The sequence below is a fragment of the Columba livia genome, chromosome 12, assembly GCF_036013475.1.
Source record: "Columba livia isolate bColLiv1 breed racing homer chromosome 12, bColLiv1.pat.W.v2, whole genome shotgun sequence".
Lineage (NCBI taxonomy): Eukaryota > Metazoa > Chordata > Aves > Columbiformes > Columbidae > Columba > Columba livia.
Window position 1 is genome coordinate 1349181 of NC_088613.1, and position 65793 is coordinate 1414973.

Below are 65793 nucleotides of genomic sequence, written 5' to 3' on the forward strand. Positions count from 1 at the left end.
GTACTCAGGTGATAAAGGTGGTTTTGCTGATCCAGGGTGTTGTTGGCACCTCTGGGATGGAGGCACAGCAGTGAGAGGCATGCTGTGACTTGGTATGCTGAGCTTGAACCAAGTGTGTGGTGCTCAAAGTGAAGGGTCTGGCCAGGCAAGCGAGGGCTTGGGAGATGCTGGAGGTGAGGAAGATGAGTAGGGCCTTGCTGGAGCAGTCTTCAGGCTGTCCCCAGGCTGACCTGGGCTCTGTCCCCTGGCCCCGGGACCAGCACCTGCGGAAGGATGGCAGCGGTGAGTGCTTCTCTCCTGGCTGTACGGCAAATCCACTCTGTGCTTCCAACAGTTTTCTATTTGCAGCAGCAAACCTCGAATTAATGATGTGCTAATCGGGTCAGGCAAGGCCAGGCTGTGATGTTACGAAATGATGCAAGGCTGAGCAGATCGCCCAGCAAGCAGTGCTGGGGGAAGGTGGTGGGTCCATGTCCCACTACCAAGGGGTGGCTGTCCCTTCCCTGCTGCACTGGGGGGAGCAAAGCCCCGCACCCCATCATCTTGTACATCAGCATCCTCGTGGCGAGGGCGTCCTGTGTGCCCTGGGCCACCACAGGTCACCTCTGGGTGACCAGCCAGACGTTGGACACGCATGAAGCTGCCTGCACCTCCCGTCCATCTGTTCCACATCCAGCAAAGTGCGTAAGGGAGGGATAAAACCCATCCGGTCCCTCCCGCCCCTCTGCCATCTCCATCCACCCTCGTGCCACTTGCCATGGGAGCAGTTGTAGAGAGTCCCTATGGGAATCTGTGTCCATGTCCCTGCCCACCAGGAGCAGAGCTTCCACCTCAATTACCGTCACCTTCCTCCTAAGCCCGCTTTGCCAATCTTCCCTAAGCTGCTTTCTCAGGGCTCCAGCCGCAGCCGTATTTATAGCCCACTCTTACTCACGAAGCGTCTCTCCGACTAATAAACTAATAGGATTCATCCCCAAAGTCCCTCTCCCACGAAGCACATACACACACACCCTGGGATCAGATGCCAGGGGAGGGACTGCCCAGGGTGGGTATAAGAAGCAGCAAGACTGCGAGCAGCCCCATAGTGACTGGGTTGCACTGGAACGTGCTGGGAGAAGGAGAGCATCTGTCTGTCTGTCCACCTGATAGGTGAGTTCTGCCTGGGCCCTGTCAGCACTATGGGGCATGGGCTCCGCTGGTTTGTATAATGCTTTGGGGCAGGGATGTTGTTGCAGGATGGTGGCTGAAAGGAGGGTGTTTTGGGGTTGAGAGGGGAAAAATGTGGCCAAAAGGATTTCGGCATGGCCAAGCCCCAGGGCATGGGTGGAGGCGTCAGCATAGGAGAGCTAAACCAGGTCAGGAGGGGTCCGAGTCCCCTGCTCTGGGGTTCGGGAGATGGACAGGGGTTCTGCTCTTCTCTCCTTCACTTTTCATCACCTCGTCCCCGGTGCTCGGGCTCTGGAGAAGGCTCAGCCCGCGGCACCGCTCTGCTCCCGCTCCCTTCCCATCTCCTCTTGCTGCTGCCCAAGAAACCCAGCAGGTGAGGGTGCCCGAGCTTCACATCCCACAGCACTGGAGGGCACCAAAGATTGCGTGTTTGGGATTAATCCCTTGTTTTCCTGTGGGAAAGAGGATAACCTCCCATGCCCCATATCAACTTCTTTTTCCTCCCCAGCTTCTCTTCTCCCAAGTAACAAGGGATAGGACAAGAGAAAATGGCCTCAAGTTGCGCCAGGGAAGGTTGAGGTTGGATCTGGGGAACAATTTCTTCCCCAAAGGGCTGTGGGGCATTGGAACAGGCTGCCCAGGGCAGTGCTGGAGTCACCAGCCCTGGAGGGTTGGACAGACGGACATGAGGTTCTCAGGACATGGGGAAGTGCCAGGGGTGGGGTAATGGTTGGACTCGATGGTCTTCAGGGTCTCTTCCAACTGAAATGACTGTGTGATTCTATGACTTTATGATTCTGTGATTCTGTCTCTGTGGTTGCGTAAAGAGGCAACTCTGCCCACACAACCCTGGGGCTTAAAATCCTACCTGGGTTTAAGCTTTGCTAATGTCCGAGCTGCCTAACTTTAAGAAGCTGAGCTCATCCTGTCTAATCTCTTGGCGAATCAGCTGGTGATCAGTGTGATATTTACGTTTTAATTCGGGCTGCCAGGCTCGATCAAGCCAAAAGTGGGCAGCACGGGGCTGGGCGCTGGCTCTGGGGCTGCTGGACAGAGATGGGGACTGCGGACACACATGCAGGCACGTCGCAAGAAGAGCCAGAGGCCAGGAATGCATTGCAAAGAGCAAGTTTGATTTTAGTTCCCTCTCTTCTGGGGGATCTCCAAAGCCACACCTGAGCTCCCAGCAGAGGTGACAGCAGAGGGGACACAAGAGCTGGTCAGTTCACCCTGCTGGAAGGTCACTGGGCCTGCTGAGCTCACCTGTATTTCACAGCTCCAGGCAGGCACAGCCTCCTGCTCTTTCTCACAACAAAGCAGGAATCTCACACATAGTGGCAGGGCACCTGGAGGCGCCTGTGTTATCTAACATAGAGGCTCATCAAGCACACAAGGTCAGTACAACAATTAGTGTGATGTATGTGCTTTTTCTACAGACAGGTGCAAGTCACTTGAGCGTATTTACATTTAACTAATCTCCTCGCCAAATCTTCCACTATACCCCCATACAGGGACGGAAGGACCATCAGTCGGGGCCATGCACCCCAAAATCACTCTGCCCATGGGGAGGTTGAGCTGCCATGGACTGAGCTGCCCGTAGTTTCCTCGCTCTCCCCTGAGTGATGGAACAAAATGAGCCCATTCCTTCCCCTAAGCCACAACAGCCAATTTCCTGCAGACAAGAAAAAAATCATAAAACTGAAACTCCATAAGCCTTTTTGTTCATTTCCTTGTGTTTCCAAGCCTTGAACTCACTCTCTTTGGAGTCACCCCTGTGCTTCTTATTTTTCAAACCCTGTCCTGCCTGGGGCACTGCTCTCCCTTTTTCTCTTCCACCTCCTCCTCTTTGCCTTTTTGGTGATGGATTCTGTCCCGTTGGCTGGCGATGGTGGGCACTGCCCCTTCCCCCCCACCTCATCGCTTCCCCTCCATCTCTCCCCACAGATCCCTGCCTGCGCAGCTGCTGAATTAAAATGGCAGACGGAGCAAAGTAAGTGTGTTTATCTATATAAGTATATATGTATACATATAAACATTTTTTTTTTTAGATTGGGATGGAGCAAGGGTGCTGCAGGGCAGGAGAAGATGGAGACAATGAGACCCCTTTTTTCCCCCACCCGCTGTCCCCATGGGCCAGAATGTAGGATGGAATGAGCCATCGTGGAGCCACCAAAGCACCGTCTCTTTTCTTCCGCGTGTCTGTGCTTTCTCGCTTGCCCTTAAGAAGCCCCTTCCTCGATGGGCATGCGCTGAGCTCAGGAGCAGGACATCCCTTGGGGCAGCCAGTTTGGCTCTGAGTTTGCAGGACACGCAGCTCCCTAAGGCCAGGACATCCCACGCACCCTCTGGCGCAGCTCTTGGAGATGCACCACGCTTGCAGGGATGCCCCCCGCTCCTTGCCCCAGGGAGAGGAATGTCCCCCATCCCTCCCTGCCCCACGCTGTGCCGCATCCAGCCTTGTCCTGGGTGTTCCCAACCCGTCTGTCTGTGCTTCCTCCGCAGGGTGTTCAAGAAGACCAGCCCCAACACCAAGGTGAGTCCATGGACACAGAGATGGGACCTCTACAAACCCTCAGATGCGATGTCTGGGGCTGACATGCTAATGACAGGGTTAACAAGACCCACGACACCACCCAGGGCTTGAAAATTTTGGCCAATTCAATAGCAAACTCTAATCCGTTCCCTTCTCTCCTTTGGCTGTGCTGCCTCCAGCTGTCCATCTACCTGGGGAAGAGAGACTTCGTGGATCATGTGGAGACAGTGGATGCTGTAGGTGAGTGGGGCTGTGCCCACTGTGCAGGGGGTTGTGGGGGCAGCGAGCAGCTGGGGGGGCTGGTCCCTGTGCCCGTGGCTGCTGTTTCTGCTTCCTGCTGGAGCAGGGGGAGCAAGGACAGCTCTGGAGAGCAAACATCCTGTTTTCCTGCAAATACCCTAAAGGAAAATGGTGGGGAAATGGATAAAGTCCCTTTGCAAAACAACCTGGCCGTGCTGCCGGTGGAGGTGCTGGAGGAGGCATTGCTGCTGCCCTGACCGGCAGCTCCCCTCAGTCACCTTCCCAGCTGATGAGCAGATGATTTGAGCTTAAAAAGCACTGTATTTTTGCAAAGGTCTTCCTCATGGCTGAGCTCACTGGCCTTTCTCTGTTTAATTGCAGATGGAGTCTGCCTGATTGACCCAGAGTACCTAAAGGACAGAAAAGGTATTATATTAAGACACAAAACCCCACGTTCTAAGGGGAAGGGATGGAAACTGGTACAAAGCTGCCAAGTAACCGGGGACAGCACTCAAGTCAAAACTGCAATGGGTTGTCTACAGCTGGTCATCCATCAGGGCCGTGGCACTGACATGGAGGGGAAGGCGGTCTCTTTCTCCTCATCTCTTCCACCTGGGGCACCGGCTCTGAAGCTGCCCGTGCCTTGCAGAAAGGCACAACAACACCCTCAGACACATGGTGTGAATTTTGGGGTTGTCCTATGCAGGGACAGGAGCTGGACTCAGTGATCCTTGTGGGATCAACTCAGCATATTCTATGATTTTATGATGAATCTTGTTAACTTTATACTTAGTGTTTGAGGTCCGGGTCCTGATAGCAGAGTCATACTTCTCCTAAAGAGTTATTAAAGTAATTTTTCTTTCCTTTCTCTTTATTCAACACCTTTCCTGCCATGCCTTCCCTTTACGTCACCCTTCCCTAACCCCGCTCCACTCCATCTCCTTCTGGATTCAGTGTATGTGACGCTGACTTGTGCGTTCCGCTACGGCCGAGACGACCTCGACGTGATCGGGTTGACCTTCAGGAAGGACCTTTATGTCCTGACCACCCAGATCTTCCCACCAGTGCCGGACCAAACACCCAAAACCCTCACTCCTTTGCAGGAGAAGCTGCTGAAGAAGCTTGGGGAGAATGCCTACCCCTTCACCTTCGAGGTACTGGGGGTTCAGCCCTTCCTGAACACACAGCTCCATGGGGTGCACCAGGGCTCATCTCTCTTAATTTGCTTTTTCCTGTCTTTTCTGCCCAGATTGCCCCCAACCTGCCCTGCTCGGTCACCCTCCAGCCGGGACCAGATGATGTTGGGAAGGTGAGCTGCTGTCCCCAACCCATGTCCCCTGGACCTATTTCTCCTGGCAAGAGGTTAAGTTATGGGGTGACAAAACTGAGAGCTGCTTCTCTTTCATGGGCACGTGGTCCATGGGGTGAGGGTTGGGGAGGAAGGATGGTTGGGGTTGGGACCAGGATTTTCAGGGATGTGGTGGAGGAATGAGGGGAATGAACCTAAACCTTCAGCAGGTCTGAGTCCCTCCTGCTTAGTGACCATATGTGTGTGTCCCCCCACCCAGGCCTGTGGCGTGGACTTCGAGGTCAAAGGATTTTGTGCTGAAAATCTGGAGGAGAAAATTCACAAGAGGTATTTGCAGGGGTTCCCTTTCCCGCCCCATGGCCCTAAAACCAAACCACCAGATCGTTTTGAGGTGCACGGCTTAGGGGTCAGGCTGAGGACCTGCCATCAGCCTGTGCCAATGAAGGAGGGACAGTTGTCCCCATGGCAGCTTCCACCACATCCTAAGAGCAGGCTGCAGCTTGCATCCTTTGGCTAGAGACACTGTGATGTCCCCAAAGACAGCCAGCATGTCCCCACTGAAGTGTTGACACGTCCCTGCTGGGGGGCTGGGGATGATAGTTTCTTGCCCTGCAGGAACTCGGTGCGCCTCGTCATCCGCAAGATCCAGTTTGCCCCCATGAAGACAGGGCCAGCCCCAAAGTCGGAGACCACCCGGCAGTTCATGATGTCCGACAAGCCCCTGCACCTTGAAGCCTCCCTGGATAAGGAGGTTGGTACCGGGGGGGCTGTCCCCTGGCTCATGCCACCACGTGTGTCCCCAGGAACAGGGACACCTGCTCACGTAACTGAACCTCTTCTTGCCACAGATCTACTACCACGGAGAGCCCATCAACGTGACCGTCAACATCAACAACACCACCAACAAAATTGTGAAAAAAATCAAAATTACAGGTGAGAGGGGGCAGGAGGGGCACATCTTGGTGCCCATCACATCCCGGCCCCCCCGTCGGAGATGGAGCCTCGTGTCTCTGCTGCGTCACCAGCGCTGCTCCCTCTTGTCTCTCCTCAGTTGATCAGATCACAGACGTGGTCCTCTATTCCCTGGATAAATACACGAAGACTGTGTGCACCGAGGAGATAAAGTAAGTAAAAAGGGGCTGGGGTTGGCGCAGCATCGTGGCCAGAGAACAGAAGAGGAGGGGAGATTGGTGCGGAGAGGGGGTGGGGAAGACGGTTGCAGCAAAAATCTGAGGGTTAGAAGAGCAAATGCAGAGGAAGCAGAGGAGAGGGAGGGCTGGGGACAACGTGCCCCCCAGCACAAGCCGCTGTCTGCTGGGGATGTCCCTGGGGAAGGTGCGCAGCTGCCTCGCGGCTGCTTCTCCTCCTCACTTTGCATCTCTGGGGCAGCCACAGGCTCTGCGTCCCTGAGAACCAGGAGGGCGGCAGGGAGAAAATAAAGAAGTGGTTGTATAAGGGAACGAAAGGAGGAAACGGGCCCAGGCAGCAGCAAGGGAAGGGCAGGGCGGGGGGGGGTCTGGCTCTGCCCAGGTGCCTGGGGCGATGCTGAGCACCCACCATGCTGGGGCTGGCTCTGATCTCTCCTCTCCTACTCCTTCCAGCGAGAATGTGGCAGCCAACTCCACCTTCTCCAAAACGTACTCCGTCACCCCCACGCTCTCGGCCAACCGCGAGAAGCGAGGTCTCGCTCTGGACGGCAAGCTCAAGCACGAGGACACCAACCTGGCCTCCACCACCATGTGAGAGCCGAGTGGGCTCCCCCCACTCCCCGCCACATCCTCACCCCTCTCTGATGACTTCCTGCTGCTTGGGATGCTCTGGGGTCCCACCAAGGGTCCCCACCAGCTCGTACACCTAAGCCCACCCCATTCACCTGGAAAACGTAGGGATTTTGTGCTACGGCCACAGACCCATCTCTCCATCTCCGCTTAGCCCCAACCATCGCCCAAAGCCCCCATATCCCTCTGTAGAGCTGCACTGGGTCTCATCTCAGGAGTAAATCACAGCTCAGGTGGATCAAGAGACCTCCAGAAAGTGGTCTGTGGTTGCAGCCAAGTGACCTGCCCTCCCCTCACTTCTACTGCCATGTTGTGTTGTCCTCTCCTGCTAAATCCCAGTGCACCCCGCAAAAAAATTGGCATGGGAACAGCCCCGGGAGCTGCAGTCGGGGGGTGGCCGGGGTCTGCGGTGGCCCATGGCCAGCACCTCACTGCTCTGCTCTGCCTTCCTCCACAGCCTGAGACCCGGCATGGACAAGGAGGTGTTGGGCATCCTGGTGTCCTACAAAGTGAAGGTCAACCTGATGGTGTCCCGAGGAGGGTGAGGTTCTGCGGGTATGGGGCACAGAGACCGTCCGCTTGGGCTGTGCTGTGGGACCTCATACGACGAAGGGACTGGCTCTGTGAACCCCCTTGTCCCCGGCCCACTTCCCTGGGCGTGGGGCAGCCGGGTGCTGGGCAGCTCCCTGACTCCCACAGCTCCATCCCTATCACCACTGCCCTTCACCTCGATTACAAATCTTCCACCTTATTATAATATAAATCAAAGTCTAACTCCTCCCCTCCTCTGCCCTGACTGATTTCTGTCCCTCCTCTCCTGCTGCTGCAGCATCCTGGGGGATCTCACTTCCAGGTAAGGGAGAGCTGCCTGTGGGGCTGAGCACTGCATGGGTTTACCGAAATAAGGCTTATTGAAACAGGGGTTATAGAAACAGGGTTTATTGAAAAGGAGGCTGAGGGGAGACCTTCTCGCTTTCTACAACTACCTGAAAGGAGGCTCTAGCATGGAGGGTGTGGGACTCTTAACCCAAGTAACAAGCCACAGGATGAGAGGAAACAGCCTCAAGTTGCGCCAGGGTCGGTTGAGGTTGGATCTGGGAAGCAATTTCTTCCCCAAAGGGCTGTTGGGCATTGGAACAGGCTGCCCAGGGCAGTGCTGGAGTCACCATCCCTGGAGGGCTGGACAGACGGACATGAGGTTCTCAGGGACATGGGGTAGTGCCGGGGTGGGTTAATTGTTGGACTCGATGATCTTGAGGGTCTCATCCAAACAAAGTGATTCTATGATCCTATTCTAAGTGCTTTTCCTTCCAGCGACGTTGGTGTTGAACTGCCCGTCATCCTGATGCACCCGAAGCCTGCGGACGGTAAGTAGTGCCCAGGATGCTGTCGGCACGTGGGGGATGAAGAGGCCGCCCCCGTGCAGAGGGACCTGCTAAAAGTGACACAGATGCAGCCACCCCTGTGCCAAGGGCCCTGCTCTGCCCCAGCAGCCCCATTACCTGAAATGTCATTTCTGTATTAACCTGCATGTGTCTCTCTCGATCCTCGCCTCCCTGTGCCGTGCTTGGATACGGACAACAGATAAGCCAAGGTAAAGCGATGTTTCCTTATACATCAAGCCAGTATTTCCCCTAACACTTAAACCATCTGTGTCCATTGCAGATGGATGTGATAGATCCATGACAGATGGCTGCGATGCCCCATTCCCATTTGAGATTACATCCTCAGGTTAAATCATCCAAGCCCTGAGCCCCTGCATCGCAGCAGACAGCGTGACACCCTGCGTGGTGGCACAAACCAGGAGGATTCAAATCCTGGGCTCGGCACATGTTCTGCAGATGCCTAGGGTTTATTTTACACCTGCCCTTGCTGCAAACACAGCAGCCGCCCCTGCTGTGCACCCAGACCTTGCCCTGTCCCCCGGAGGCAGCCACAGTGCTGCGTCTCCTGGTCACAAGTGCCACCACCCCTGCGGTTTTGGTCCCTCAGCTGCTGGAAGCGCTGCCGGTCACAACACCGCGCCCCACGCACTCCCGGTTGCCAGAATCTCTTCTCCTCCCACCACATGAGTTAATTCCAGCTGCAGCCCCAGCTGGGGTTGCTGCCCTCCAGCCAGCCCTGGCTTGCAGAGTCCCAAAAAAGCCGTTTTTGTGGCTGGTTACACCCTGCAACGGGAGGCGAGCGCTGGGATTTGGAGCCTGGAAACTCGGGCTGCAAGTGTGGGGCTTTCACACCAAAGCCGAGCCGTTTCCCAGCTCTGCAAGGACATTTCAACTTCCCGAGGAGGAAATCTCTTGGCCTGTCCCCACCATCGCTCCCTGGGGATTTTGCCAAGTCGTTTCACATTCACCAGCTTTTGGAATCGGTTTTGCTGACTCTTTTTTTTCCATTTGCTTCCCCCGCTTTTCATTATGTGGCTCTCCCTTGATGTCATCCACCGCTCGCCTTTCGCAAGGAGGTAACTAATCTCTTTGTCTCCACTTTAATTTCTTTTCCTTCCTTTTTTTTCCCTTGACAATGCAAAATACTGTCTTAAAAAACGCCAAAAGTTGCAGGCGAGAGCTCAGATCCTCCGATCACACCCGCAGCCGAGCCAGCAGTCTGTCCTGGCTTGTGTGTGCTCTGGGTAGGCTGTGGCTCACACTGACTGTTCCCCGCAGGGTGACGGGCAGGATTTGTGCACTGTCCCCAGCTAATACCGAAAAATCAGCAAAAAGACTCTTTAACACTGTTTTGAAAGTGTTAAAAAGCAGGCACTTTTATTACAGTGTGCTGGACTCCTCTAATAGAGTGTGCATGTGATTTGCACTTCTTGGTATTTATTACATACACCTACCACTTAGTTAATGCATTAATTATTTCCACAACAGCTGCCTTTGCCAGCAGTCCATCTTTGGTATTCCGGAGTCTTTATCGGGGTTCTCTAACATCCCTGGTGTCTTTGCAGCCTGATGCCCCCTCAGCGTCGGCTTCTTGACTCGATTTCTTGAGCACACACATTGTCATTTTGTGCTGCGACTCAGCAAAAGTCATGCAGCTCTTTCTTCGTTTGGTGGAACATTCCGCTTTCCCACCCTGCGAGCCAAGGACGTCGCGCTTGGCCTCACGTCCAGTCTCTACAGGGCTATTGTTTCTCTGCTAAGTTTCTGTTACGTTAGGCCGAGGGGTTTCTAAAAGATTTTTGTCCCTCTCGTCACAGCGAGGAGGACATCGTCATCGAGGAATTCGCTCGCCAAAAACTCAAGGGGGAGAAGGACGACGAAGAGGAGAAGGAGGAGGCTGACAAGGAGTGAAGTCAGGCTGCCGCCTGCCCGCACGGCCACCCGCCGCTCCCCGTGGCCCCGGCTGGGCCGCAGCCGCCCCACGTTCCCTTGGTCCCCCCTGCACCCCGGGCTCCCTGCGCTGGCTCCAGGCCTCGGTGCGGCGGCGGGAGCTGGTTCAGCCCCGCCCGGTCCCTGGGTCGGTGCTCCTGGCTCCTCGCACCCACCGGGGGCAGCATTTGTCGTTCATTTGCATTACGCAATACTCTGTGTCACTGTTATCAATAAACCCGCCCCTGAGGCCCGGTGCAGGCTCTGCGTGCTGCTGCTGGGGAGTCGCAGAGTCCCAGAGTGTCAGGGGAATCCCCCCATGGAGCAGGAACACCCAGATGAGGTTACACAGGAAGGTGTCCAGGCGGGTTGGAATGTCTGCACAGAAGGAGACTCCACAACCCCCTGGGCAGCCTGGGCCAGGCTCTGCCACCCTCACCAGGAACAAGTTGCTTCTCAAATTTAAGTGGAACCTCCTGTGTTCCAGTTTGCACCTATTGCCCCTTGTCCTACCATTGGTTGTCACCAGAAGAGCCTGGCTCCATCCTCCTGACACTCACCCTTTCCATATTGATTCCCCAGGAATGAGTCCCCCCTCAGTCTCCTCTTGTCCAGCTCCAGAGCCCCAGCTCCCTCAGCCTTTCCTCACACGGGAGATGCTCCACTCCCTCCAGCATCTTGGTGGCTGCGCTGGACTCTCTCCAGCAGTTCCCTGTCCTGCTGGAACTGAAGGGCCACAACTGGACACAATATTCCAGGTGTGGTCTCCCCAGGGCAGAGCAGAGGGGCAGGAGAACCTCTCTGACCTACTGACCACCCCCTTCTAACCCACCCCAGGTACCATTGGCTTCCTGGCCACAAGGGCACGTCAGGCCCTCCCGGGGCCGGGGGAGAGCTCGAAGCGGGCGGCCGGTGCCTCTGGGACCTTGGCGGGAGGGCGAAGCGCTGGGGAACCCGGATCCACGGTCCAGGCCGCATCCCCCAGTCCAGGCCGCACCGGCACCGCCCCGTCGCCATGGCAACCGCCCGTCCCTGCCAGGGGGCGGGGCGGAGTGACGCGCCCGTGACGCCGGCGGAAGTGACGCGCGGGGTGGCGGTGCCGGTGCGCGCTCGGTGTCTCGTTCTCCTCAGTCACGGCTCCGGCTCGGCCTCCCCGCGCCGCCATGTCCGCCCCCGGCAGCGGCGGCGAGTTCGGGAACCCGCTGCGGAAGTTCAAGCTCGTTTTCCTGGGCGAGCAGAGCGGTGAGCGGGGCGGCGGGGGCATGACAGGCCGCAGCGGGCGGGGGAGCCGATCGGGGCGGGGCGGGGCGGGGCGATGAGGAGCAACCGCGGGGCTCCCGCTGCGGGGGGGTGAGGAGCCGCTGGGCTCTGGCGGCGGGACCGTGAAGGGCCCTTCATGGCGTGAGGTGGGGACGAGCCGCCCGGGCCGCCGCGGGGGGCGTCGGCCAGAGGTGCCCGCCCCGGGGAGGGGCGGCCCCGCCGCGCTCCGGCCTGAGGCCTTCGGTTGGCCTGCCCGGCGCACGGGCCGCGGTTCCGCCGCTCCGGTGCGCCCGGGGCCGGCCCGCAGTGCGCCCGCAGCCGCCCCGGGGCTCCGGGGCCGCCGCTCCGCCCCGTGTCCGCGGCCCCGGCCAGAGAAAAGAACAAACGGCAAAGCGGAGCTGTGTGTGCAGCGCGGCCCTGGCCTCCCCTGCATCCGCGTTTTGTTGTTTTGCCTGAAAGGTGCCTCTCTTCCGTACCCCTTTCCTCGTAATGCACGGATGAGTTGTGTGTTTTTCTGGGAATTCTGGTGTTCTGGGCTGTGTTACTCTCCCGAGGTCTCTCACTGCTGACCTCTCCTTCGGCCTCAAGGCTGTCGGTCTTGGGGGAATTTCCACAAGTTGTCTGATTCCCCCACCTTGCCAAGGCACGGTCCGCATTGCTGCTGACAGGCGTTTGGCCGGCCTGATTTTAACCCTCCCTCTCCAGCGTCCACAATTTCACCACCTTTCTAGGCAGCATATTCCTTTTCCATCCATAGCTTTAGAATTTTTCTTGGCTTCCTGAGAGAGGATCCGAGATCTGATCTTTGCTTCCCGTCTCTTGCCGGTTCTGCACTTTGTCTCTTGATAATATTTTTCAACATGCATTTTAAGTTTTTAAGGAAGCCACCAAAGTTTACTCTGTATCTAAAATCTTGTCATGAAGAAAGGATGCAAGTCTTGAATGCTGCTTAGTAATCCAGCCAGAGGCAGCCAAACAGTGTCCAGTCCATCACCATGGGTTGTTTTGGTATTTGTGCAATGTGGTGATTACCTAAGTAGCAAAATATGAGAAACAAAGCAGATTTATTGCTTGCTTAAAGCAAACTAATCATTCTTTGTCATATGCATACCAACATAATTTGAGGACAGAGTTTTCATCGTGATTCATTTTTGATCTACTGAGATTGATTTGGCTTAAGATATTTCAGTCATTTTGCGAATGAATTTCTTAGCTGGTCGTTTTGCAGGAGGGTGTAGCTGGAAAATATCCTTAGGTTGGCAGCTTCGTTTTGATGATCAGCGGTACCACCCAGAGCAGTGGGTATTTTTTCTTTTTCCACTGCTGCTTGAAAGTGATTTTTCTCTTCTTTTGTAGTTGGGAAGACCTCTCTGATCACCAGGTTTATGTATGACAGTTTTGACAATACTTACCAGGTATGTGATAGTCTTTATATATATATATATATATATATATAAATCTGTTCCCTGCTACTAAAGTGTAAGCCTGTGAGAACTGTTTGGGGCAAGCACATTTCCCCATGAGATGTCAGTTCAATATAATAGATTATATCATATCAAAATCAAGATTGTAACGTGCCTTGAGATGGAGATGAGACTTCACAATGAAGCCCAAGCATCTAGTACGATGTCAGGAACTACGGTGTGCAGAAAAGAAGCAAGGTTTAGATCCTGTGTAGATATGTGAGTAGCCTTGAGGAGAACAGGGAGAAACATGGGTTTCTGGGGTTAGCTGAAGAGCAGACGCTGCTCAGGGTGCCTGATGGTGGGTGTGGAAGTCTCAGGAAACAGAAAAACAAGATGTCAACATGCTTGTGGTAGTTCATGGTCTCTGGCACCTGAGTCCAAAGTGCAGAGATAGATCTGCAAGTGGTCCCCATGGTATCTTCTCTCCATTGGTTTTTTTATTACTTTTTTTTTTACACTAAAAGGTTATAGATAGAAAAAGCCAGGGAGATCTTGGCAGGGGAAGAGCCGGGTAAGGATGAAGAGGCTGCAGCTGAAAAGCTAGAGATGTGTAAGAGGCCTGAGGATTTCAGGAGAGTTAGTTGCATCTAAAGCACTTAGCAGTATTTCAGGGGAATACCAGATCTCTTTAAGGAAGATAAGATTCTGGTGTTCCCCTTTAATTCAGGCCAGAAAGAGTTACTGGTTTAGAATGGAATAATTTTAAGCTGGAAAAGGAAAAGATGGCTTTTTTTTTTTTTTTGAGGCCAGGTGTTTCACTAGAACTGGATCCTCTTGTGCTTTCTGGATTTCTCTACTTATTGTAGTAGTTATAACCTGTGTGCTGGCTGCAGAAAACAGGACTTGCAGAAATAAGTACTGCTGACAGGAGCTGATGGTTGTCGTCTCATGTTAAATGGTTCACGTTGTGATGGAGACCTTCCAGAACATGTGATGCTGCCTGTGGTTAAGTCTGGAGATAATCTAAAATGCTCAAATCTGTTACATCAGCAGCCTGTCTCCCGCATCCCAGGTTATGATGGACTAGGACACCTGCTTGATTTAAGTGCCTGGGAGCACATCTAACTTAGTAAATGCATTTAAATGTCTTTATACCAGAATTGCTGTACAGCAGTGGAGATGTGGATGGAAGGAGAGTTACAGAAAGAACTACCTGGGCAATGGAGCTTCTGAGTGTCACTGGAAAGGAAGCACCCAAATAAACATTGCTTTGTAGCTTTCAACATAGTTGCCTGCAGTTTATGTATGTAATTTACTCCACCTTTTGGTTATTTCTAATATGGTAATTCATACCAGCCTGAACTGCAGTAGCCTGGGAGGAGATGCCAGTTTGGATATGATCGCTGTTAAGATGCACAAGTGAGGCTAAAATCCAGACTCAGAGGTTCTTGTGCAGTTGAGGAGTGTTGGAAGTATGATATGAAATGAAGATGGTGCAGAGATCCCGATTGCTTTGTTATTATCGGCTATATTGAAGGCGCGTGACTTCAATAGCTTAATTATAAGTTTGCGAACATTTCTGAGTTTGTATGACAAGATGCGATTTGCAGATGCTGGAAGGCAAGCTGTGGTTACTAATGCTTTTCTTCTTTTCAGGCGACCATTGGAATTGATTTCCTGTCAAAAACAATGTATCTCGAAGATCGCACGGTAAGTGAGGCGTCTGCGCGATGGTGTGGGAGCAGCAGTTGCTGCGTGCGCTGTTTCGCCTGGTCGTTCCTCCAGCGGCTGCTGAAATCCCCCTGCAGCCTTCAGAGGAACGGCCTTTGTCAAATCAAATCGCTGACCTGCTCCCCTGTTTCTGGTACTTGTTAATATCTGATACCTCTAGAATGAAGTCAAAATCTTTCATGCAAAACTGGGGCCAGCTGATGTCCATATCCCAGGGAATGGGCAGGCTGCTCTAAGTACCTCGGGTGGAATTTACTCCCAGGATTTGCAGCTCTGGCCCTGGGGCTGTCAGTGTGAAGGGTCTGAGCAGACCCCAGGCAGTTCCAGGTCTTGGAGTCATTCATGATTCCCAGCAGTGGCACGGTTCCTCCTCTGGTAACACTCTCCTGACATACTGTTATAAAGCAGTTTTGGATTGAGCTTGCATGAGATTCCTTTTGCATAGAGAGATCCCTCACATCCCTCTCCTGTCTTTCAGTATTTGTCTTTTCATTAGTTCTGTTTTGCTAGTACTTGCCTTTTTGCCAGTTGTACTGCTGGTTGAGAAGCGTGGAACTGTTGTGGGGGGGAAGGGGCCGGTGGTGTGATGGAAATCCTGTGTGTGGCTTTGGGTCTGGCACTTCTGAAGAAATCTCAGCCCAGTATGTGTGATGAGTTGCCTGAGCGCTTCTCTCCCATCTTAACAGCGATTCACTATTAGGAACAGACCTTGCTTAGTCTTCGTTTGGGAGAAACTACTTGGATAACGTTTTTCTAGTGGTGCTGACAGTGGCAGAAGAAGAAAAAGATGTTGGGAGCGCTGCTCGGTGCCTGTGAAGGCAGGTTGGAATGCCTGTGTGCTGTTTTCAGCAGTGCAGTCTTGGTTCATTGTGGTTGTGTGGGTCACAATGTCGTTTACCTGCTGGCATACTATCCAGAAAATACGTTTTTCTTTCCGATGTTGAATACTGTTAGCTTTCCGATGTTGAATATACTGTTAGCTTTCCTGTTTATGTAGGTGGTCCACAGAGCCCATAAAGCCTGTTTAAATAACAGAGAGGTGTTGAATGTAGATAAGAGGAGGGAGAAATACAGGCATGTACGCTAGGAAAATTCAGACCTTGAGGTAATTTCTCAGATATGGCCACAGCTGTATTTTGCAATAGGCTTTGACTGCTGTGCTTTAAATGAAGAATCCTAAGCCTCTAAGTGTGGCCTATGCTTTACCATATTGGATATGTCCTTACACCAAATAATATATCTTGAAATTATACATGTGCCAGATCACTCTAAATATGGCCTGGGTAGCATGTGCTAGCAGGGAAAAGGGACGAATCTACGTGGAGTTGGGTTCTTCAAAACCATCTCCTGCAGCCTCCCACCGAGGGCAGCTGGAAGTGCCGCTACCGGTGCACTAGGAGCCGTGGCACGAGGTCACCTGGGGCCACAAGAAGCCCCATCCGCACTCCCAACTGCCAGGCTGACAGTTCCACCTTATAGCTACAACCTCATTCTTGGAAGGCTGAGTAGGATTTCCTTTACTGTGTCTCAGCATCTTCCCAGACGTGTTGGATTTAAGCCCAAGATAAGGCAGTCTAGAGGGCGTTTGTTGTCCTGTCCTGTACCTGTGTCAGTCCTCGAGGTCAGGCTGTGCGGCGGGTTCAGCGGTAGCGGGGTGACAACGTCTGGATGGTTCCAAGTGACCACATTTAGCGAGGTGTAGGCTGCAGTTTGCTGGTGTGGCTGTTACAGCCAGTCCTGACACGGCAGGATGCACGGAGGTCTGCGTGCTTGTTTTCCTCGTTAGCAGATGGTGTGAGAAGGTATTTTGGGGATATCTTGGTTTTGTGATGAAATGGAAGAGTGTGCTCATGTGTGCGAGTTATTAATGGGCTCGTGGAGGGAGGGAGGTTTCTCGGATGTGCGACGCTGAGCTTGCTGTGAGAATGCAGTTAGAAGTGTCATTGGCTCTTTTCACATTTCTGTTCCATTTTAACTTTCCTTTTGTTACGTTATTTTTGTCTTGCAATTTTTTCTATTTTATTTTCATTTCACTTGAGTTTTTGGTTTTGTTTTCCATTTCCCTGCTCTTCCCTTTCCTCTTCCCCTACACTTTTCCGTTTCCCAGATCAGGCTGCAGCTGTGGGACACAGCCGGCCAGGAGAGGTTCCGCAGCCTCATTCCCAGCTACATCCGTGACTCTGCTGTTGCTGTCATTGTCTTTGACGTTACAAGTAGGTATTAGCCCGAGCCTCCGCAGGGACCTTTTATTGTGCACCTTTTATGCATTGGAGGTGGTGGTGTTATCTGAAAGGATCTAAGATATTCCATTGGCCTCAGAACTGTACGTATTTCATGGGCTGACTGGAAGTAGCAGAGCATCTTCCCCCACAACCACGGTAACCCCATCCCATAATACAGAAACTGGGGAACTGGAGAACTCTTGTCTGCTCAAAGCTTGAACTGTGGAAGTGATGCACAGAGGACTGGCAGGTAGGTGAACAGGGATTGTGCCTTTTCTTGCGTCTGTGCTGATTGGAATGAAAGGCGATTGGCAGCATTTGGAAAACTTTTTCTGATTTGGGGGTTTTTCTTTTAAACCTCAAAATTAACTGGTTTTTTTCCCCTCTGGAGGAGTAGAGAGGTCATACAAGTAACAACTTCATATGCCTGAGCAAAGGAACACTGTCAGAGTAGGTAAAACAGTACAGTACATTTAAATAAAAGCTGTATAGCGATTTATGAGCGTTCAGGACTCCCATTGCATTGAAGAAGAGAGCTGATGATTCATATGACTAACTAGAGAGCTTTTAGAAGAGTTGTAACTACCACAATTTCTAAAGAATAAACAAGCTTAGGGGGAAGTTCTCTATAACTGTTGGCATGAATGTTTTAGCAGAAGATGTAAAGATATGAATGCAATTATTTCATAACTCCTTTTTATTGATTCCACTTGACCTGGCTTTTTTGGCTAAGGTAAAGTACCGGCGTAAATACCTTGACAGGATTTACACCAGTGAGCCAACCCCATGTGGGCAAAGCCTAAGTGAAGAACATAGCGCAGACGGAAAACCTGTGGCCCACCTTTATTCTATCACGAAATCTAGATGATAGCGAGGCTTTATAGATCAGGGCTTTGTTTCACTTTGTTAACAGAAGTTATTAACAAATTCTACCAGACTGATTTATCTCACGTATTGAAGGCAAATAATTACGTGGCCTTTATTCCGGTCCAGGCAGGTGGAAGAATTTTGCCATGGCCTGGGCTGTTCCTGACAGCTTCCAGTCGTGTCAGAAATAATCCGGCCTTGGTAATAGCCTGATATTTTCAGATAACTTCATTTTTTCTTGTTGCTGCTCTTCGTTCTGTTCCTGGCAACTGAAAGGCTTTTAGTTTTCTTGTGTTCTTGAAGGAACGTGCTCAGGTACTTTGAGGGCATGATGATGGTGAGCACTAGTGGGATTAGGAAAACACAGAGCTATATATTTACATTGTCTTAAGTGGTAATTGTATTTGGGAACCTCAGATAGTCTCCTGTAAGTTGATTCTGGTTATCGTAGTGTAAAATAGGGAGAGAACATAGGACTCAGTTAAGTACCAGCCAAGACAGTCTTAATTAGAAGAGAGAAAGTGTTAGCTAGCATGTGGGAAGCTGAGAAGAAAAGGAGAAATTGCTATTTATATTTTCTCTGCCCCTCCAAACTGGGGGCACGGGGATGTCTGGGGAGCTGCGTGGCAGCTCGCTGTGCGGTCTGGAAGCAAGAGGCAGAAGCCGCCGTTGCCAGTCTGCTCTGCCAGCACCGCTGTGATACTGGCCAGCTGCTGGGAGTTGAGTTGCTGTGGGTAGTGAAGAGCCCTGACTTGCTACTGTAGCCAAGGCTGCTTTCAAAATGAAGTATGAGCTAATTGCTTTAACTGTGAGCCCTAATCTTCCTTAAACCCCAGGGCATCAGAGCTACGCACCCTGATGTAAAGACAATGTTGTTTTGAATCTGCTTCTAGCAAGACGCTTTGCAGACATGTGCTCTGTCCAGATTCTATTTCTCTTCTAAACAAGCCAATTATTGGTCCTTCTGAATCCACTTCCTCCCTCGTAGCCCTGCAAGCTGCCCCATTAACCGCTGTTGTGCGCATGAACAGCTGCTCTCCCTCACTGCTGCCCGCCTGGCCTTGTGAGCGCACCTGACCAGTTCCTGTCCTTAAACTGGGAACCAGTCTCTGCCCTCCTGTGAAACCTGTTGAGAATGCCAAGAGCAATCTTGTTTTCTGGCAGCATAACGCTACTCATGGAGCTCGCTGTGCGGGGTAATGATTTGGAAGGAAATGGTATCGCTCCCAGTCGTGAGGAGCTTTTGTTTAGCGCTCACTGTGGCAGTCAGGCAGGTTTTACTATCGCTGTTACAAACAGAAGGGTCCCAGACTTTAGAGCTGTGTTTGGGCACCATTCTGGAGGTCCAGCTGTACTGCTCATAGCGCTGGTGTTTTTTTCTGACCTTTGCACTTATCTGAAAGGGAGAACCTGATGCCCCTTGTGCCATGTGAAGCCTACGGTGCGTAACGTTTGCTTTTGTTTCTGCTGGCACTTCAGTTATCGATTGCCTTAATCCTGCATGAAAATGCCCGTTGCTGGGTGCTTGGTGCTGGAGAACGGGTGCTGTTCCACTGTGTGGTGTCTGGGCCGAGGGAGCTGCATGTCTGTCTTGTGGGAATTGCCCAAAAGCCTTTAATCTGAGATATTCTGGGGCAGGAGTCCTGTGGAGACCCACACGTACAACAGCCCGGAGCTGTTAGCTACCATATCAGCACAAGGTAGTAACCACAACCCGGAGCTCTTGCAGAACAGCAGAATCTCTGGAAGAACAAAGTCGGTAATTAAAGCACATTATGTATAAACAGAGTCAGAAAAGCCAGCTTTGGTGGTGTTTGGATATTTGGGGCAAGATTTCAAGGTCAGCCTCAGCTTCTCCGATTGAGCTGCATACAGTTAATTCTAGCGATGGCCTTTTCTCTAAAGGACAGTTTCCTCCTTTCTTTTCTCCCTGGCTCTCTGCTCTCCCTGGCCTGGTACCAGCAGGTTCGGCTGCAGCTTTGGGACACAGCCGGCCAGGAGCGGTTCCGCAGCCTCATTCCCAGCTACATCCGCGACTCCACCATTGCTGTGGTAGTCTATGACATTACAAGTGAGTGATGCTTTCTGGTGTCTCGTTATTTGAAATACTACATGTAAGCAGAACTAACGTGTTAACAGCCAGAAGTTCTGCAAAAAGATGATTAACTTGAGAAACTGTTTTTTCTGTCTGAGCGGAAAACAATTTATGGGTCGCTTATATGTGGTGTGGGGAGAGGTGGAGAAGCACCTGAGTACAGGCAGAGCATTCTCCCCCTCTGAAAATAAGTTAGCACTCCCATTTTCTTCTTTCCTACAGACTTGAATTCTTTCCAGCAAACCTCCAAGTGGATTGATGACGTCAGGACAGAGAGAGGCAGCGACGTTATCATCATGTTGGTGGGGAACAAAACTGACCTGGCGGACAAGAGGTAACGGAGGGAGTGGGCGGCCTCGCTGCCCTGACCAGGAACTGCCCAACTAGGCTGTCCTGAAACAACTGTTGATTTGAAACAAAGCATAACAAGCTTGCCAGGAAATTCACATTTCTGGTTTCACAATGTCAAGTTACTCCATTTTGCTATTCTACAAATAGATTCTGTTAAATCAAAGCCACCCAGAAAAAAACCCTTTTACTTAAATCAGATATCTCTATACCATGTTTCTCGATAGTTGATTTTGTCTGACTTTTCTTTTCTGTGCTGAGATAAAGCCAAAAATGTTGTGCAGAAGCAAGGAAATCTGACTTTTTTCCATCAGCCTATTTACGTGACTCTGCACGTGCAACCGGAAGATCACAGTAAAGTTTCTTCTTGTTCCAAGACGCAGATGGAGCTTTTACAGTGTCAGTGGACAGGGTTTTCCTCTGAGCCTACATTCCATGTCATACAAAACACCAACTGTGGTATTGCAGCTATGTGAGAGGAAACTAGATCAGCAATAGCAGACTTCCCCGAGAGATGTAAAAAGTTAATTAGACTCTTAAAATCACATGGCCTTAATGTTTTGGGACATGCCATAAAGCATTTTGCTATTAAAACTTATTCCTACAATGCCACTTCAGCCAGTATAGCCAGTGTAATAGCCTCTTGGAAGACCACAGGCTTGTGCTTTTGCATTTGTTTCAAATTCTCGATTGTTGATTTAGCAGAAATTTTGTTTAATGTTGTCAGGGGTTTTCATTCTTCAGGAATACATCGGCAACAGGGTACATTAGGAAATCTTTTTATTTTCATTTTAATGGTCAGTGTCAGTAGTAGTTGGCAAAGGGAAGATGGAGTCAGCCACTATTCCTTACAATCCAAATATGTTAACATCTTCACATATGCCAGGTACCCTAAAACGTGTGCTTCTTATAGCACAGGGCACATGAAGAATTGAAATGATGGGGAATTTTTATCTGATACAAAGAAAAAGCATCTCAAAAAAACCCCAAACTGGCAAACACCTGATCTCCCAGCCAAATGGGGTCTTATAAAATCAAACCCTTATCCTTCGGCTGAGATACGTCTGATGAAAAGATAACAGCTTGAAAAACCTGACAGGTGCACCATAAACGTTTTCTCAGAAGAATCTTGCAGTCATGTCAGAACTGTTCGTCTGCTCTGGTTCTTGGCGTGATGGGCCTAATGGGAATCAGACTGTTCCATTGCTGGATGCTTTCACATCTTAAATCCTAAACCTTGCTTTGCTCGCTCCTGCAGCGTACGTATTGCTTCACAATGTCTTGCAATGTGTTTTTTCTCTTGTGGTTTTGCTGTTGTCCAGATACTGGTGTGAGCCAGCGACCAGCATCCCCGGCTGCACGGGCTGGGGTCAGGAGGGGCTTTTCACCCTTTCTCCCTGCCCAAGTCTTGCTGTTGATTTTTAGTTTGCCGTGCCTAGCAGGAAGAGCAGAGACAGTTCTAATCCCGGCAGGTGCTCTGAGGATAAAGCTGAGGTCCAGCTGGGCACAGGGTGGGCTTCGCGCTGGTGGTTCTTACAGAAGCGTGTTTGGTGCCCACCATCCACTGCTAGTGGGAGGAGCCAAATGGGAGGCCATTATGAGCGTCCTGTGCCTTGCACTTCAGAAACATTGGTAAAACTTCGTTCTCAGAACTTTAGAAATATGATAAAAATGTGTTTTGCTGATTGGGATTAATGATTGTGGGTGGTGAGACCTCAGATTGGTCTTGTCCCTGAAATCAGCTTACAAAAGCAACCGAGCAAGGTCTGAGCTGTTCTACTTGAGCCAGCTCTGGATCTTGATGATTTAGTATCTCTTATGCCCTCCTGGGACCTCGAAATAACTGCAGCTCCTTAACTGAATAACCTGCCATTTAGATTGGAGGCTTTCTAATTTCTATCCAAATGCAGTTTCCTGTGGAACTGGAAAACCCAGTGGGGTGATTTTTGCCTTGGATGGTCTCCTGAGAGTACGTGGGTGTGCGGGACAGGTGGCCCAGCACTGCCGTAACAGTTGAAAATACCACCAAATAGTTTGAAGCGTAGCTACAGTTGAAGTTCACCTAGCACTAGGAATTCTTACTTTAGAAGTTTAAGGGAAGTGGCAGTAGTGCTGCTCCAGGCTACAATTTGGAATTCTGGTGCCTATCCAGGTATCAGCAAAAGAAGCTGCCTTGCCTTTCTTTTAAAAGAAAGGGAGCGTTGTGTGAGGCTGAAATACTGGGCCTTTTGATGCTGGACAAAGCCACAGAGTCAGTCTGAGCTGGGTCACATTTTTCAGAGTAGAATACAGTGTCCTGGGAACCATTCATCCTCGGGTAGAAGCCAAGCGGTGGTGCAAGTTCTGAGGCCAAAAAGCTGAACTAAAAATAGCGCTTTCTTATTTGGTGCAGCCTGTGAAGTTTTTCTTTCCTGTTAATGTTGCTTCAGCTTGTGGCTGGGCTTTGTTTTGCACTTTTGGTGGTTTTGCTTTGGGTTTTTTGTTGTTATTGTTTTACTGGGTTTGTTAGTTTGTTTTCCTGCAGTTTTCATGATTTTTGGACTACTTTGCTTTGGTTTGGTTTTCCTTTTCTGTGATTTGTTCTCACTGCTGTAGACGGGTTTCTATAGAGGAGGGTGAGAGAAAAGCCCAAGAACTGACTATGATGTATATCGAAAGCAGTGCTAAAGCAGGATAGGATGTGAAACAGGTGTGGCCAGGGTGTTGATCAGAGATGCGTTTGCAGGCGCTTGCTCCAAGCAGCAGCCTTTCTGAAATCTGCCTGTAACCTCGCGGGTTTCCCTTTGGGAAGCTGCTTTTTGTGTCAGGTGCAGCGTCCGGAGGTTCGTCTGTTGTTAAGAGCTGTAAGCCCGGGCGTTCCCTGGGTGCCTTACCTGAGGTTGTTCCATTTGTACCTGGAGGATTTGGGGGTCTTAAAGCCCAAGAGCTCCAGAGGTCTCCTCTGGTGGCCGGTGAAGCGACCCTGCGTGACGAGTGACGAGCAGCTCAGTCCCAGACATCTGTAACTCTTCCTGTCCTTCCTTTCTGTCTTTCTGTTTGCATCTTTGTCCAGGCAAATCACTACAGAAGAAGGTGAGCAGAGAGCCAAAGAGCTGAATGTGATGTTTATTGAGACCAGTGCAAAGACTGGATACAATGTGAAACAGGTAGGTCGATGTTCTGTTCTGTAGGCTGGAAATCTCTCCTTTGCCGCCCTGTATGTGGGAGGATTAAGCTGCTGCTTGGGGTTCCTGTTCCATCAGATATTTGCTTCTGTTGGTTGTTGTCGACCCCTGAAACACTTCTTGCTGCTTTATCTAGTCGGAGCCCCTTTCCCATCAAGTCGGGGATTCCCTGTTAAAGCCAAGCAAACTTGCCTTGAGAAAAAGGTAAATCTAAACCAGAATGTGCTGAGGGACAGGAATGCCACTGTTTTGTGCTGCCAGACGTAATTTTTTGTGCTCCCTTTGCTTTTGGTAGCCGTTAATGCACTGTTATCTAAAACCAGTGTTGAGTTCAGTCAGGATGATTGCTAAGGCGCTAGAGTAGAAGCTCCTGCTGCTTTTTGAAGCCACAGCAGAAAATCTGGAGATCACCTCGTCCAAGCCCCGTGCTCAGAGCAGCGTGCCCAGAGCTGCCTGCAGCTGGGTTTTGAGTATCTCACAGGACAGAGCAGCCTGTCACACTCTGTGTCCGTCCCTACAGGAAAAAAACAAGCTTTCAATGCTTTTTTAATGTTTAAACAGGGTTTCTTGTCTCTCAGTTTGTGCCCATTGCCTCTTGCTCCAAGCTTGTGATCCCAGGCCCCGCTAGCTCAGGAACCGTTCCGGAGTGGGGCAGTGGGGCAGCGCCGGCGCCAGGGCTCTGCAGGGAGCATCTGCGCTGCTGGGAAACAGAGTGTAACAGCTCGGTGCTCACCAGCTGATGGGGAGAACCTCACCATGGGATTGGGAGACTTTGGGTTTAGTTTTGCTTTTGGCTATTCTGGATTGAATCCACTTTAACCTTTGGTTCTTACTGTTGCGTGATTTGCCTAGTGGGTGTTTGCAGTGAAACTTGTGTGACTAAAGGGATTCTAACCATGGCACCTTGCTCATGCCTCAGTGCCTTGATGTTTCCAAGTACCACAATTTGGAGGGGTTGGATGAGGAGCCCCTGCTGAGCTACTGGAAGGAAAATCATCATGAGCTGGTGATTCCTCTGGTTCTTTCTGCAGCACTTGTCGCCAGGCAGCCTAGTGGTGTCTGCATCATGGTCACTGCTGCGTTGAAGTCAGGAGGAGGAGACTGAAGTATTGAACAATTATGCCAAACCATTTTGTGTATTTTTATGGGGATATGACGGTCCTTCCCAGCTCTAGCAGGTCCTTAATAGCTTAAACGCAGCTCACTTGGGGCTGGTTTGCAGCAGGACTGAACTGAAAGGATGGGCTGGAAGACCTCTCTGTTCTCAGAGATCCCGAGCTGTGCTCTGTGACGCTGCTGTGCACAAAAGCAGCTGAGGCTGGAAGTGGTAGAAATGAATTCCGTGCTGTGTCCAAGCAGAAACAAAACTGGTTTGAATAAATTCCGTAATAAAACCTGTTAGATTTCTTAGGTAAAATTCTTGTGGCGTTTGGTGATCATTCCTTTGCTTGCTAAAGTACCCACACGACAGGTTTGTACAATTTGGACTCTAAAACATGCCGTAAAGCAATGGTTTTTAACGTGCCTTTTCTTTTTTTCCTGACAAGCTTTCAGCTTTCTCTCTTGCTGTTTTCCAGCTTTTCCGTCGTGTGGCTGCTGCCTTACCTGGGATGGACAGCACACCGGAGAAGAGCAAAGAAGACAGTATCCTTGCTTTCTCGTCACGTCCCTGTCACTATTGCGATGATCTCGTTAGGTTGAGCTTGCTGACTTTTTGGCTCCTTGTGTTTCCTTAACTTGCCTCCCGCAGTGATCGACATCAAACTAGAGAAACCTCCCGAGCAGCCAGTAACGGAGAGCGGGTGCTCCTGCTAACAGCCCCGTTCTGCAGCAGCACATTCCCTGACCAGCCAGTCTCACAGAAGAACATCACTGCTCATTTGGCTAAGCAACCCTACTTTGGGGGCTGAAAAACCAATCTACTAAGCGAGTGAGCTCGCTGTTTACTAGTGGGGAGCAGCCCCGGCCACCCCTCTTACTGCATGGTATGAGCCCTGAGTGCAGAATGAGTGTCCTGTCTTCTTATTTTGGTTTATTTTTATGTTGTTGCACTTTGGCACTCTGGTGCCCTTTACACTCTCTCTCTTCCTCTCCTTCTCCTCCTCTTCCCCACCTCGAGCCTGTCTGCTCAGATGTATCTTGTGAATGCCATGGAAAAGCCACCAAGTTAGGGAAGACAAAAAGCAAAGCTTGGGGGTGGGCTTTCCGCCTTCCGCGCTGCCTCGCATCGGAACTCCTTCCCGTCCCCTCCAGCCCCGTCTCTGTCCCACATCCCCACTTCCTCCGGCGAAAGGCTGCTCCTTCTAAACTGGTCAGTTTGACTTGGCCTGGCCTTTCTGGACAATACAGGTTGTCTGTTTCTAGGCTTTTGCTTCCTGCAGGGCACACACAATCTTAGCTCCTCGGTTTCTCCTTTCTGTGGATGATCTTGGCTAACTCTCGCTCACGACTTCTGAGTTGTTTTGCCCCTCGTGTTACACGCAGCACTGGAAACCCCCAGACTCTGATAGCTTTGGCCTTGTTGCTCCTGTTTGTGTAGCAGAGACGTCCCACAGGCTGCTCTCCTCTGTTGGAATCTCTTCCCCGCCAGAGAACGCTGGTGCTTGGCGAGTGTTGACTGTGGGATGTGGGGAAGGAAGAGGGTCCAGAAGCTTTGCAGAGTGGGGAGGGAGATCCTCAGGGTGGGTTGTGGAGACCTGGGCCCTGTCTGTCGACAGCGGAAGCGAACGGTTTGCCTGGAATCCATCACGACAGGGACAACACCTGCCCTGACCTGGAGTCATGGGTGCTGAGCAGGAGCTTTCCTGGGCTCTGTGCTCATTGTCACGCAGACTGGGAGCTGCTTCACATGGAGCTGCAGCAGCCAGGAGGCCAGGGGTAGCTGTGCTGCTCTCACACGTAGGTTGCTGCATGCAGAAAGTGTACGGAGCTGCTGCCCCCTTTGTTGTGGGCCTCTGGAGCCGGGGGGCAGTAGCCTTTTCCCTTTTGGAGCAGAGCTAAGCTGTAACGTTGCCAAGGCTGAGATGAGCGGTGGCAGGGATTTGTTGTCAGACCCGCGCAGAGGAGTGCAGGAATGTGTGCTGCTGGAGTGACCTTTGGGGCCACTGCTCAGCTTGGAGGTTTGGAAATACCTCCTCTTCCCCCTGCCCCTTGTTTCTAATTACGTTAACAGCTTTTCAGAGACTGGTCCTGGGTTTCTTTTTGTCTGTCTGTCCTAACCAGAAGTCGGTAGGCTTATCTGTTGACAGAGAGGAGAACAAACCAGTTCTGTTATTTTCATCAGCTGGCCTGTGTCATGCTGACGGGGGATGTGAGCGGGCAGGAGAGCCAGTGGGACAGGTGGGCACAGCAGCGCTTGGTGGCTGGTGACACTTCCCGAGCAGGACGCCTGTAGGTCACTGACACAATGCACGCACTTTGAAGCCAAGGGAGGGGAGGGGGCAGCCCGGGAGCGGGAGCTGAGGGTCCCAGTGTCGGCGTGCTGGTGGCAAGTTGGTGACTGCCCTGTCCTGCCCTCGGGCTGAGCTGGGCTGCAGGAGGAAGCTGGGATGTCATTCCCCATTTCACTCTGGATTGTCCCCCCCCTTTACCCCCCAGCGCCGGCGGGAAGCTCAGCCCCCTCCTCTGTACATACCCCTGTCGTGTGGGAATTGCTGATGTTTGTCGGTGTGTCCATGTCTGCCGTAGAACAGGTTTTTGCCGTCCCCTTCTCACAGGCAGGTGTGCACTGCTCTGCTGTCGTGTTGTTCCCAGTCATGGGCCTGGGGGGAGGGATTGGGGAGACCCTAAGTACCGGGGGGAGTTAACTAGTGAAAGAAAATAGTTCACTTCCCGCTGTCTTCTCTATGGATGTGTATAATATTGAGTGTGTGTCTGGCCCTGCTGTCTCCTAGCTGTTCCCCTGTAAGCGTGACTATTACTCTGAGTATGGACTGTCTGACCACAGCCGTGTATCACACTAAATAAAGTTATTTCACCAACACCTTTGCTGTCCTGCTGCCGGGGGGGGGCCTGATGCTGTCGCCGCTTATTTTATTCCCAGGTTTAACAAGTCTGTCCTGCCTTAGGGCATGGTGGAAGAAGGATGAGCTTACTGGGGGTAAGCCTGGCTTTGGGAGGGGAACAAGGTGAGAGGGGCAAGCGCAGTGGTTTGGAGGAGTGAGGTGCAGGGTGGGATGCTATGTGATGCAGCTCAGGCTCATCCGGTGGTTTATGACAAGGTGGGGTTGGAGCTTTTAAAGAAAACTCTCTGGGTTTATAGCCTTTTCCCTCATGACGCGACCGCACGGATCCCACCACGGCGCTGGGCGGGCCGGGAGCACACCGGGTGTCTGCAGGCGTCTCGGGGCACGGAGCCGCTCGGTGGCTGTCTCAGGTGTGACCTGCTGTGCCTTGACACAGCCCTGTGTGTTCTGCGGCTGTTCTTCGTGCTCCAGAAGGTGCCCATCTGCTTCCCTGCCCAGGGAGTTACTCATTAACCTAAAGCTGCTCCTGTGCTGGTGACTCTTGGCCTCTGTTCTGGGAGTCGCTAAAAAAATCCAACGTTGCTGGACCTGTTTTCCCAGCAGGAATCGGTAACTGTCCCTGTTTCACCCTCCAGTTTTGGAGGATAGAATGGACTGCGCTGGCCAGTACAAACCTTATTACTGCTTTGTTAATTAAGATACCTAAGATAGGGATGTGTCTTGGGAAGGAATCTACTCTTTCCTGTTACGCCACAGCCAGTCGCAGGGTCAGAGTGATGGCTGTGAAGGCACTGTGCTAATTAACTCTGAGTAATTGCAGGGAGGAAGCTGCCCCGGGCAGGGGAGACCTTCCCAGAGCTCCTGAAGCAGGTTAAGACCGAACACTGGGGCTGTATCTGCAGCTGGGTTGTGTGCCAAACGCCTTGTGCGCGTTCAGTCACCATTTTCCACTTGGAGGGCACAGGGTTGGCTTTGGGAGCAGGGCTGCCCTCCGAACCGTCACCCTGGCTCGCCTGAGTGCAACGGGGAGAAAGGAAAGTCTCTTCTCTAGCGTGTTGGGTTTTCTTCTGCTTCAGCCTGGCTCAGATTTCTGCCCAGCAGCTGTGCAACCTGGCTGGCAGCGCTGAAGCTGCATCAGGGCTGTCTCAAGTGAGCTGCATTGGTGCCACCACAGACCAAATCCTCCATTGCAGCACCGCGACATCGCTCCAGGCTGACCTACATCCCAGAAGTGGGAAAAGACCCTTAAAACAGGGCTGCACCTCGCAGGTACCCCCACTTCCCTTCTCCAGGCTGCCAGGGCAACCAGAGCCAACCCATCCCGGGTGTCTGCCCGGCCTTTCCTGGGGTAGCGCTGGCAAGTCAAACCCTCCACGGAAACTTCCTGAATGGCACTGAGCTCACTTTATTATTTCAGTTATTACAGATAAGCGGCAAACATGGCACAGGCCAGAGCACGGGCTGTCCTGATGCCATTTACAATGTGAAGCATCCAGATTTGCTGGTAAGTGGCACGTTTTCATCTGTGCTCTCTCAGCGCAGGGCACAGCAAGTTCCCTCCATTCTCTTGGAGAACAGAGAAGGGGAGAAGTGTAACCCTCAGTCAGGGGGAGTTCTGGGGGAGCACATGGCAGGGACAGGGCTGTGCCAAGTGAGGGAAGCGGGCTGAGTGCAACCTTTAACACAAGCACCACACCTGAGGGAACCCGGCCAAGTGCCCTCGGCGGTTCAGAAACCTGCTCTGAGCATCTTGGTCCTGTATCACGGGGGCTGTTAAGCAGCAAAGAGATACAAACTAGTGCAGCTAAAGATGTATGCGAGCTTGAGTGGATTTTACTCCTGTTCCTCGAGTCCCGAGCAAACCCAGCAGTGTAGAACAGAGGTAGTAGGACAGTGGAGAAGGAATTTCATGTCACCAGAGAAGTGAACAGTTTGACCTCTTGGAGGACAAAGGCTCTGCTCAAACACACTCAGACCCTCTTGGCTTTACATCCCAACAACAACGAGCACAACGCTCCTGTACATTAAGTCCTACTATAGAAGAGAAGCACCGATCTTGTTGGAGAGGCTGCCCTCGGGTACCTGCTTCCACATCAGCACCATCAGCTTGTTCCACCACCCGCTTCCAGCAGTACAGACTAAAGACCCATCCATTGTCCAGCTAAAGAAGATGCTGTTGGCATCCCGAGTTCATCCACGATGACGCCTGTGCAGCCAACAGGACACAGTTGTACCTTCAGTGACAGCTGAAACTTGATGTGTCACGTCACGTGTTGAGGAGAAGTAGTGGAGAGGTTTTTTGGAGAGGACGGCTGCTCTGGAGCCCACGCAGGCAGCTGCCGACTAGTGAACAGTCCTTTCCTTCTGTCTCTGGTAATCTGGAGGGGAGAGAGAAGGCACGGCTGAAAGGGCAGGCACTGATGGCAAGGGAGAGATCAGCCCAAATGCTATAGGAAAACACACATCTTGTGTATACTGCACCAAGTAGAAGCAGTGTGTGCTGACTCCTGGGCAGCAGCTGGCTTTAAAATAGCACATTTGCACCCCAGTCATCAATTCAGGTTATTTCAGGGCATTTAGAACAATTGCTTAAAGTCCTCTTATCCTCTGCTCCCTATTTTTAGCCTTTCTTCACTTAAGCGTCAGTTTCCCTTTTATGAGGAATCCTTGTTGGGCTTGACTTCACCTCTGTTTCTTCCTCCCTTGTATCTATGAACTTTATGGTTGCAGAATCCCACAGTTAATAAAGTTTTCTCTCCTCACAACATCCGTAAGGAGGGATAAAAACCAGAAGCAGTGTCTGCCATCTGCATGGGTCCACCACTGACAAAGCTAATTCCTGTGTTATTCAAGGATAAGCAGCATCTTTTAAAGCTCTAACAATTCCGCCCAACACTCATCCCAGCTTTTAGCACTGTGTTGCTAAGCCCTTCCCTGTGTTTTTCTACATGGACAGCTGAAGCCAGTTCTTGCTTGTTTGACTTAGTAGCTGTCCTGGTCCCCAAATCGAAGCCCAAAGTCCTTTCTGATCTGCAGGCTGTGAGCTTAACACCATCTACGGCCTTAGCGTCATAACCGCTAAGTTCAGGTGGAATTGCAGGGATGCCGTCTGCTTTCCGAGGAAAAACGCCGCTCGGTGCGCGGCCTCGGAGCCAGCGGGCACTTACTGTAGGGGAAGTAACGCACACGCATGGTGATTTCACGGGCTGTCTTCAGGATCTCCACAGCCTGAAAGCAGAAGGAGTTGCTCAGTGACCAGGCTGTGCTGCAGGACAGCAAAGGGGACAGCATCGGTGATGTGGTGACACCAGCCGAGCCTGTGCAGGCTGAGAGGCCAGTGGGAGATGCTGTCTGCACGGACAGGACACAGACAGGACCCCGTCCCGTCCCTACGCCAGCAGCTGGGCCGCAGGAGCGCTCACCTTGCTGTGCTCAATGTCCTGGAAATCCACATCGTTCACCGAGAGCACCTGGTCCCCTTCCTGCAGCCCAGCTCTGTGTGCGTCCGAGTCGGGGATCACCTGTGAAGGGGAGAGCAGTGACAGCGGCAGTGACAGCTGCTCCCCTCCCGCAGAGCCCACTCCCCACGGTGCCCGTCCATCCAGTGCACCCACACACGACTGGGGAGGACGGGGACTGGGGAACCACAGCGCAGCAGCAACACTCTGTGGGCTGAGAAGAGATCAGGAAACGGTGCAGGACCGCCCGACTGCTGCTTGGTGTGTGGCAAATTACAGCTGTGAGTTCAGAGATGTATACGAGACACGATGGTCTCCCCGTGCAGCCAGCCGGCTCAACAACGCCCCAGGGAACAGAGAGAACACGGGTAGGGGAGCAGCAGAACAACAGACGCACCTTAGAGATGAAGATCCCCAGCTGCGAGGCTTTTCCTCCGCGGATGTTGAAGCCCAGCTGTGAGAGAAACCAGCAGTGAAATGCAGTCGCCTCCCGTGCCCCGGACCCTTCCCAACAGAAAGGCATCTCTTCCAGCGGCAGCAAAGCAAACCTCCACAGCCATCCCACCCTCACCACCCGCGGGCTCCCTGTCCCTCCTCAGCTCCACACCACAACGTTTTGTACTTCTCTAGCATGCCCACAAAGTTTCGTTCTCCCTCCACGGCCTGGCCCTTCCCATCCGCTGAGGAGCACCATCCACCTCCAGCGCGCTGTCCCGGGCTGGGGGCAGCGCCAGGCGCCGCCCGACCCCCGGCACCTTATTTGGCTGCCAGGACACCACCCGCTCGGGATTAGAATCCCGCAGCTCCGCCGGGCTGATTTTTACCAGGGAAGGCGGTAGGAGGGACACGGGAACCAGCACAGCGAGCGAAGGCCCGGGCGGGACCGGCCGCTCTCCGCAGCGCCCGGGCCCCGGGACCGGCGGGACTCGCCGGGCCGGAGCGGGGGTCCCGGGTTCAGCGGGGTCTCACCTGCGCCCCGGGCGGCTTCTTCAGGACGATGGTGCGGGGCAGGAACTGGGTGAGCTCGTTGTTGTAGTCCGGGTGATAAACCCTCTGCAAGGCAACGCGCGGGCGGCCTCAGCGCCGGGGCCGGGCCGCGGGGCCTCCGCCTGTACCCCAGCCCAGCCCAGCCCGGCCCGGCCCGGCCACCGCCGCCTCCTCCTCCTCCTCCTCCTCCCCTGTCCCCAGCCGCGTCCCCTCACCTCGTGCGGGGGCACCCAGGCGGGCGGGCTCTCGTACGGCGGCAGGAAAACCACCGGGAAGTCGTCGTAGGGCAGCCGGCCCTCCATGGCTGGCCCCCGCCTCCTCTCCGCGCCCAGCCCCCGACGCCCCGCCCCCTGACGCACATCCCCGCCCCCTGACGCACATCCCCGCCCCCTGACGCACGGCCCCGCCATTGGCGGGTTGCGGCTCGCGGCGCCGCTTTTAAATGTTGGCGGTTGCTGCGGCATCCCCTCACCGGCGGGCGGCGGCGGCTGCGGGTGCGTTACGGGCCGGGCGGGACGGGCCGGGGCCGCATCCCCGCAGACGGGGCCGCATCCCCGCAGACGGGGCCGCCGCTGGGCTGGTGGCCGCCGCGTTCCCCCCTCTTCCTCCTCCTTCCCCGCCCCGGCTTCCCCTGTACTTTTTACTGGGGATTCTGAAGTGAAATCATCGGTGCGTAGAGCTGAGATGTAACTTTAGAACTTTGGCTTTCAAAAAAAAGCTCTGAAATACTGACTGGGGCAGAGGACAAAGTAGGTGACAATGCCACACAACTACAGGTAGCTATTTTCTAGGTGTACTTGTGTGTTCATTGTCATCCGCTTTTTGTATCTACAGCGAGATGTTTTCTACCTGTAGCGTGGATACACACTCGTGTGGTTTCACAGAATCCCAGAGTGTCAGGGGTTGAAGGACCTGGAAAGCTCCTCCAGTGCAATCCCCCCATGGAGCAGGAACACCCAGATGAGGTTACACAGGAAGGTGTCCAGGCGGGTTGGAATGTCTGCACAGAAGGAGACTCCACAACCCCCTGGGCAGCCTGGGCCAGGCTCTGCCACCCTCACTGAGAAGAAGTTTCTTCTCAAATTTAAGTGGAACCTCCTGTGTTCCAGTTTGTACCCATTGCCCCTTGTCCTGTCACTGGTTGTCACCAGAAGAGCCTGGCTCCATCCTCCTGACACTCCCCCTTTCCATATTGATCCCCAGGAATGAGTCCCCCCTCAGTGTCCTCTTGTCCAGCTCCAGAGCCCCAGCTCCCTCAGCCTTTCCTCACACGGGAGATGCTCCACTCCCTTCAGCATCTTGGTGGCTGCGCTGGACTCTCTGCAGCAGTTCCCTGTCCTGCTGGAACTGAGGGGCCACAACTGGACACAAGATTCCAGGTGTGGTCTCCCCAGGGCAGAGCAGAGGGGCAGGAGAACCTCTCTGACCTACTGACCACCCCCTTCTAACCCACCCCAGGTACCATTGGCTTCCTGGCCACAAGGGCCCAGTGCTGGAGCAAATAAAGGACTCAGCATTCCGATTCAGTGTGAATCACGCAAAGCCATTTATTACAGAAACAAGCCTTCTTATATATGCAACTATTCTCTGATCACATGTCCACGCTCCAAGCATGCATTCACTGATTGGATATCATGTTCACGAGCTGTCCACGCACTGGAGTCTCACTGCTGATAGGTCTGTTGATTTATATCACGCTGAGGCTCTGTTATTGTAGAACTGCCTCACCCCTACAGCAGGTCCTGTTTCAGCTTTCCGAGGTGGCCTTGATATTCCTTTGGGCCTGGCTAGTTCAATAACAAATCTCCATCTAATAGAAACCCATCCACTGCACAGTGCTGGCTCATGGTCACCCTGCTGTCCCCAGGACCCCCAGGTCCCTTTCCCCTACGCTGCTCTCTCATAGATCTTTCCCCAACTTACACTGGAACCTGGGGTTGTTCTGCCCAGATTCAAGACTCTACACTTGCCCTTGTTATATTTCATTAATATTTTCCCTGCCCAGCTCTCCAGCCTGTCCAGGTCTCTGATGGCAGCACAGCTTCCAGTGTCACCACTCCTCCCAGCTTGGTGTCACCAGCAAACTTGCTGACAGTCACTCTATTCCCTTGTCCAAATAATTGATGAATATATTGAATAACAGCGGCCCCAGCACTGCCCCCTGAGGCACTGCACTGGGTACAGGCCTCAACTGGACTCTGCCCCATTGACCACGACTCTCTGCCTTCTTCCCTTCAGCCAGTTCACAGTCACCTCACTACCCGCTCATCCAGACCGCACTCCCTCAGTTTAGGTGTGAGGATGCTGTGGGAGACTGTGTCAAATGCCTCACTCAAGTCAAGGTAGATCACGTCCACTGCTCTGCCATCATCCATCCATCTTGTTAGGTCCTCATAAAAGTCAATGAGGTTGGTCAAGCAGGACTTCCCTTTGGTGAAGCCATGCTGGCTGCCCCTAATGACCCTCTTATCCTTGATATGCCTTGAGATGGCACCAAGGAGAAGTCGTTCCATCAGTTCCCCAGGGATGGAGGTGAGGCTGACCGGTCTGTAGTTACCCGGGTCCTCCTTCTTGCCCTTTTTGAAGACTGGAGTGACATTTGCTTTCCTCCAGTCCTCAGGCACCTCTCCCATTTCCCAAGACTTGGCAAAGATAATGGAGAGCGGTCCAGCAATGACCTCAGCCAGCTCCCTCAGCACCCGCGGGTGCATCCCATCCGGACCCATAGATATATGGATGTCCAGACTGCCTAACTGCTCCCTAACCCAGTCCTCATCAACCGAGGCAAACTCCTCCATTGTCCTGACTTCCTCTGGGGCCTCAGCAGTGCGGGGCTCCTCAGGAAAGACAACTAAGTGATCTGAAATCTGCGGCAAGTGTTGGCTCAGTTGCAGGTAAGAGTGAATCCAGAGAGAGAAGAGTGTGTGCCAGGCGAGTTTACTGTGAATACCCAGGGGAGTCCGGCTGTGCAGAGCATGTTTTTATCCCCCCATCACTCTTTTATTTGCATCCTTTGCTAGTTTCCTAATCCAAATCTTTGGTAAATAGCATGTGTCCCTTTTCTGTGTGCTGCCTTTTTACACTCTTATTTGTTCAACACGTTCAGGATCAACAACCTGTTCTCATTTCTGAATATCTAACTTTTGATATAAAAAACGTATTGGAAGTGTTCTGCAAAAACTGTGCTCATGGAGTGCAAGAGATGTTGAGCGGCCTCTCCTGCTCATCGCTGTGTCTCCTCCAGGATGCAGAAATGGGCCAGGACACCACGAGAACCTCGGATGACTTCACCACTCAACACGCTCTCCGTCAAGCACAGATGTCCAAAGAGCTGCTTGAACTGAATAAAGCTCTGACTCTGAAAGAGGCGCTGGCCAAAAAAATGGCACAGAATGATAATCAGCTGGAGCCCATTCAGTCCCAGTACCAGGTAAACTCTTCTGAAATAGTTCTGGTAAGGATGTGTTTGGTTTATTTTCCCTGAGTAACACAGCCACTCCTTGCTGAGGAGGGAAGGGTTCGGAAGCTTTGCCTTGGGATGGAATTTCAGGGTTTTTATTTGGAGGCTTACTACTCTTGTCCTTTCTAGACTAATATCAAGGATCTGGAGTTGGAGGTCAGCAACTTGCAAAAAGAAAAGGAGGAGCTGCTCTCTGCTCTGCACATGGCCAAGAAGGACATCAACCAAGCCAAGTAAGAGTGTGCAAAGAGGTGCTGATAGCACCAGAAACTGTGTTAATGCACCTGCAAAAATTCATTGTCTTGCACGTACTTCAACTATTTGTAAAGCTCTTATTTTGATGCAAATGCATCCCTTTAACATGCCATGTGAGTTGTATGAACTGCATGATGGCTTTAATCGGAGGGAAAGATGAGAATACACAACTGCTTCATTTTCCATATGGTGTCTCTAAAGTTGGAGAGCACTTGTTTGAGAATAGTGGTAATTAGGTGGGTGTTTGATTTCTTTGCAGGCTGAGTAAATGCTGTCAGAAAAGACTTCAGGAGCTGGAAGCACAAATTAGTGAGCTGCGAGAAATGCTGAACGATCAATCGAAGCTCTTGAACCTGAAGGACTCCATGGAATGCACCATCTCCAAACAGTCCGTCTTAACAGAAACTGATGCCTGTCCAAGTTGCCAGTGGACTGAACATCCATCACCCTCAGCAAATGTCATCTGAGTCTCGCAGAAGGTGACAATGTTGAGGTGATTCACAATCTGCAGCAAGTGTTGGCTCAGTTGCAGGTAAGAATGAATCCAGAGAGATGAACACCAGGTTTTGCTGTAAGTTACACTTGGTTGATCTTGCTGGCTCTGAAAGACAAAAGAAGACCAAGGCTGAGGGAGACCGACTAAAAGAAGGTCTGTAGGAAAAGGGCTGGCGTAGCTTGGGTTTCTTACCATTTTTGAGTTAAAAAATTGAGTCCTTGTCAGGAAAAACAAAGCAGTTCTTTAACCTTCATAATGCGCTTTCTTTAGCCTTAAATTTTTGTAAAAAGGACATAAAATGACCAGTTCCTGCTCACTGTCATCTGTTTGCATGCAGGCATCAACATAAACAGAGGGCTTCTCTGCCTGGGGAACGTAATTAGCGCTCTTGGTGACGAAAACAAAAAGGGTGGCTGTTGGAGCGAATAAAGGACTCAGCATTCCGATTCAATGTGAATCACGCAAAGCCATTTATTACAGAAACAAGCCTCCTTATATATGCAACTGTTCTCTGACCACGCGTCCACGCTCCAAGCATGCATTCACTGATTGGGTATCATCTATGTTCACGAGCTGTCCTCACTGCTGACAGGTCTGTTGATTTATATCACGCTGAGGCTCTGTTATTGTAGAACTGCCTCACCCCTACAGCAGGTCCTGTTTTCAGCTTTCCGAGGTGGCCTTGATATTCCTTTGGGCCTGGCTAGTTCAATAACAAATCTCCATCTAATAGAAACCCATCCACAATTCCCCTTTTCTGTTCTTGCACCAGCCAGGCCTTATTTACAGCACGCTTAATCATCTTTGAAATACACTGCAACATACAATACTGTCCCACAACAGCCACAGGTTGTTTCTATGTTGTAGCTATAAACAGACAGATCTGCAAGTCCAATGGAATGCAGTCAGCCTGTAAGGCTGTCACAAATTTATTCATCGAAGTTTCTAACTCCATTTTGGCTGTCATATTTATTGGATATTGTTTTCCCTTATGGGATCGAAGTCCTGTTTCAGGTCTATCAGTGTAGTGTTTGCTTTATCGAAACACTGGCTGTTAATACTAGTGGAAATACGGCATTCGAAATTTCCTTGGAGATTTCTCACTTGCAGCAAGCAGATCTGCACCATCCACACAGCTTCTTGTGGGACATGCAACTAAACAGAATGCTCAGAAAACATTATTTGAGCTTACAATTTACTTACCCAATCTTGACCCAGGAGAGGTACAGGGCTTTCTGGCAAATACAAGAATTCATATGGTAAAACTTTGTTCCAAATTTGGCATTTCATTGGTCTCAAAAAACGGTCTTTTTCTTTCTTTCTTTCTTTCCCATGATCTCAAAAACGATCATGGTGAATTTACTAAGAAGTCTTTTACAGCTGGTTACCACAGAATAAGTCTGCTAACAAATTTTTGATTTAATTTCCCAGTTTCATTAGAACTGCAGATCTGCTGGGGACGCCTTTAAACTTCACGCTCGGACTGCTCCATTCAGTATTACCACACCGCTGCGGGGGGGAGGGAAAACCCCCCTTTCGCTGCTTTAAAAGCAGGCAGCCAGGTTTTTCCATTGTGTTTTTCTTTCTCTTCTCGCTGCAGTTCAGATGTACCAAGGCCACGCAGCTGGTGTAATCGCTGGTACGAAGGGGGAGGCTCTGGCAAACTCCTCAGTCACAATGAGCTGAGTTTATCTTGCAGCTTGACGCAGGCCTGAAATTTATGTTCAAACACAGGCCTGGGATGTTTTGCTTTTTTGTTTTCCCATTTCATTCCAACCATAATCCATTTTATATGCAATTCCAAGTAGCTCAGCAATAGTTACGTTCCTCAGCTCCATTTACCTTTTAAAATTTACAGATGTCAAAAACCAGCATATTAAACATCAATCCATTATTCCGTTTTCCTAGATCCAAATCAGTTCATATTCTAGCAACTTTTAAATACAGCCTCATACAATACCAAGTTCACATCCATCATAGCATGTAGTTTTATTTCCCATACCTCCAACAAACACATAAATTCAATGCCAATCAGAGTTTAACAACTTCAGTTCTTTCCTGGTCTCAAAATTATTAGATAACAAGATAAGCACTTACTCTAATGTGTAAGGATGCATCCTAAGGGGGAGCAAGGTGGTATTTTTGTAGTGCAACCGGTTCCCGTTTTGTAATTATCTCCCAAAACAAAACTATTTTGGTACCAAATATAAATATGCAAATTAAAATACTGAGCTCAGATATGAAACCCAAACACCAAGTTCAGATATGCAGGTGGATCACAGTTACACCAAATCAAGACAATACCTGGATTTTCGCACTGCACCTTTGGGCCGCTCACTGCTCAGCCAGGCGGAGGCATCGCTGGGTCTCCCCACAACACAGGTGGGTGCGGCTGGAGCCCCATGGGCACCCGCCCCCGCTCCCGTCAGCAAGCTGGGCTGGACAAGGCTTTGATTAGCGTCTCGTCTGGGCTGCTACAACTGTTACCCCAAACAGGATTCTTTACCTGCTGCGCATACAAAAGAGCCAAATTTAGAACACCAAGATGAGACTCAGCCTGTCACAGCGCTGCGCAAGTCTGGATACCAGAATAAAGCCAGCATGCTAGAAAGAGAAGTAACAGCTGCTACACACAAAATTCTACCATCACATTCACGCAGTAAAGAACTAAATTACTCACGGTCTTCTGTATAATCACAAAATGCACATTTGGAGTCAACGGATTCTCATGATTTAACAGTCTGTGAACTCATCGTACCATATAACAAAGATCTACCAAAACTGCAACATGCTTAAACAGACACCCACAAAGAAAGCAGGTTAATGAGGAAAGCATCTTGCAGACTCTGGCAAGTTTTCTGACCTGTGTGTTATCAGTTAATTGGCTCTCAGCTTGTTGAAGTTCAAACCATTCCGCCTGAAAAACTGTCTGAAATGATTTAATGATCCTGCTCTCCCCGCCTTCAAACAACATTAATTGCAACAAGGCGTTATACTTCAAGATTCTATTCTCCGGACACTTTTCCCAATCATTTAACTTGTACAGCAGCCACCATTAATTACAATATTTCACAAGACATTCCTTCCTCATATTTCCGAGTGCTTTCCTATCTTCTAAAACACGCCCCAATACCGATTTCTTAGGAACACGACTGAAAACAGTCATTCCTGACCCCATCTCATAAGTAAAAACCTTGAGAAGAGGGGCGGGGGGGGAAGCACGGGGCCGCTCGCAGCGCGAGTGGGAGAAGTGGGGAGAAGGCTTTACGGCACACTTAAAAACAACCGGTAAAACAATTAACTCACATTCCTGACAAGCTGCTTGATTTGCAGAGAGACAACACACAGGAGCATGTAACACGTACTGTAAAACTCGCAGGTAACACCCTGATAGCAAACATTCGCATTCTCTACTGCTCATTTCAACACCAGTGCTTCCTTAGCTTCTAAGTTTTCAACCTGCTTATTGATGGCCTCTTGAAGATGGTCAATAAATTGCTTGTAATTCTCATTGGGACCCCGATTAGCTTCTTTATCTCCATTGCGTGATCTTATACCCTAATTTCTGCCCTATATTGTCCCAAAGTTCAAGTTTAAAAGCCTTCTCGGTTTCTGCCGGGTAGCCATTAGTTCTACACCAAACTAACAGTCTACGTGTGTTACTTTCTTCATATTTAAGTCCTCCCACAGAGAGAATAGCAGGAGGAGCTTCACCCGTCCCTCCTCCTGCCCCAGCCGCTCACCTTTTCCAGTGATTTCTTAACAAATTTGTCCGCGGAACATCCGTACGCCTGCGCCCGGTTCTCAGTCCAGCTGATCCGCCTCCGGCTGGGCTGCCCCAGGCTCCTCCAGGATCGCAGTCAGACGCCCTCCAGAGTATCAGGTCGGGGAGATTGTCGCAATCTGCAGAACGCACCGTCTGCAAGCTGAACCAGGAGATCAGGGTAACTAACCCCAGCCTGCGGTTCTCAGGCTTGCTCCAGTGCAGGCAAAGCAGCTTCCAGGCAGAAGGCGTTCTGCAGCGTTAGAAACGACACACAGCAGGACGCAGCCAGCGTGCACACACACACAGAGGTCTTGTTCAGGAAGGAGCGCAGAGCCGGGCGGAGCAGAGAGCTGAGCCCGGCTGAGGCCTTTGTTAGCCATTGGCAGTTTATAGGGTTTGCAGACACGGGCCTGGACAGGAATGCTGCATAAGATGTTTTTTAAATAACTGTTATTAAAAACACACCACACTCATGTTACGTTTGTTTCAGTTACATTCCCACTCATTCACAGACCAGGCCCAGGGACATTCACACATCATACGTATGGGGGCGGCTTTCCAGCCCGACATTCCATTCTCACTGGCCTGGGCTATCCCTTCTTACACTCCCAAAAAACAGACTTGTGTATCATCTGTCCAAGGCCCTTCAGCTGGGCCTTGCAAGTACTGGACGATTCTGCCAGCCCGTTCCAATTTTCAGGACATGAAAAACCAGAGGGTTCAGCTGATGCGTCAAATGAAAGAAGATGCTGAGAAATTCAGGCAATGGAAACAGCAGAAGGACAAGGAAGTGATCCAGCTGAAAGAACGGGTGAGTCCCCAACCTGCACCTCCCTCCAAAGAGTGAAACAAACCATGGAAGCCTTTGCTGCAAGGCTTTGTTTAACTTGCGAGCATCTGAAGAACATCTGGGCAATGCTTTGAAGGTAACATTAGTTCATATGGCTGCAGTAGTTGTAAATTGACTCGCTCGCTTGTGTCTGGCAGTCTTAAAGCTGTCAACACAGACATCACGATTCAGCTCTAAAGCAGAAGGCAAATATATTAATATTTGTAAGTATTTCAAATTGTAGGATTTGACTGCAGAATGGGAGGTATTGAAACTTTCAAAGAAATACTGAATCTGCAGGTAAACAGTGAGAATTGTTCATGAAGTCCAGCTGTCTTGTAGCATTCAAGTGTAATAGGCAGCCAACATCTGTACCTCTGGAGTCCTGGTCTCCCAGAAATTCTTCTGGGGGAACTTTTCTTCCCAATAGCTCGGGACACTAAGTCTTAAACTTCTGGCTTTCAGTCTCTTACAACCTTCAGAGGCCTTAAACCTTTTTGATGGGAAGCGTGGAGCCCCTTCTTGTCTCCAAGCTTGTGATGATCAGTGAAACTGGTGCCATGAAACGTTTGCATTGCAGAGCAGCAAATGGAATTATTGTGTTCCAAGAAGCCTGAAACTGGCAATAGGTATTATTGTGTTTTGTCATTTTGTTCCCATTTGTCTTAACTATTTCCCTGCAGGATCGCAAGAGGCAGTATGAGCTCCTCAAGCTAGAACGTGATTTCCAGAAGCAGGCCAATGTCCTTCGGCGCAAAACGGAAGAGGTGAGGAGCACATATCCACCAGAAACTCCCAAACCGTTCCTAGAGGTCTGCAGAGTACAGTTGGAGGTTGTAAGAGAATATGCAGAAGCTTCTTAAAAGCGGTTTAGAGATCTGGAAAGAGGTGTTTTTCTCCCTGTAGAAAAACCCCGTGCTTCTGGCTTGTAGGCTCTGAGGGACTCTGGTTAAACCTGCTCCCTAAAGGGGAAATTTCCCTGTGTCCCGATGTCTGGCTTGCACTGTGTTTACCTCCTGGTTTCAGCTGTTGCCCATGGAGTGAAGTGACTACTGTTCAGCTCTTGTGTGAAATGTTTTACAGGCAGCAGCCGCCAACAAGCGCCTGAAGGATGCTCTGCAGAAACAACGGGAGGCTGCCGAGAGACGGAAGGAAACTCAAAACCGGGGAATGGAAGGGGTTGCTGCTCGAGTCAAAGTAGGTGATACATGTTGTGCATTCCACCAATGAGCAAATGGAGTTTCAGCTCCGTGCTGCTGGGGTTGACGCTGGAGAGCAGAGGGGAGAAACATGGGGTTACCTGTTAAAGGAGGCAGTGTGATTATTGAATTTGTCTACGAAGGCGTTTCAGAAGGTGCAGTTCTGCAGTTGAGACTGCAGTAAAACCCTGCTGACCTCTAGTTGGATGTGATAACGTACACGGTGCAATCCCTGCAATTAAAATGGATCTCTGAGCAATTCCAGCAGCTGCAGCTGCTTCTCTTGCCCCTCCTCGTCATGAGGTGATAATGGTTGAGTCGCAGCACGAACAAAAATTGAGGCTTGCTTCTCAAAATGTCTTGGTTTGGGGGCTTTCTTTTTGTGTTTTTTTTTTTTGTTGTTTGCTTGTTTTTGGGGGTTTTTGTTTGTGTTGCTGTTGATTTTTGTTTTATTTTCTTTCTGTTTTGTGTTTCTTTGGCATTTTTTTGTATGTGTTTCTGTGGTTTGTTTGTGGTTGATTTTTTTCCCCAATGGCAATAGTGATAACTCAGGCTGACACTGGGCGTGCGATGGACGCTGCCTTAGCCCTGCACCTTCCCACAGCTCTGTATCCCACGCAATATTAATAATTATGTGCCTTCTGGTGCAAGCAGAGCCGGCTTTTCTGCACAGGATTTAGTCAGACATGTCCTTAATCACCATCAAAGGGTAACTGCATGGTTTCTCCTCAATCCAGTTAGTACCAACATGCATGAGCAATGCAACTTTCCTTTGACTCCGAGCCTGTTCCGCAGCTGCGCCCCCTCACGTCGTTCGGCGGCTCCGGTAGGGCGGCAGGAAATCCCCCGGGAAGCCGTCGTAGGGCAGCCGGCCCGCCATGGCTGCGCCCCGCCCCCTGACGCACGGCCCCGCCCCCCGACGCACGGCTCCGTTTTTAAATGTTGGCGGTTGCTGCGGCACCCCTTCACCAACGGGCGGCGGCGGCTGCGGGTGCGTTACGGGCCGGGCGGGACGGGGCCGCTGCTGGGCTGGTGGTGGCCGTGTTCCCCCTCTTTCCCCCACGTCTTTTCCTCCTTCATCCTCCCCGGCTTCTCCTGGTGGTGTCGCGGGGAGCGCGGAGGGCCTGGCCCGGGGCTGGGCGCGGTCTGCGGGGTCGAGCCTGAGGCTGCTCCTGCCTAGGCCGCGGCGTGCAGGGCTGGGGGTCGCAGCGCTGGCCCCCGCCGGGGCGGTGCCTCCCGGCATCCCTGGGCGCTGCCCCTGCGAGGCCTCAGGCGGTTCCGCTCTCCGCAGGGTGGCTGAAGATGGTGAGAGAAGATGAGAAGTGGATCCCGGTGCGGGTGGCCCTGCGCTGCCGGCCCCTGGTGCCCAAGGAGACCAGCGAAGGGTGCCAGCTGTGCCTGTCCTTCGTGCCGGGGGAGCCGCAGGTGAGACAGGCCTTGTGCCTGGGGGTCGGTCCTTGTCCCCTCTCCCTGCCCCGGGGTGCTGGGGTGGCTCAGCCAGCGCTGTCTGTTCTCTTCTTCACCGCAGGTGGTTGTAGGTAATGATAAGTCCTTCACATATGACTACGTGTTCGACCCCTCAGTTGAACAAGAGGAAGTTTTCAACACGGCTGTCGCGCCTCTCGTACGGGGCATCTTTGAAGGTTTGTGGTAATCAGGGTCCAACTCTGTTTTAAAATACTGGGGATTTTGGTGGGCTCAGCTGTGTGGAAGAAGGTGCTGTTTAATTCTCCATTTTAACTCATTTTTTCTTTGGTGTTCTTGGGAAATAGTCTTGTGCTATCTAGACGCTGACTCTAGTAAGAAGTCAAGATGACTTGTGTGTGTTCACTGGGTCATTTTGGTTCCTGAAGCAGTTTATGTAAGGCAAGCGAATTTCATCAAGAATGATATAATGAGTTGATAAGCTTTCTATGCCAGGAGCTGTTACCAGTGCTGCAGTGGAGCTGGGATGACAGAGAATTACAGAGTGTTTCTGTCACTGGCTCTAGTAAAGCAACAGCACAGTCTTAAAGAAAAGCTGCAATAATAATTATATCAGTGCTTTAAGGAGCTTTTAACGGGCTTTTTCCCCTTGATGTTGCGAACTTTTTTGGAAGGATCCTGTTAGTAGAATGCAGCTTTGTTTGTCAAAGCTGCTTCTGGTTCCCACGTGACCGTCTCCTCTGGTGTCCTTTGTTCCCCCAGGGTATAATGCGACTGTCTTGGCCTATGGACAGACAGGATCTGGGAAAACGTATTCCATGGGAGGTACATACACGGCCAATCAAGAGGATGAACCTAGCGTGGGGGTCATCCCTCGGGTAATCAAACTGCTGTTTAAGGAGAAGGAGCAAAGGCAGGATTGGGAATTCGACCTCAAAGTTTCTTATCTAGAGGTAAAAGTTTTGATTTTCAAACTCTTGTAAAGAATTGCAGATAAAGTGAGTTTTGATGAGGTCACCTCCTTCAAGTAAGACACATTTATCAAATCAAAATGTGAGACTACACAAGATCATGTCAGGAACTAGGTTTTGAGCCCTAGGGATCTTTCTCTAAATGTAAAATGAATAGAACGTCGTGTAAAATTAGCCATGACTTCAGCGTAACTGTATGTCTTCCTCTTGCGAGGCTGCTGACTCTGAGCTGCTGCTCTGATGCTTTCAGATCTACAACGAGGATATTCTGGACCTGCTGTGCCCATCAAGAGAACGATCTTGTCAAATCAGTATACGGGAAGATCCCAAAGAGGGCATAAAGGTCAGTTGCCCTGTTAGATGTGGGGACAGGAGGGAGTGCCCTGGCTTGGGAGACGTGTTTTGGTGAAATGAGTTGTCCTGTCCCATCAGGTGCGATGAGTTAACTCAATGTGATGTGCACCTGGTCTGACCAGGTGAGATCAGGTGTGAGTTAACTCTGGGTATTTCTGTGTGTTAAAACAAAGTGAGTGACAGACAATCACTCCAGAGGTCCAATTCAATTATGGATTTACTAAAAGCTCTTGGTGGAATACATATTACAGTGATTAGTGACTTGGCAAGTGGAGCTGCCAGGCCTTGGCAGACTCCTCTGTTACAGTGAGCTGAGTTTATCTTGCAGCTTGACAGAGGTCTGAAATTTATGTTTGAGCTGTACAGCACAGGCCTGGGCTCTTTTTGCCTCTTTTAGTTTTTAAAATTTTGTTCCTGCTATTATATATTCTACATGCAATTCCAATTAGCTGAGCAACAGGTATTCCTTTTACATTCCTCAGCCCCATTTACCTTTTGCAACTTCTTACACATGTCAATAAACAGCATATTAAACATCAATCCATTGTTTTCATTTTTATAGAACCAAATCATATTCAAGCAGCTTTCTAAAGCACCCCCTCCCAAGTTCACGTCCATCACAGCGTTTAGTTTTAAAAAGCTAATATACACTACTGTACTTCACCTCATTTTCCAAAGTTCTGCAAAACAACATTAATTGCAATACAGCACTATAACCCAGAATCCCACATTCAGGCCATAACTGAATACAATATAATTTCAAACTTTGTTTTATCAGAGGATTCCCCACACAAATTTACTCTAATGTGTAACGCTGCATCTTAAGGGGGGAGCAAGATGATACTTCAGTAGCAGAACTGGTTCCCATTTTGTAATTATCTCCCCAAACAAAATTCTTTTGATACCAGATATAAATACGCAAACTAAAGTACTGAGTTCAGATCTGCAAACCAAGTACCAATTTCAAATATGCAAACAGATCACAATTCAACTTCTTCAAGACAATATCTCAATTTTTTTTTTTCTACCATTGCAGCTTTGAGCTGTTTGGTGCTCAGCCAGGTGGAGGCACCGCTGGGTCTCCCTGACAAAACAGGTCAGCCAGGCTGGAGCCCCATCGGCACCTGCCCGTGCTGTTCTTCAGTGAGCTGGGCTGGGCACGGCTTTTATTAGCATCTCATATGGGTTGCTACAACTTTTACCCCAAAACATACTTCTTTATCTGGTGTACGTACAAAAAAGCCAAATTTAGTACATTGAGATGAGACACAGCCTGTCACAGAGCTGCGCAAGTCTGGATGCTGGAATAAAGCTAGTAGGCTAGAAAGAAAAGTAACAGCTATCACACACAAAATCTTATCACCACGTTTGCACAGAAAAGAGCTAAATTGCTCACAGTCTTCTGTATCATCACAAAATGTATGTTTTGGGTCTATGTATTCTCTGGATTTAACAGTCTGTGAGCTTACTGTACCATAGAACAGGCAAAGACTTAATTAAACTGTGATATGTTTAAACAGATACCTGCAAAGAAAACAGGTTAATAATGAAAAGCATCTTGCGAGCTGTTCTGCAAGTTTCTGTGATTAATTTGTTATCAGCTACTTCTCCCTCTCCTTATTCTACCTCTGCTGCTTAGAACACTCTGCTGCCAACTCTATCTGCAATGATTTAATCCCTTGCTTGTCTTTCTGGGCAGCTATCAGTGCAGCTCCCAAAACAGCAAAGATCTTAAACCTGTTTTCTTTTGCCAAGTCCCATATTCGCTCAGTTACAATCTCTGGGGACGACTGATGTCCCGATGCCCACCTAAGATCCTCAGGAGTTGGGCAAGCCTTATAATCTTTTAGTAAACTCAACAATGGGGAGCTGTCTAGGTCTGGCTTAACCTGGGATGCCGTGACCCACTGCCGGAGAACATGGCACAGGCCAGTTCTCCATTGTCAGCCAGGCTTCTGTCTGCTTTGGAGACCTCTAAAACCACTTCTCACAGAAAACCCCACTCCTGGTATCAAAAAACTGTCCCGTCCCACCAGATGGGGTGAAGGATGAGTTAACTCCGAACGTGATGCGTGCCCTGTCTCACCAAGTGAGATCAGGTGCGAGTTAACTCTGGGTATTTCTGTGCGGTAATGCAAAGTGAATGACAGACAGTCACTCCAGAGGTCCGATCCAATTATGAATTTACTAAAAGCTCTTGGTGGAATACAAATACAAATTACAGCAATTAGTGACTTGGTGAAAGTAAGTTGTTATATCATAAAGCTTAATAAGGCTTTAGCAGCAGAACTTACAATTGTCAAGAAGGAGGAAAAGAGAGAGAGAGAAGAAAAATAAAGTAGATATGTTAGACTAAGGTGTCAGAGAGAGAAAGATATCACTGCTCCATAGGTTGTGCCATCCTCTGGAAGGGGGGGACATGCTGAAGATTTTGGTACATGCCACCATCTCATGTCACATATGAGGTCATTTTATAACCCAGTTCATTTACATGTGAGATAGGAGAGGATGGTTCATCTCCTCCCTCTGTTCACTCATCATGTTAATTAGGAAGACTCTTCTGGAAATGAGTCTGGGGTCTTTGAACTTAGAGAAAGTTCCCAGTACTGACCAGAAGTGAGTTGTTTTGCCTGTCGGGGTTAGCTGTTGGTTTGTGGTTTCTTCTGGTAGTTGGTTGTCCAACAGGTGGTTCATCTCCATCATCGCACTTGGGCCATGAGGCCTTCACAGCAACACTTAATTGCCTCTCTTAAAAATCTATGTTTCATTTCACAAAACCTTGGGAAAGGAAAGACACAGGCATCTATCTTTTCTGCCCAAAGTGTCAAAAACTCGGTGTTTAAGGTGTAACATCATTCTTTGTTTGAATTGGGATGGGGGGAGCACTTCAAGGTTGTCACACGAGTGTCTCCGTTCTTGCACGCTGCTTTATATAAATGAAACTACTGATGGTCCTAAAGTTATTGGTGATCCTTAAGTTTGTTCAAAAAGCAAGACCAATAGGGTCAGACATTCATGACAAAGCCACTTGGAAGTCCTATTCTGACTATTTTTGAAGGCTGATTTAGGTGAATATCAGAATGTTGTACTTCAGGTCCTCACCAGATTTCAAACTCTGTTGCAACCCTTGTCTTTTGGCAGATGTAGTGTGCAACAAAGGGATCCGAGGGGAAACTGTTGGAGTGCTCAAGTTCTTGGTGGTTTTGTAGAGATGTGTGTTTATACTGTAGTACAGGAAATCATCGTGCTGCTTCTTGCTTTTTCTACCTGTTTTGTATTTCAACTTCCATCCATCAGTTGTGCTGCTTTCACACAGTTCCGGTTGGTGGGGTGGATTGTCCGCTGTGGTACGCACGGCGTGGGTGTGTGGGACGCCTGTACCTATGATCTGTTAATAGTTTTGTTTAGTGTGATCTTGTGCTGCTCACCGGGGAAGGAGAGGATAAATGCTGCTTTCTTCCTGGCTGCAGATTGTAGGGCTAACAGAAAGAAATGTCACCCATGTCCAAGATACTGTGTCCTGCCTAGAGCAAGGGAACAACTCCAGAACAGTGGCCGCCACAGCGATGAACTCCCAGTCCTCTCGCTCCCATGCCATCTTCACCATTTGCATCGATCAGAAAAAGAAAAATGACAAGTAAGTGTGATCACGCAGCTGTTGGGAATCAGACTTACTCAAAATTTCATAGTCCTGTCATTCTCTCCTGGTCTTGGATCAACTCCTGCTCTTGAGGCAGTTAATTTCTTTGGCTGTCTCTGGTAAGAAATACATCTTTCAGCCGGGTAACCACTGGACTGCTCCTTCCCTAACTGCATGTTTACTCGAGAGAGTAAAATAAACTATTTCTACCACAGGAACACCAGTTTTCGCTGTAAGTTACATTTGGTTGATCTTGCTGGCTCTGAGAGACAAAAGAAGACCAAGGCTGAGGGAGACCGACTAAAAGAAGGTCTGTAGGAAAAGGGCTGGCGTAGCTTGGGTTTCTTACCATTTTTGAGTTAATAAATTGAGTCCTTGTCAGGAAAAACATAGCAGTTCTTTAACCTTTATAATGTGCTTTCTTTAGCCTTAAATTTTTGTAAAAAGGACATAAAATGACCAGTTCCTGCTCACTGTCATCTGTTTGCATGCAGGCATCAACATAAACAGAGGGCTTCTCTGCCTGGGGAACGTAATTAGCGCTCTTGGTGACGAAAACAAAAAGGGTGGCTTTGTCCCCTACAGAGACTCAAAGCTAACGAGACTGCTGCAAGGTAAGAGACAGGTGGTGATCAAGCCTAAATGTACAGATGTGCTTTAATTAACAAAGCAGCAAAAAAACCAACAGCCGTACAACTGCAGTTCAAAGTGTTGACAAAGGGATTACTTCTACTGGTTTAGTTCCTCTTCTCACTGCAGTGAGACCTTTCCTTTACTCTTTATTTTTAGGTTACAGATGCACTGATGCTCACTGATGGGTCCTGCTCTTTTGCAGTTCCTAGGTGATGGGAGGAAATTAGACAATTTCAGTGCTTTTTTTGAGGGAGGGAGAAGGAATATGAGAAGTCTGGAAGCAGAGGTCTGTTATTATGCCCTGATTATAGCTGCTTGCTGGAGGTTGTCACAACCAGAATGAAGCTCAAGCTGTCTGTGCCTTCACTGTGTGCGTCATATTTGTGTTCTCTTTTCTTAGTCTGAGTATCTAGTCTTCGTGGTACTTAATTTTCCATAGCTGTGGTAGTCCTTGAATACATTTTATTTAAATTAGCCTTTAGTGTGGGTATAGCTGTAGTAATGCGATTTACTGGGATTTTTTGGTAGTTAAATAACTCAGTACAAAAAGTTAGGATCTTCAGTATTTTCCATATCTGAAAACATTTATTAAAAAGGAACTGTCTTATGCAGAACTGGATGTGGAGCCCTTTCTTTTTCTGATCAAAAATTTTATGTAGCCAATATGCGTTAGTGTACAACCAAAGGCTAAAATTCCATGCAGCTTGATGGTCTGAACAAACAGGTTCTTAGCCAATAATTCTTTAAATTTGAAGACTGTGAATTTGGATGTCTGGATATTAACGGAGGTCTTGAGTTGTTATAGTGTGGGAAATCAGAAAGAACTATGCCAGAAATTGTGCACAGAAATTACAGTAATTGCAGATGTTACTCAACGGGACAAGAAGATTACTGGGGATTCTGAAGTGAAATCATCGGTGCGTAGAGCTGAGATGTAACTTTGGAACTTTGGCTTTCAAAATAAAGCTCTTAAATACTGACTGGGGCAGAGGACAAAGTAGGTGACAATGTCACACAACTACAGGTAGCTGTTGTGTGTTCATTGTCATCTGCTTTCTGTATCTACAGCGAGATGTTTTCTACCTGTAGCATGGATACGCACTCGTGTGGTTTTAGATACCTCAGTGCTGATATTTTTCTGGTCGTTCTTGCTCTCTCAAAGTGCTGTGCCTTGTTTTCCTTCTCAGATTCTCTGGGTGGTAACAGCCACACTCTCATGATTGCCTGTGTGAGCCCAGCAGATTCCAATCTAGAAGAAACCCTGAATACCTTGCGTTATGCTGACAGAGCAAGAAAAATAAAAAATAAACCAATTGTCAACCTTGATCCGCAGGCGGCTGAGCTGCATCATCTGAAGCAGCAGGTACTGGGTGCTTTCTTCAGGGGAGAGGAGCAGATCTGTCCTCTGTTCAAGTAGCTTAGGAAGGCAAGCAATGAGTTTCTCTCATGTGAGTGGTAATAGCAGAGCATTGGGTCAGCAAAGCGAGAGACCTGCCCTTCGGCTCCTTTCAGCTGTCTGTGCTGGCTTCGCATCCTCTGATCTGAGCATTCCTCAGGGAGCTCTTGGGTTTTTTTAGGAGTGAATTACATGAAATACTGTAGCAATGCGGTTCCTTTCCCCAGCTAATGCTAAAAGAACAGTTGTGGATATTAAGGATTTTAATAGTGTTCCAGTTAGTACGTGGGAGAGATTTACAAGTAGCAATTGTTTGTCTTTCTAGGTTCAACAGCTACAGGTGTTACTGCTGCAGGCCCACGGAGGGACCCTCCCCGTGTCCATCAAGTAAGATTTGTAGATTAATTCTCAGTGGTCTGGTGGCTGTGACGCACCAGCACAGGCTCTAGATCTCCTTTGCTCCAGGCAGTGCTGGAGAGTGAGGGTAGACCAAACTAGTTGCTTTCTAATAGCATCTAGACTTTTTTTCTCTTTTTGTTCTTCTTTTTGTCATGCTTACTGGAATTCCATGCAAAAATCTGTTGTAGGAAACATGAGGGGAACTAGACAATGTCTCTTAACTATCTGTTTCTCAGACCCATCCATCCCTCTATTTTTCCTCTCCCCCACCTCTAAATATAGGGCACCGTTGTTCTTAAAAGCACAAAATGGAGAGAAGAGTTGGATTCTGTAGGTTTTGTCTTCTGAGGTTGTTTCAAAACCCAAGTACATGCAGTTTACAGACTTGCCACTGCTTAAACAGCATTATTGTTTCAAAAAAGGGTGTTTTCTTCTCTTGCAAATGTCTACTTTTGCTATGCTGCATTACTTAAGTTTTTGAATTCAGATTAGGCTTCCTCCAGTTAGTTCTGTTCATCTGCTACAACCTATATCTATTGTAAGTTATTTAGGAAAGTTGAAGGTAACTTCAGTGCTGTTACAAACCTCTAGTGAAGTCACGTTTGCAAGCAAACTGGTTCTTAATATTTCAGTAGTATGGCGCCTTCAGAGAACCTCCAGTCCCTGATGGAGAAGAACCAGTCGCTAATGGAAGAGAATCAAAAGCTGAGCCAAGGGCTGAGCGATGCTGCTGGACAGACAGCACAGATGCTGGAGAGGATCATTCTGGTAAGGTTCAGGTACTCAGGAAGAGCTTTCAGTTGCATGGCTTCCCCCTTTTAGCTGAAGATTAATCCATAGGAGCTCCTGTACTAATGGTGTGTTAGGAATCTCTATCTTTAATGTTCCTTTCACATTTATTTCAAATCTCCAGCTATTAGTCAGAACCGAAAGTCCTCCAGAGCCTCTTGGAGCCTGTAGATCTGGTGATTCCAATGGGGAAAAGTAGGCCTGAACCTTGCAGCTCTTCTGTGGCTTTAGCATTTTCAATACCAACACTTGCACAAGTGCTCACTCTCTTCTCTCTTTCTCACCCCACTCTGCTTTGTTTGGATTCATTGCTGTGAAAAAGAGTGTTTAGTCTAAACAACCTGCTGGGGATGATCATGCGAGTTCTTTTCAGTACACTGATTTGCCAGAGTGACAACATATCTTCCACTACAAGTAAGCTAGCTGTTTTGTGACTTCCTGTGTCGCTTTTCCTACAATTCAGTATATTTCTGACTTCTCTTAGACAGAACAAGAAAATGAGAAGATGAATGCCAAGCTCGAACAACTTCAGCAGCATGCTGTGTAAGTCTCCTTCCACGCCCCGCTCATGCTGAGGAAATGTCTTTCAGCATTAAATGTTTTTGTCGGAATAAACTGGATACGGTCAATTTGTGTTTGTTCATCCAGAGCTCGTTTGTATGTGCAGTGGGGAAAGTTGTTCCTTATTGGCACGTGTGACACAAATGTGCCATCTAACACTCAGAGACTCATCCCCGTGTCTGCATTGCAGGTGCAAGCTGGATCTGCAGAAGCTGGTGGAGACTGTGGAAGATGAGGAACTGAAAGAGAATGTTGAGGTGATTCGCAATCTGCAACAAGTGTTGGCTCAGTTGCAGGTAAGAGTGAATCCAGAGGGAGAAGGGTGTGTGCCAGGCGAGTTTACTGTGGATACCCAGGGTTCTTGTGCCAATCTGCTGAAGCTTTGCAGAAGCTTTGCTTAAGGAGCCCAAGAATGACATGCATTAAATTACTTCAAAACCAGCTGCCCTGCCGGGCTTTTAATGCTGCAGAAAGGCCATTTGTGCTTGAGTGGCTGCACATGGTGGGGGAAAAGGAGGAGTCTCCATAAAATAATCTGATAGTGGGAGATGAGCAAGGATTTACAGTCCAAAAGCTGGGATTCGAGTTAGAAACTTGGTAGTTTTAATGAGGGACTGAAATTGCAGAGACCTGGAATTGTTCCATAGCAGGTGCCAAATCTTTGTCTAATTGAGGAACTTCTCTGTTCTCACTTGTTAGACGTTTCCCCTGTTCCCAGACTCCTCACTTTTGTGAGGAGGCAGCTGCCAGTGCTGGACTTCAGGGACAACTAGAAAGAAAGCCTTGTCCAGCTACTTCATTTTCCACTTTCTGCCAAAATTTTTTTCTCTTTGTCCTATATAGAGTGAAAATGCTGCTACAGTGGAAGCTGCTGCAGAGATGGGAAACTCTCAACAGGATGCTGCAGCTGTAAGTCAGGGGAGTCCGGCTGTGCAGAGCATGTTTTTATCCCCCCATCACTCTTTTATTTGCATCCTTTGCTAGTTTCCTAATCCAAATCTTTGGTAAATAGCATGTCTCCCTTTTCTGTGTGCTGCCTTTTTATACTCTTATTTGTTCAACGTGTTCAGGATCAACAACCTGTTCTCATTTCTGAATATCTAACTTTTGATATAAAAAACGTATTGGAAGTCTTCTGCAAAAACTGTGCTCATGGAGTGCAAGAGATGTTGAGCGGCCTCTCCTGCTCATCGCTGTGTCTCCTCCAGGATGCAGAAATGGGCCAGGACACCACGAGAACCTCGGATGACTTCACCACTCAACACGCTCTCCGTCAAGCACAGATGTCCAAAGAGCTGCTTGAACTGAATAAAGCTCTGACTCTGAAAGAGGCGCTGGCCAAAAAAATGGCACAGAACGATAATCAGCTGGAGCCCATTCAGTCCCAGTACCAGGTAAACTCTTCTGAAATAGTTCTGGTAAGGACGTGTTTGGTTAATTTTCCCTCATTAATGCAGCTGCTCCTTGCTGAGGAGGGACGGGTTCTAACTAAGATTTCAGTGTACGGAGAACTAGCCCTTTGGACACTCTGCTTGTAAACTGGGTGGTTTACAGCCTCTTGGGAAGGAATGTGGTTTCTCAAGGCCTCCCGTCTTAAAGCTTTGCCTTGGGATGGAATTTCAGGGTTTTTATTTGGAGGCTTACTACTCTTGTCCTTTCTAGACTAATATCAAGGATCTGGAGTTGGAGGTCAGCAACTTGCAAAAAGAAAAGGAGGAGCTGCTCTCTGCTCTGCACATGGCCAAGAAGGACATCAACCAAGCCAAGTAAGAGTGTGCAAAGAGGTGCTGATAGCACCAGAAACTGTGTTAATGCACCTGCAAAGATTCATTGTCTTGCACGTACTTCAACTATTTGTAAAGCTCTTATTTTGATGCAAATGCATCCCTTTAACATGCCATGTGAGTTGTATGAACTGCATGATGGCTTTAATCAGTGGGAAAGATGAGAATACACAACTGCTTCATTTTCCATATGGTGTCTCTAAAGTTGGAGAGCACTTGTTTGAGAATAGTGGTAATTAGGTGGGTGTTTGATTTCTTTGCAGGCTGAGTGAACGGCGTCGGAAAAGACTTCAGGAGCTGGAAGGGCAAATGAGTGAGCTTAAGAAAAAGCTGAATGATCAATCGAAGCTCTTGAAGCTGAAGGAATCTACAGAACGCACCGTCTCCAAACTGAACCAGGAGATCAGGGTAACTAACCCCAGCCTGCGGTTCTCAGGCTTGCTCCAGTGCAGGCAAAGCAGCTTCCAGGCAGAAGGCATTCTGCAGCGTTAGAAACGACACACAGCAGGACGCAGCCAGCGTGCACACACACACAGAGGTCTTGTTCAGGAAGGAGCGCAGAGCCGGGCGGAGCAGAGAGCTGAGCCCGGCTGAGGCCTTTGTTAGCCATTGGCAGTTTATAGGATTTGCAGACACAGGCCTGGACAGGAATGTTGCATAAGATGTTTTTTTAATAATTGTTATTAAAAAACACACCACACTCATGTTACGTTTGTTTCAGTTACATTCCCACTCATTCACAGACCAGGCCCAGGGACATTCACACATCATACGTATGGGGGCGGCTTTCCAGCCCGACATTCCATTCTCACTGGCCTGGGCTATCCCTTCTTACACTCCCAAAAAACAGACTTGTGTATCATCTGTCCAAGGCCCTTCAGCTGGGCCTTGCAAGTACTGGACGATTCTGCCAGCCCGTTCCAATTTTCAGGACATGAAAAACCAGAGGGTTCAGCTGATGCGTCAAATGAAAGAAGATGCTGAGAAATTCAGGCAATGGAAACAGCAGAAGGACAAGGAAGTGATCCAGCTGAAAGAACGGGTGAGTCCCCAACCTGCACCTCCCTCCAAAGAGTGAAACAAACCATGGAAGCCTTTGCTGCAAGGCTTTGTTTAACTTGCGAGCATCTGAAGAACATCTGGGCAATGCTTTGAAGGTAACATTAGTTCATATGGCTGCCACCTTTCAGCAGTTGTTGTAAATTGACTCGCCCGCTTGTGTCTGGCAGTCTTAAAGCTGTCAACACAGACATCACGATTCAGCTCTAAAGCAGAAGGCAAATATATTAATATTTGTAAGTATTTCAAATTGTAGGATTTGACTGCAGAATGGGAGGTATTGAAACTTTCAAAGAAATACTGAATCTGCAGGTAAACAGTGAGAATTGTTCATGAAGTCCAGCTGTCTTGTAGCATTCAAGTGTAATAGGCAGCCAACATCTGTACCTCTGGAGTCCTGGCCTCCCAGAAATTCTTCTGGGGGAACTTTTCTTCCCAATAGCTCGGGACACTAAGTCTTAAACTTCTGGCTTTCAGTCTCTTACAACCTTCAGAGGCCTTAAACCTTTTTGATGGGAAGCGTGGAGCCCCTTCTTGTCTCCAAGCTTGTGATGATCAGTGAAACTGGTGCCATGAAACGTTTGCATTGCAGAGCAGCAAATGGAATTATTGTGTTCCAAGAAGCCTGAAACTGGCAATAGGTATTACTGTGTTTTGTCCTTTTTTTCCCATTTGTCTTAACTATTTCCCTGCAGGATCGCAAGAGGCAGTATGAGCTCCTCAAGCTAGAACGTGATTTCCAGAAGCAGGCCAATGTACTTCGGCGGAAAACGGAAGAGGTGAGGAGCGCATATCCACCAGAAACTCCCAAACCGTTCCTAGAGGTCTGCAGAGTACAGTTGGAGGTTGTAAGAGGATATGCAGAAGCTTCTTAAAAGCGGTTTAGAGATCTGGAAGGAGGTGTTTTTCTCCCTGTAGAAAAACCCCGTGCTTCTGGCTTGTAGGCTCTGAGGGACTCTGGTTAAACCTGCTCCCTAAAGGGGAAATTTCCCTGTGTCCCGATGTCTGGCTTGCACTGTGTTTACCTCCTGGTTTCAGCTGTTGCCCATGGAGTGAAGTGACTACTGTTCAGCTCTTGTGTGAAATGTTTTACAGGCAGCAGCCGCCAACAAGCGCCTGAAGGATGCTCTGCAGAAACAACGGGAGGCTGCCGAGAGACGGAAGGAAACTCAAAACCGGGGAATGGAAGGGGTTGCTGCTCGAGTCAAAGTAGGTGATACATGTTGTGCATTCCACCAATGAGCAAATGGAGTTTCAGCTCGGTGCTGCTGGGGTTGACGCTGGAGAGCAGAGGGGAGAAACATGGGGTTACCTGTTAAAGGAGGCAGTGTGATTATTGAATTTGTCTACGAAGGCGTTTCAGAAGGTACAGTTCTGCAGTTGAGACTGCAGTAAATTCCTCTTTCTTTTTCCTCCAGAGCTGGCTTGCAAATGAAGTAGAGGTTCTCGTTAGCACTGAAGAAGCTCGACGGCACCTTGCAGACCTGCTGGAGGACAGAAAGATCCTGGCACAGGAGCTCCATCAGCTTAAAGAGAAGAAAGAGGCTGGAGAAAACCCACCTCCAAAGCTGCGGGTAAGAGAGGGAAATACCGTTTTCCCTGTCCCACAGCTCTGGCTGTTCAAGTACTGTCACTTGGTCACTCTTCTCTGACCTTTCCCTTCAGAAGGTGGGATGGAAGTGGTTCCTCTCTGGAAGAAAAGGGCTCGTGTTGTTACTGTCCCCTGGCATCTCAGGGAAACAGAGTTGCTGATGTAACTTATTAATTAATGCAACACATTTGATGCATGTGAGTGGGTCACAGCCCTTATCAAAGACTTGATGCTTTCGAGAAGGAAAAATGGTATTTAAGCTACAGAGAGATGGCTCCTCTTTACTGAAATGTCTGTAAATGGAAGCCCAGTCCTGCGTGCATTTCTTCACCTGTTTCTCATTTCTGTCCCGTGCTCTAATCCCTCAGAGACGCACCTACTGCATCACAGATTTGCAGACATCAGAGTTGGACCTTTCCCTATCAAAGCAGATAGAAAGCCTGGAAACTGAGATGGGGCTCAGGTAAGGCAGCACCACAAAGCTGATTTGCAGGGCCTTGCCTTCATTTTCTTCCCCATCTCTACCTACAGTTCTTCTGTGGCAGTCAAATAAATTACTGACAGTGAAAAAATATGAAGTAAGGCCATGTGTTTTCTCCTGGTTTGATTCTTTTTTATTTCAAAATGTGGGGATGTGAGGGCACTGCTTGTTTGCTAAAATTGCTTTGTGCTTAAATGCTTGTGAGCATCTCTGTGTGAGGGAAACACTGTACTTTTAATTGGAAGTGGGGAGGGGAGGAGAAGCTCCCTGGTGTCGCCTTGCACACTCCAGCTGCTTCCCTAAGCACTCAAAATTTTAACTGGAACCGTTTTGTCTAATGTGCTGGTGACAGCCCAGACACTAGCCCAGGTTTTCTCCTGTGTCATAATCTCAAATACACACGTTCTTCCAAAGGAGTGCCCAGATAGCGGATCTGCAGCAGAAACTCTTGGATGCTGACAGTGGAGATCGGGTGAAACAGCGTTGGGACAGCATTGCAACAATTCTAGAGGCTAAATGTGCTTTGAAGTATCTCCTTGGAGAGGTAACTTCTGAATTTTCCTATTTTATCACTAAAAACAAAGGTTTTAAGTGCTTAGCCAGAAATAAAAAGATATGACTTACAGGCTGATAGCAGAGATGAATTCAAGCGAAGTGCTGCTGTGCTGGGTGAGGTTGATTTCGCCTTCACTGGTGCGTGTCTGCCCAACAGACTCTGCAAACGTGGAACTCACTGACCCAAGCGCTCGTCTTGCTCTTGTCTTCCAGCTGGTCTCCTGCAAAGTGCAGGTGAGCAAGTTGGAGAGCAGCCTTCAGCAGAGCAAAGCCAACTGCTCGGACATGCAGAAGATGGTGACTGAAGAGCAAAACCACAGGGCGGAGATGGAGGCCGAGTTCCAAAATCAGTGTTTGCTGCAGGAGCAACAACACCAGGAGAAGGTAAAACAGGAGGAATGGACATCTTGAGAGCTCCTGTGTCTTGGCTCCGATTCCCAGATCTGCTCAGAGATAAACGCAAAGTGTTGTGCTGAAACCAGCCGTGAGCTGGTCGAGGTTTGGTGAAGTCTTGCAGGACAGCTGACAAAAACCCAAGAAATCTCCCCATTTATCTTCTGTTTTATCTGATAACTTTTCGTGATGCTTGAAGTGAGGACGTCATACTTGAGCACCAGATAACTTTTGAAGTAGATCAGGGCAGAATCACGCTGAAAATGGCAGAAATAATATTTCTGAAATTGCTAAGGCCTTAGAGCGGCCAGGAATTCACGCCTGTTTGCTATGTTAATTTGCTTTTAGGTTCTGTACCTGCTCAGCCAGCTGCAGCAAAAAGAAACAGCAGAGAAGCAATTGGAAGATTCACTGAATGAGCAAGAGAAAAAGCTGCAAGAGCGAGTCAAGTTCCAGGTGGAGTGTTGGGACGTGGCTTTGGGGAGATGTGGCCATCGGGGATACCTGTCACTCGGAGCGGTGGCCTTAGAGTGAGGAAGGTGCAGGAGGATGGAGAGTGTTTCCATTTGTAGCTAAAATTGTGCTCAGTTCACTTGGTTCCAGGGGATAATTGTTATATGAGTTGGAATAAGCCGGGGGGGGGTGGTTCATGTATCTTTTTCTGTATTTTCTTCCATTAAATAAATGTAAACAGGAGGAAGAGCTGGAGAAAATGCGGGAGATCTGTGAGAAGAACCAAGAGCTTCTGCAGGAGAATGAAACTCTTAAACAGGTAGAGATCTGTGCAGACATGAGTCATAAGAGCTCCGTGGCAGCTGGGTTAACGAATTTGCAAAGCTAACTTTTGTCCCTCTGAACAGAAACTGCTGCTTATCCAAGTTGCCAGTGGACAGAAGATACGTCACGCTCAGCAAATGTCATCTGAGTCCCCAGATTCTTCTTTTGACTATATTCTACCCAAAGTAAAGGTGCTGTATCCCACTTCTCTTGCTTGTATTGGACCTGGGCTTTTTCCAAAAGACAGTCTTGGCCAGTAATAATCTTGATTTCTTCCTCCCAAGTTGCTTTTTATAAGGCATCTTGTTCCATTTATTGAAGTGGGCCAGGTCTCTACTTCAGACAGCCCCGATGATACCCGTTTTCAGAATACTGCTGAAAATACCTTGTGTTAGTTTTTGGATTTAAAAAAAAGAGAGGAAAAAAAAAACCCAACTTGTTTCCATCTGGCTCTGTATCCTCCTTAGTAACCCAGGTGGCTTCTCTGCAGCATTTCCAGTCTCTGAATGATGGAGCAAAGCATCTGTCACAGAAAATGTAATCACTGCCTTGCGAAAGGGATGAATCTTCGTGCTGGGAGGAATAAATGATCTGACACTATTTTGCCAAGACTATGACACCAATCTATTAACTTTCCAAGGCTTTGTCAACTTTTTTTTTTAAATTCTAGCAGTTCAAATTGAATTTTTATTCCCTGACAACTTGATCTTTTGTTTTTTCCCTGACCCTCCCTCCTCCTTGGCTGCCTGAGGGGGATGGGGCCGTGCTTTGGGGCCCTCTGAAGTGCCCTTGTCAAACATAAACCCGCTGTTTGTTCTTCGGGGGCCTCAACCCTTGTGATCTCTGCATGTAGCCAAAGACTGGCCGGCAGACGACAGCGAAATCGCGTGGAAGATGCCCAGAGATGCACGTGGAAGAGCTGTTCTCAGACTCGGACACTGGAGAGGAGGCAGAGGATGCCGAGTGGCTTCCGGTAAAACCAGGCAGAGGAGCAAAGAAAGTCGTGATCGGGGTAAGATCTGGTTACCTGTGGCTTGTTCTTCCCTGGGAGTCACTTGCCTGTGTCCTTACGGATCTGCTGTGTGTACAGAGAAACTGTGAGACGGTTGCATCTCCACCATTGTTCTGAAAAGCCTTTATACGTTGTTTATATTGGTTGTTGGGGTAGATTATGACACATTTCATGACAGTCACTGGAAATGTCAGCAATTACCCCAGGAAAGCTTAAGAATTTTAAGGTCAAGCTTTAGTTCCTTTCACTGGAGCTTTCCAACCTGATAAATCCTGAATGACGGTACTAGGGGTGGTTTGGGTTTTGGGGAGTTCTTTTTGGCCGTGTTGCAGGAAGGAGCGTTTGCGGTTCTTCTGTGTTCATTTACGCAGCCCAGTAGAACCTGAGTGCAAATTCCGGCTCAGTTCAGAACTGAGTTCAGAATCACAGAATCATTTTGGTTGGAAAAGCCCCTCAAGATCGAGTCCACCAGTTTCCCCAGCCCTGGCACTGCCCCATGGCCCTGAGAACCTCATCTCAGGACTAAGAGAAGATGCTTTGGTGGGGATACTGAAGCAAGAGTTGGCTCTGTAGCTGCAAAGGTCTGGTTTTTTATTCCTGGGAGGCAGGACTGACAGTGAGACAATGAAAGGTCCCTGGCAGCTTAGGGCTGGTCCCATCCTTTCGTTTGCTGCCAGCTGTGGCGATCTAGACTCAGTCTATAAAACATGAAGCTCTTTCTACACAGAACTCTCTTTTTCTGTTGTGTTTTCCTCTCTTAGTGCTCCTGCAAGGGCTACTGTGGGAACAGGCGCTGCGGCTGCAGGAAGCAGGGGTTGGGCTGCAGCGACAGCTGCAGCTGCGACTTGTTCAACTGCAGGAACAGGGACCCCGGCGTGCGGGTGAGCGGGGCTGGGGGGCCGGCGGCCAAACTGTTAGCAGTGTGAGCAAAGCTGGCTGAACAGGTCAGCGCTTGTGCTGTTAGTGATTTGGCAACACCACATACACACCGTCCTGAAACGTGTAACGTTGCTGGAATTCAGTGGTTAGCAGTGGGAACTGAGGACAGAGTTTTCCGCTGCAGTACCAGGAATATAGAGATTTGCACAATGTCCCAAATCCCACATTTACCCACTTGTCAGCCCTGAGTCTGAGACAAACAATTTAAGTCTTCCTTATGCACTTAGTAAATGAAAATTGTGTCTTTAGCTTTAAATGGCACAAAAACTTAACTAATTTTTAGGGGGTTTGTTGTTTGGTTTTGTTTTAAGAACAGAAGGGTGATTTAGGGAGGGGATTGTAGCATCAGGAAGGTTCATGAGCAACTGGTGGTAGTGAGAACTCTTGATAGAAGGGTCTGCTGCACTCTTGGAGATTTGAAGTAGAGACCACCTGTAGTAATTATTTAATTACTGTTTTATGAAACTAGTTGCCTGACAAAGGTGTCCAGCATCCTGTACTAGGAATTACTTGACAAGCTGCTGGCTTGGAGACCCCTGATATTCCTTTAGCGGTGGGTGGGGAAGGAAGGGAGGTTAGATATTGTAGAAATGTCTTTAACCTTTGCTGCCCCCAGGACGCTTTACTGGGCGAGGACCAAACACGGGACTCAGGAGGTTCCTTCAAACTTGAAGACCTCAGTGAAGTGACTGCAGGAGGGACCTTCTTTCAGCCTGTGAATATCACCTCACCCTCGGAGGTACTGCCTGACGCTGGAATAAATGAACAGTGGTTCGCAATGTGCGCACGCCTTAGTTAGGGCTAGTGACAGATCTTAAGGAAAAAAAAGACCCCGAATGATAGAGTGCTGGCAGGAAATTCCAAACAGACTACAGCTGTCAAGCCAGCTTGTATTTAAGCTTTGAGTCTGTGTCTCTAAGCTTTGAGTTTGCTGAATTCTTAAGTTTTCGTACTAAAACTTTGCCACATGGGTTTCACACGCTTTCCTGCTGCCCCTCCCAGCAAGCAGAGACTGGTAACTGAGGGGCCGGCAGGACAAAATCACGTCTGTCTACATCCAGAGTGACTGTTCTTAAGCCATTGGGTGCTCAGGCTTGGCAGCTGTAATTTCACCTCAGCTGAATGAATTCCCTCATCCCACATGTGCCCTCTGTGCTATTCCAGACACCGTCTCACGAATTTGTCCTCAGAATTTTGTCGAGTAAAGAAATGAAGCAATTCTTGCTGTTGGCCTGGCAGCCTGTGTACGTGCTGCCCCGAGCTCGGGTGCCAGCTGCTGCTGCAGGGCGGCTCCAAAATCGTCCTCCGTGTTCTTCCGCCAGGTGCTGAAGGACATCACGGAGCAGGAGGTGTCCCTGAGGAAGCCCAGCGCTGCCGCCGCCCTCCTGAGGGACGAGGAGGCCCGGGAGAACCAGGTACCGCTCGGCAAGAGGAAGAAGAGGATTCTGAGCAGCAACACCAGCTTCTTCTCGGGCTGCACCCCCATCAGGGAGTTCGAGTGACGAGCACAGCGGCCACTCTCGGGCGGTGCATTAGACCCTCGCTAGCACTATGTCAATAATTGAAGTGATTTTAAATAGTTTTTGTAGCTTTAATAAAGGTAGTAAAACCTTGCTGACTTCTAGTTGGACATGATTATGTACATGGTACGATCTCTGCAATTAAAATGGATCTCTGAACTCTTCCAGCAGCTGCTGCTCCTTTTCTTGCAGGGGAAGCACAGGGCAACTTGCAGCGCGAGTGGGAGAAGTGGGGAGAAGGCTTTACGGCACACTTAAAAACAACCGGTAAAACAATTAACTCACATTCCTGACAAGCTGCTTGATTTGCAGAGAGGCAACACACAGGAGCATGTAACACGTACTGTAAAACTCGCAGATAACACCCTGATAGCAAACATTCGCATTCTCTACTGCTAATTTCAACACCAGTGCTTCCTTAGCTTCTAAGTTTTCAACCTGCTTATTGATGGCCTCTTGAAGATGGTCAATAAATTGCTTGTAATTCTCATTGGGACCCCGATTAGCTTCTTTATCTCCATTGCGTGATCTTATACCCTAATTTCTGCCCTATATTGTCCCAAAGTTCAAGTTTAAAAGCCTTCTCGGTTTCTGCCGGGTAGCCATTAGTTCTACACCAAACTAACAGTCTACGTGTGTTACTTTCTTCATATTTAAGTCCTCCCACAGAGAGAATAGCAGGAGGAGCTTCACCCGTCCCTCCTCCTGCCCCAGCCGCTCACCTTTTCCAGTGATTTCTTAACAAATTTGTCCGCGGAACATCCGTACGCCTGCGCCCGGTTCTCAGTCCAGCTGATCCGCCTCCGGCTGGGCTGCCCCAGGCTCCTCCAGGATCGCAGTCAGACGCCGTTCAGAGTATCAGGTCGGGGAGATTGTCACAATCTGCAGAACGCACCGTCTGCAAGCTGAACCAGGAGATCAGGGTAACTAACCCCAGCCTGCGGTTCTCAGGCTTGCTCCAGTGCAGGCAAAGCAGCTTCCAGGCAGAAGGCGTTCTGCAGCGTTAGAAACGACACACAGCAGGACGCAGCCAGCGTGCACACACACACAGAGGTCTTGTTCAGGAAGGAGCGCAGAGCCGGGCGGAGCAGAGAGCTGAGCCCGGCTGAGGCCTTTGTTAGCCATTGGCAGTTTATAGGATTTGCAGACACGGGCCTGGACAGGAATGCTGCATAAGATGTTTTTTTAATAATTGTTATTAAAAACACACCACACTCATGTTACGTTTGTTTCAGTTACGTTCCCACTCATTCACAGACCAGGCCCAGGGACATTCACACATCATACGTATGGGGGCGGCATTCCAACCCGACATTCCATTCTCACTGGCCTGGGCTATCCCTTCTTACACTCCCAAAAAACAGACTTGTGTATCATCTGTCCAAGGCCCTTCAGCTGGGCCTTGCAAGTACTGGACGATTCTGCCAGCCCGTTCCAATTTTCAGGACATGAAAAACCAGAGGGTTCAGCTGATGCGTCAAATGAAAGAAGATGCTGAGAAATTCAGGCAATGGAAACAGCAGAAGGACAAGGAAGTGATCCAGCTGAAAGAACGGGTGAGTCCCCAGCCTGCACCTCCCTCCAAAGAGTGAAACAAACCATGGAAGCCTTTGCTGCAAGGCTTTGTTTAACTTGCGAGCATCTGAAGAACATCTGGGCAATGCTTTGAAGGTAACATTAGTTCATATGGCTGCCACCTTTCAGCAGTTGTTGTAAATTGACTCGCCCGCTTGTGTCTGGCAGTCTTAAAGCTGTCAACACAGACATCACGATTCAGCTCTAAAGCAGAAGGCAAATATATTAATATTTGTAAGTATTTCAAATTGTAGGATTTGACTGCAGAATGGGAGGTATTGAAACTTTCAAAGAAATACTGAATCTGCAGGTAAACAGTGAGAATTGTTCATGAAGTCCAGCTGTCTTGTAGCATTCAAGTGTAATAGGCAGCCAACATCTGTACCTCTGGAGTCCTGGTCTCCCAGAAATTCTTCTGGGGGAACTTTTCTTCCCAATAGCTCGGGACACTAAGTCTTAAACTTCTGGCTTCCAGTCTCTTACAACCTTCAGAGGCCTTAAACCTTTTTGATGGGAAGCGTGGAGCCCCTTCTTGTCTCCAAGCTTGTGATGATCAGTGAAACTGGTGCCATGAAACGTTTGCATTGCAGAGCAGCAAATGGAATTATTGTGTTCCAAGAAGCCTGAAACTGGCAATAGGTATTACTGTGTTTTGTCATTTTGTTTCCCATTTGTCTTAACTATTTCCCTGCAGGATCGCAAGAGGCAGTATGAGCTCCTCAAGCTAGAACGTGATTTCCAGAAGCAGGCCAATGTACTTCGGCGGAAAACGGAAGAGGTGAGGAGCGCATATCCACCAGAAACTCCCAAACCGTTCCTAGACGTCTGCAGAGTACAGTTGGAGGTTGTAAGAGGATATGCAGAAGCTTCTTAAAAGCGGTTTAGAGATCTGGAAAGAGGTGTTTTTCTCCCTGTAGAAAAACCCCGTGCTTCTGGCTTGTAGGCTCTGAGGGACTCTGGTTAAACCTGCTCCCTAAAGGGGAAATTTCCCTGTGTCCCGATGTCTGGCTTGCACTGTGTTTACCTCCTGGTTTCAGCTGTTGCCCATGGAGTGAAGTGACTACTGTTCAGCTCTTGTGTGAAATGTTTAACAGGCAGCAGCCGCCAACAAGCGCCTGAAGGATGCTCTGCAGAAACAACGGGAGGCTGCCGAGAGACGGAAGGAAACTCAGAACCGGGGAATGGAAGGGGTTGCTGCTCGAGTCAAAGTAGGTGATACATGTTGTGCATTCCACCAATGAGCAAATGGAGTTTCAGCTTGGTGCTGCTGGGGTTGACGCTGGAGAGCAGAGGGGAGAAACATGGGGTTACCTGTTAAAGGAGGCAATGTGATTATTGAATTTGTCTACGAAGGCGTTTCAGAAGGTGCAGTTCTGCAGTTGAGACTGCAGTAAAACCCTGCTGACTTCTAGTTGGATGTGATTACGTACACGGTGCAATCCCTACAATTAAAATGGATCTCTGAGCTCTTCCAGCAGCTGCAGCTGCTTCTCTTGCCCCTCCTCGTCATGAGGTGATAATGGTTGAGTCGCAGCACGAACAAAAATTGAGGCTTGCTTCTCAAAATGTCTTGGTTTGGGGGTTTCTTTTTGTGGTTTTTGTTCGCTTGTTTTTTGGGAGTTTTTGTTTGTGTTGTTGTTGATTTTTGTTTTATTTTCTTTCTGTTTTGTGTTTGTTTGGCATTTTTTGTATGTGTTTCTGTGGTTTGTTTGTGGTTGATTTTTTTCCCCAATGGCAATAGTGATAACTCAGGCTGACACTGGGCGTGCAATGGACGCTGCCTTAGCCCTGCACCTTCCCACAGCTCTGTATCCCACGCAATATTAATAATTACGTGCCTTCTGGTGCAAGCAGAGCCGGCTTTTCTGCACAGGATTTAGTCAGACATGTCCTTAATCACCATCAAAGGGTAACTGCATGGTTTCTCCTCAATCCAGTTCGTACCAACATGCATGAGCAATGCAACTTTCCTTTGATTCCGAGCCTGTTCCGCAGCTGCGCCCCCTCACGTCGTTCGGCGGCTCCGGTAGGGCGGCAGGAAATCCCCCGGGAAGCCGTCGTAGGGCAGCCGGCCCGCCATGGCTGCGCCC

At 49.4% G+C, this 65793-nt stretch overlaps 6 protein-coding genes across 20 annotated transcripts; 5 read left to right on the forward strand and 1 right to left on the reverse strand.

The window, feature by feature from the left end:
• Window positions 1-1046: 1046 nt before the first annotated feature.
• Window positions 1047-8539, forward strand: ARR3 (arrestin 3). 2 transcript variants are annotated; one of them, XM_065077356.1, is made up of 15 exons: window positions 1047-1149; window positions 3112-3157; window positions 3670-3700; window positions 3880-3940; window positions 4322-4366; window positions 4895-5094; window positions 5190-5249; window positions 5509-5576; window positions 5865-6000; window positions 6098-6182; window positions 6301-6373; window positions 6851-6988; window positions 7485-7568; window positions 7857-7880; window positions 8342-8539. In XM_065077356.1, exons 2-15 carry the CDS (start codon window positions 3141-3143, stop codon window positions 8400-8402), a joined length of 1083 nt encoding a protein of 360 aa, XP_064933428.1. In that variant the 5' UTR covers window positions 1047-1149; window positions 3112-3140; the 3' UTR covers window positions 8403-8539. The 2 variants fall into 2 exon arrangements, with proteins under 2 accessions (XP_064933428.1, XP_064933429.1); XM_065077357.1 differs by lacking the exon at window positions 7857-7880.
• A 2850-nt stretch (window positions 8540-11389) lies between these two features.
• LOC102086055 (ras-related protein Rab-6A) lies at window positions 11390-27416 on the forward strand. 10 transcript variants are annotated; one of them, XM_065077361.1, is made up of 9 exons: window positions 11402-11583; window positions 12958-13016; window positions 14664-14717; window positions 16846-16951; window positions 19790-19898; window positions 20145-20256; window positions 23323-23416; window positions 25012-25078; window positions 25185-27416. In XM_065077361.1, the coding sequence occupies exons 2-9, from the start codon at window positions 12991-12993 to the stop codon at window positions 25247-25249; spliced, it is 633 nt and encodes a 210-aa protein (XP_064933433.1). In that variant the 5' UTR covers window positions 11402-11583; window positions 12958-12990; the 3' UTR covers window positions 25250-27416. The 10 variants fall into 10 exon arrangements, with proteins under 10 accessions (XP_064933432.1, XP_064933430.1, XP_064933431.1 ...); XM_065077362.1 differs by having other exon boundaries at window positions 19793-19898; XM_005509350.4 differs by lacking the exon at window positions 11402-11583 and adding an exon at window positions 11870-12060.
• Window positions 27417-28784: 1368 nt separating this feature from the next.
• PDZD11 (PDZ domain containing 11) lies at window positions 28785-32218 on the reverse strand. 2 transcript variants are annotated; one of them, XM_065077364.1, is made up of 6 exons: window positions 32060-32218; window positions 31827-31910; window positions 31255-31311; window positions 30822-30920; window positions 30567-30627; window positions 28785-29777 (listed from the first exon to the last, which is right to left on the reverse strand). In XM_065077364.1, exons 1-6 carry the CDS (start codon window positions 32144-32146, stop codon window positions 29743-29745), a joined length of 423 nt encoding a protein of 140 aa, XP_064933436.1. In that variant the 5' UTR covers window positions 32147-32218; the 3' UTR covers window positions 28785-29742. The 2 variants fall into 2 exon arrangements, with proteins under 2 accessions (XP_064933436.1, XP_064933437.1); XM_065077365.1 differs by lacking the exon at window positions 31827-31910 and having other exon boundaries at window positions 32060-32210.
• Window positions 32219-32244: 26 nt separating this feature from the next.
• On the forward strand, window positions 32245-36512 carry LOC110363876 (chromosome-associated kinesin KIF4-like). The gene is made up of 5 exons (XM_065077366.1): window positions 32245-32338; window positions 35089-35274; window positions 35434-35537; window positions 35819-36038; window positions 36393-36512. The coding sequence occupies exons 2-4, from the start codon at window positions 35098-35100 to the stop codon at window positions 36024-36026; spliced, it is 489 nt and encodes a 162-aa protein (XP_064933438.1). The 5' UTR covers window positions 32245-32338; window positions 35089-35097; the 3' UTR covers window positions 36027-36038; window positions 36393-36512.
• A 3363-nt stretch (window positions 36513-39875) lies between these two features.
• On the forward strand, window positions 39876-62292 carry LOC110363877 (chromosome-associated kinesin KIF4). Of its 4 annotated transcripts, XM_065077352.1 has the most exons (34): window positions 39876-39999; window positions 40522-40632; window positions 41334-41417; window positions 41734-41847; window positions 43141-43274; window positions 43378-43492; window positions 44037-44227; window positions 44496-44588; window positions 48070-48236; window positions 48455-48549; window positions 48734-48853; window positions 50060-50235; window positions 50594-50655; window positions 51300-51435; window positions 51941-51999; window positions 52208-52313; window positions 52861-52926; window positions 53226-53411; window positions 53680-53783; window positions 54065-54209; window positions 54733-54843; window positions 55556-55639; window positions 55956-56069; window positions 56279-56434; window positions 56820-56914; window positions 57347-57476; window positions 57701-57871; window positions 58229-58336; window positions 58575-58652; window positions 58741-58848; window positions 59511-59669; window positions 60431-60550; window positions 61225-61347; window positions 61931-62292. In XM_065077352.1, the coding sequence occupies exons 5-34, from the start codon at window positions 43152-43154 to the stop codon at window positions 62108-62110; spliced, it is 3681 nt and encodes a 1226-aa protein (XP_064933424.1). In that variant the 5' UTR covers window positions 39876-39999; window positions 40522-40632; window positions 41334-41417; window positions 41734-41847; window positions 43141-43151; the 3' UTR covers window positions 62111-62292. The 4 variants fall into 4 exon arrangements, with proteins under 4 accessions (XP_064933424.1, XP_064933425.1, XP_064933422.1 ...); XM_065077353.1 differs by lacking the exon at window positions 39876-39999 and having other exon boundaries at window positions 40397-40632; XM_065077350.1 differs by lacking the exons at window positions 39876-39999; window positions 40522-40632; window positions 41334-41417; window positions 41734-41847 and adding an exon at window positions 42733-42840.
• A 573-nt stretch (window positions 62293-62865) lies between these two features.
• On the forward strand, window positions 62866-65079 carry LOC135575276 (chromosome-associated kinesin KIF4-like). The gene is made up of 4 exons (XM_065077367.1): window positions 62866-63051; window positions 63574-63684; window positions 64398-64481; window positions 64798-65079. The coding sequence occupies exons 2-4, from the start codon at window positions 63577-63579 to the stop codon at window positions 64942-64944; spliced, it is 339 nt and encodes a 112-aa protein (XP_064933439.1). The 5' UTR covers window positions 62866-63051; window positions 63574-63576; the 3' UTR covers window positions 64945-65079.
• Window positions 65080-65793: the final 714 nt, after the last annotated feature.

What these genes read in the sequence shown, in the direction of transcription:
- LOC110363877 (XM_065077350.1), top strand. Translation starts at nt 42,789, where the DNA reads ATGTTGGCGGTTGCTGCGGCACCCCTTCACCAACGGGCGGCGGCGGCT. An exon ending in TTCGGCGGAAAACGGAAGAG is followed by an intron (nt 55,640 to 55,955) that starts GTGAGGAGCGCA and finishes AATGTTTTACAG; the next exon opens with GCAGCAGCCGCCAACAAGCG. An exon ending in GGGTTGCTGCTCGAGTCAAA is followed by an intron (nt 56,070 to 56,278) that starts GTAGGTGATACA and finishes TTTTTCCTCCAG; the next exon opens with AGCTGGCTTGCAAATGAAGT.
- LOC102086055 (XM_065077358.1), top strand. Translation starts at nt 11,505, where the DNA reads ATGTCCGCCCCCGGCAGCGGCGGCGAGTTCGGGAACCCGCTGCGGAAG. An exon ending in TGTATCTCGAAGATCGCACG is followed by an intron (nt 14,718 to 19,789) that starts GTAAGTGAGGCG and finishes GCCTGGTACCAG; the next exon opens with CAGGTTCGGCTGCAGCTTTG. An exon ending in ACTGACCTGGCGGACAAGAG is followed by an intron (nt 20,257 to 23,322) that starts GTAACGGAGGGA and finishes ATCTTTGTCCAG; the next exon opens with GCAAATCACTACAGAAGAAG.
- ARR3 (XM_065077356.1), top strand. An exon ending in CTGATGGTGTCCCGAGGAGG is followed by an intron (nt 7,569 to 7,856) that starts GTGAGGTTCTGC and finishes CTGCTGCTGCAG; the next exon opens with CATCCTGGGGGATCTCACTT. An exon ending in CTGGGGGATCTCACTTCCAG is followed by an intron (nt 7,881 to 8,341) that starts GTAAGGGAGAGC and finishes TTTTCCTTCCAG; the next exon opens with CGACGTTGGTGTTGAACTGC.
- PDZD11 (XM_065077364.1), bottom strand. Translation starts at nt 32,146, where the DNA reads ATGGAGGGCCGGCTGCCCTACGACGACTTCCCGGTGGTTTTCCTGCCG. An exon ending in AGAAGCCGCCCGGGGCGCAG is followed by an intron (nt 31,312 to 31,826) that starts GTGAGACCCCGC and finishes TTTCTCTCACAG; the next exon opens with CTGGGCTTCAACATCCGCGG. An exon ending in TGGGGATCTTCATCTCTAAG is followed by an intron (nt 30,921 to 31,254) that starts GTGCGTCTGTTG and finishes TCCCCTTCACAG; the next exon opens with GTGATCCCCGACTCGGACGC.
- LOC135575276 (XM_065077367.1), top strand. Translation starts at nt 63,577, where the DNA reads ATGAAAAACCAGAGGGTTCAGCTGATGCGTCAAATGAAAGAAGATGCT. An exon ending in TGATCCAGCTGAAAGAACGG is followed by an intron (nt 63,685 to 64,397) that starts GTGAGTCCCCAG and finishes ATTTCCCTGCAG; the next exon opens with GATCGCAAGAGGCAGTATGA. An exon ending in TTCGGCGGAAAACGGAAGAG is followed by an intron (nt 64,482 to 64,797) that starts GTGAGGAGCGCA and finishes AATGTTTAACAG; the next exon opens with GCAGCAGCCGCCAACAAGCG.
- LOC110363876 (XM_065077366.1), top strand. Translation starts at nt 35,098, where the DNA reads ATGGGCCAGGACACCACGAGAACCTCGGATGACTTCACCACTCAACAC. An exon ending in CCATTCAGTCCCAGTACCAG is followed by an intron (nt 35,275 to 35,433) that starts GTAAACTCTTCT and finishes TGTCCTTTCTAG; the next exon opens with ACTAATATCAAGGATCTGGA. An exon ending in AAGGACATCAACCAAGCCAA is followed by an intron (nt 35,538 to 35,818) that starts GTAAGAGTGTGC and finishes ATTTCTTTGCAG; the next exon opens with GCTGAGTAAATGCTGTCAGA.